The 72,089-nt window shown below is 38.7% G+C and overlaps 1 long non-coding RNA gene and 2 pseudogenes across 1 annotated transcript; 1 reads left to right on the top strand and 2 right to left on the bottom strand.

Annotated features, from left to right (window-relative positions):
* Positions 1-20,437: 20,437 nt before the first annotated feature.
* On the top strand, positions 20,438-27,798 carry LOC113334736 (annotated as a pseudogene).
* Positions 27,799-35,133: 7,335 nt separating this feature from the next.
* On the bottom strand, positions 35,134-37,735 carry LOC113334724. The gene is made up of 2 exons (XR_003352916.1): positions 37,505-37,735; positions 35,134-36,950 (listed from the first exon to the last, which is right to left on the bottom strand). It is a non-coding gene; the product is annotated as an uncharacterized LOC113334724 (long non-coding RNA).
* An 8,432-nt stretch (positions 37,736-46,167) lies between these two features.
* Positions 46,168-50,300, bottom strand: LOC113334853 (annotated as a pseudogene).
* Positions 50,301-72,089: the final 21,789 nt, after the last annotated feature.

The raw sequence follows: 72,089 nt of genomic DNA, 5'->3' as shown, positions 1-72,089 counted from the left end.
GTGCATAATGATTTAAAATTTTCTTGAATTTTATTTAGCTTACAAAATTTTCGCCTAATATATATACTAAGAAAAACAGTATACTAAATATATCTTTTATACAAATTCATGTTTTCTTCCTACGAATATCGTCCGACCACCCTCCTGCAATGTATCCTAACCTACAACAACAATGAATCAGGTCGAAAGGTGCAGATCGAAGCTTCGGTCTAGGTTCCCATGCTGATTGATATTATTTAATCAAAGTAAAAACAATTCTTTTCTAATCATTTCAACTAAAATTGCAAAAGAAATCATGATTTCATTTCAACTATTATTAAAATGTACATAGTACAAGACATCCCCACTAAAATTGCAAAAGAAATAATGAACTTATCATTATTTTCTTCAAATCCTTGCATGATATACATCTTGAAATATACTGACCAACATAAATACTTTCTTCATTTGTCTACATTACCTCTACATTCTTCCTTAATATATAGATGGGGCTTATAACCTGTCATTTACTGTCCGTACCCCAAGCACACAATTTTTAAAAGGGTTATTTTGTTTTTGGTACTCAGGTTTCGTCCAGTTTTAGAGTTTGGTCTAACATTTGTCCAGCTTTGCATTTGGTACTTGGAATTGACGTTGACTTTACTTGACCCGGTTAGATTTTGACTTTCCTTTAATAATTATTAAAACATTAAATAAAATCTTATTATTAATCTAAGTTACTGTTATACCCTTTCACTCATCTAAATACCTAATTTACTTTTTAACCCATCTTCTTACGCCTCCACAACAATCGAGAGATGAGAGACGAAATGCCAAAAAGTTCGATGAAGTTGGATCGAGAAATAGAAGATTCAGATGAATCTATGGAGGGGGTCGATCTGTGCAGAGAAGATTAAATCTAAAAGTTACTAATTATCTCCTTTCTGGTTCTCTGCTGCTGTGTGAGATGAGATCGTGTTGATGGTGAAAATATTGATGCTGCCATAAAGAAGCTAGGGTTCGAAAGTAGCTTATTTTAATCCATTATGGGTTTTGATTCGAATGGGAATTTCAGTGAGAGAAAGCATGTAATCATGGTGGTGGTTGTTGTTGCCGGTAAATCAATGATTTTTGTTGCTGCCGGAGTAATTGGAGACGGGATTCGAAGCCGAGGACAGATAAGAGTTTGATTTGATGTTGGGAGAAGAAGACTATTGATCTCAGGAGTTTGGTGGGTTCTTAAGATACAACTTGAGCTTATGTTGTTCTTGACCGAGAAACAGTGAAGATGAACAAATTGGTGACGAATTAGAGGGTTTGATTCTAGTTTGAGATGATGCTGCTACTAATAAAATTGATTCATTAACAAGAAGATGAGGTTCTGATGATAGAATTGGGTAGGGTTTTGTTTCCAACAAGAAATCAATATAAAAAATGAAGCTGTTGTTAGTAATGCTGTGAATTTGTAATGAGATTTAAGCCATGAAATATTGAGGAGAAAAATTAGGGTTCCAAACTACAAGAGCTTGGTTCTATTGGAAGTAGAGATTGATGATATGGAAGAATATGGATACAATTAAGAGAATAAGAAGAATTGAAGATGGGGTTACCTCAGATTTGAATTCTAAGTGAGATTGAAGTGTTCGTATGGGGTTTTGTTTGAATCAGTTTTGAAGAGATATTGTTGATTGAGATGCAATTGGAATTTTATTTGGATTGAAATTAGGGTAATTGATCTGCAACAGTTGCACAGAGATTTGATGTCAATGGTAGTTAGAAGAATGATTTCATATGTAGTATTTCATAGGGCTTATACGTAATTGATGTTCAAGGTTTGATTAAAAATGGGTATTGACCGAATTACTGAGATTTCATTTCGTGAAATGTTAGTTGGAGAAGGAAATTTGGACGGTTGAGAAGTTGGTGAAAGGAAGTTAGTTTTCTATCGGGAGATGGAGAAGATGGTGAAGGGGAGTTACATAATTCTGTAAATATGTGTGAAGTTAAGGGTACATTGGTATATTTGTTTAGTTATTAGATTTTATTTAATATTTTTTATAATTACTAAACAGAAGTCAATGTTTAACATGGTCAACCGGGGTCAACGTTTTTTCCAGGTACCAAATACCAAGCTGGACAAATGTTAGACCAAACTCAAAACCTGGACAAAACCTAGGTACCAAAAACAAAATAACCCTTTTTAAAATTGTGGATGACTTTAATTGCTAAATCACTAATGATGATGCTAAAAAAATTAATTAAATGTACCACGTCTTAATAACATTAAATATACATTAATTATCAGGAAAAAAAAAGTTTATGTGAGTCATTTTCATGAACGTACCTGCACCCTAAAAATAAATACTCATCAAAGATATAAAATTATTACATAATGAGAAATTACAGAGCGTATATTTTGTGTTGAAATAGTAAGCCCACCCCACCAACTTAATAAGCATGTTCACAATTACTACGTAAACATTATATTAGTCATCTTCTAAAGTCACACCCAATTTGCGTACCAACCATAGCATAGTACTAGTTGTTTAGTTTATCTCAAAAGAGCCACGTGGAAGAAAAATGTTACTTTTCAGGTATTTGAGCTCGTTCGTCCAATATGACTACGGTTTTTTCCTCAATTTGAAAAAACCTGCAGCGCAGTTAAGTAGATTTGAGTGTACGGAACTGTAATTCAGATCTAATTAGATGACACTTCTTCAGTTTGTATTTATGATATGTATCTTAATTTTCAAAACAGGAAAAAGATATGCGTGTCATTTCTTAGTAACAGAATTTAGCATATAAACTGCAGTAGGATCTGTTGCAATGGCTATCGCTGAGAATTGAGTTGAGAAGAATGCATTACAGGGAATGACTTTGCAGACGATTGCAGGACTGAATGGTTGGTGTTGTTCGATGAGAATGATCATGAAACTGAGGTGCAAGAATACTTCAGTTGTATGCAGTGAGAGCTGAAGTTGCAGCTATGGAGTGATGGAACAACCAGAATGGCTGGATTGCACTGGTGAAGCGCAACCATGGCGCAACACTAGTCACAGCCAGTGAAAGTGTCCTAGGCCATTGCAGTTCAGATCATTCAACCAAGTCAGGTAGTTGACTCATCATTGAATCCTCTTGACTCTTTCTGACTCGTGACTTTGACCAAGTTGACTCAGTTCCTGACTCGTTTGACCGGTGGCCGGTTTGACTTTGCCGGTCACCTGAACTATTCTCCGGCCAACTTCCGACACCTTCACCAGTTTTCCGGTGACCACTTTTGGGGAAGATTTTCACATGGGTTTTTCTCACACATGGGCTTGGAGGACTTCTATTTATTGGACCTTTTGAAAACTTGGCCTAAGAAGAAATATAAAAAAAAGTTTTCTACAAATTTTGGGATCACGTATTCTACTTGGAGCTTTTGGAGAGAGACGGATACTAGGGTTTGCTTTATGTTTCATTTTATTTATTTGAATATTATGATGATGAACTCCATAGCTATGAGTAGCTAAATTAAAATTATTGGATAAGGATGTAGTCATATATCTACAACTTGTGCTTGAGTTATGAATTAGTTTTCTCTCTTGATTATCGTTCAAATCTATATTGTTTTTTCATAATTATATGATTGGCGTATTGTAATAGGATTTAGATGTTTGTTTAGTTAAGTGACCAATTAATTGAACTTGCATTCTTGTCCATATCTATTTAAGGGTTCATCATCGAGAGATAACCCTAAATACAGGTAGCATTATATGATTACGGTTTGTAGTGATACACTCTTGTAATCATATATAGAGTTTGACCTTTGTCCGAATTGTCATGCGCAGTGTATGACAATTGCATTGATTAGCCTATTTTTGAAACTTAATGCTCCCAAGAATTGAACTTAATTAGCGCAAGGCGTTAGGTTATTCTTTAGGTAGAATTCACATACGCGGCTCTAATGTGTGTTTTGATGAACTTAGGTAAATTGTAATCATAATCATGTATACAAGCGCTTGTTAAGATTGAAGATTAACTCCTTGACCAATATTCTCAACTATTGATTACTCTATAATATTTACTTTGCTCTTTTATTGCTTTCATAAAACAAAAACCCAAAATTGTTTAACAACAAACGCTTCTCTGTGGGAACGATCCTTTCTTGCCCTTGCTATATTACATATTTTAAGTAGTGAGAAAGTAATTTTATTTTTGACACATACGACAGCGATCAACAACAATTGCCGATCTTGGTAAGTTGGGTCTCCCCTAATCTATAATGGATTAAGATCAACACAAATGAGGCGGCAAGAGGATACCATGGAGTTGGAGGTGTAGGTTTCATATGTAGGGAACAACCTTTAGGGATCAATACTACGTTAATAGCTGAGACATGTGCCATACCAGTAGCGTCAAGAACTGTGACAAAGAAGCAATATGCAAAAGTACAGTTCGAAACAGTCTCGAAAGAGCTGTTTTGGTTCATACGAACCATGGTATATAGCTAAAAATATTATCAGAATCAAACAGAAAATACTTCAAATTCTGCAGTGCACTACTGTGACGGATCGGAAAATTACGCCTTTGGCGCGTTTCCCCGCAGGCTGTAACTCCTCCGTTGCGCCATGATGAAGCTACGATCCGGACCTTTAAAGCTAGGCAAATACACGTCCATTTCCCGTTGCAAGCATGCTCGTGGAGCATGATGAAGATAACTTAGCTTCCATACCTTTCCAAACTCACCCTCGTCCGCTAAAGGGTGTAAGGCCATAAGGCCAATGCAGATTTCATGCATCTCTGGCTTTGCCTCTACGTAGGAATTTCATCACTGAATTTCCTATGTAATTGAGCGAGCGTCATACCGAGTCTTGTCCAGGCATAAGGCATGCCCTGAACTTACGCATAGGCCATTGTAGGCCTCATCCCGTACTGTCCTTAGGCTTATGCAAGCTCCGCTAACTTGCATATAGATGTATCTTACTTCTGAGACCATGCCCAATGCGCTATTGGTACATGCCTAAGTCGAACGGCTTGATAGGAAGTATGAGCATCCACTGGCTGGCATGCAAATTGCCTCATCAAGTCTGGCCGCAATCATCTCTTGATTCGAGCTACCGAGCTTAGATGATATGAGGGGTCAATCTTGCCGCAATCATCTCGCAATTAGATGATATGAGCGACAACGTGCTGGACCGGCAATGCTGCAACTCATTGCGGCTTCCTACGTACCCTTCCTTACTCTAAAGGGATCAAGCACAAACTGTAGTTCATCCACGACGGGACAGAAGCTTAACCAAATCGTTTGCAAGTCCGAAGCCCAGCAAAAATAGTAATGGCCTGGTCCGTAGGCCATTCCTTCAAGATGCACAATGATTATGCATCATCGGGTCCAAGACATGGCATAGTGATGCCTAAGCATCAAATGCCCTCTTCGCAAGGCTACAAACTATAAATGAGCTTAAGGCATCACTTATACTCTTTCGTCTAAGCTATGAAGCTTACTTGGTACATAGTCCGCATATGCACCTTCAACCAAGTACCCATCCCTGTATATGTCTTAATGGAATTTCTACAAGTATGTTTTAGGGAGCAAAATGAGATGCCTGCTTCACTGTTTATTGCAATGATTGCGTCCAATGATTGCGCATAATGATTGCATACAATGATTGCGCAACATCCGTTCGGCCAACCCTCTCTGGCCTGATGCACAATGATTGTGCGATATTGGTTCTAAGCTAACAGTCTTCATAATGCGCAATGATTACGCTACAAGCTCAAAGCCACCTACCCAACTGGCCTAATGCATAATGATGATGCGACATTTGGCTCTTGGAAAAATGCCACACATAATGCGCCATTTTGGCGCGGTATTGGTCTTAAGCCAATCTACCTCTTGCCAAGCAACGGAAGCTTTGAATGAAGCTTCATCTCAAACCATGGCGCATCATTTAGCATGTTTCCATGCTAAAAACACAGGGTGTTACACTCTTCACCCCTTGAATAATTTTGTCCCTGAAATTCAAAACCAAAACTATTGTGGACAATCTCTTCGGTTTGGATTTCCTGAGCAAAAGTCCCATACCAGATGCTCAAAAATCACGGGTTTCTTCAAGTTTTCCTGAACAACTATTTAGACCTTCTGAGAAAACATCCCATATTGCCTACTCAGGAATACAAAAAGAGTCCACAACATTACCAGGATTCTCAATTAGCCAGTGCCAAAAGGATATCTCAACAACGTATCCTAAATATGCATCCCACACTACACACTCAGGAGTTCCTAAAGTTCACCAGGTTGAAAGATGTCATCGAAATGAAAAACTTTTTGTGCAGTACTGTGTGGAACAGCTTCCAGTTTCCCACCGTCCCTGACGGTCATCCAGGTTGCCACTCGTAAGTGGGATGCTAGCCGGGTCTGACAACGTACACCCTTGGTAAGTTGCCAACGTGTGGGGATGATCAGTCCCATTGTCTACCCACCGTCTCAGACGGTCTTACAGATATCCACTCGTAAGTGGAGTGCCACTTAGGCCAGGAAAACTCACAGCACTCAAAAAAGTCAACTCGATTCGCTAAGTAACTGGCATAGCAGTTACGAACTCTTCCAGTGCAAAAGTTGGCCTACTCTCCAACTTTAAGTTTCCTTTAGGGAAAATACTCGCCAATGAGTCCACTCCGCACAAGTCCCTAGAGTTTTCTCGGAACTTGTTGTGATACCAACTGTGACGAACCGGAAAATTACGCCTTTGGCGCATTGCCCCGCAGGCAGTAACTCCCCCGGTGCGCCATGATGAAGCTACGATCCAGACCTTTAAAGCTAGGCAAATGCACGTCCATTTTTTCTTGCAAGCATGCTCGTGGAGCATGATGCAGGTAACTTGGATTCCACACCTTTCCAAACTCACCCTCGTCCGCTAAAGGGTGTAAGGCCAATGCCAATACAGATTGCATGCATCTCTGGCTTTGCCTCTACGTAGGAATTTCATCACTGAATTTCCTATGTAGCTGAGCGAGCGTCATACCGAGTCTTGTCCAGGTATAAGGCATGCCTTGAACTTATGCATAGGCCATTGCAGGCCTCATGCCATACTTTCCCTAGGCTTATGCAAGCTCTCCTAGCTTGCATATAGATGTAGCCTACTTCTGAGGCCATGCCCAATGCGCCATTGGTACATGCCTAAGTCGAACGACTTGATAGGAAGTATGAGCATCCACTCCCTGGCATGCAACTTGACCCATCAAGTCTAGCCGCAATCATCTCTTGCATCGAGATACCGAGCTTAGATGATATGAGGGGCCAATCTTGCCGCAATCATCTCGCAATTAGATGATATGAGCGACAACGTGCTGGAGCGGCAATGATGCAACTCATTGCGGCTGCCTACGTACCCTTCCCTACTCTAAAGGTATCAAGCACATACCGTAGTTCATTCACGAAGGACAGAAGCTTAACCAACTCGTTTGCAAGGTCGTAGCCCAGCAAAAATGGTAATGGCCTGGTCTGTAGGCCATTCCGTCAAGATGCACAATGATTATGCATCATCGGGTCCACGACATGGCATAGTGATGCCTAAGCATCAAATGCCCTCTTGTCAAATCTACGCAACTATAAATGAGCTTTAGGCATCATTTATGCTCTTCCAGCTAAGTTATGAAGCTTACTTGGTACATAGTCCGCATATGCACCTTTTAACCAAGTACCCCTCCCTATATATGTCTTAATGGAGTTTTTACAAGTATGTTTTAGGGAGCAAAATGACATGCCTGCTTCACTGTTCATCGCAATGATTGCGTGCAATGATTGCGTACAATGATTGCGCAACATTCGTTCAGCCAGCCCTCTCTGGCCTGATGCATAATGATTGTGTGATATTGGTTCTAAGCCAATAGTCTTCATAATGCGCAATGATTATGATACAAGCTCAAATCCACCTACCCAACTGGCCTAATGCATCACGATGATTCGAGATTTGGCTCTTGGCCAAATGCCACACATAATGCGCCATTTTGGCGCGTATTGGCCTTAAGCCAATCTACCTCTTTCCAAGCAACGAAAGCTTTGAATGAAGCTTCATCTCAGGCCATGGCGCATCATTTAGCATGCGCCATGCTAAAAACACAGGGTGTTACAAATATCCATCAAAAATTCAAGGAGCGAAACCAAGCAGCGGATGGTGAGGAGAATCATGCGACGGATAGAAGTCAATTATGACATTTTTCTACAACAATTTGGGGCCACACGATCTCGTCTTTATAAATTCAAATTGTATTAAATGACTCAATGAAAGCCGGTAAACATACCCTCGAGTGATCACCTTTTAGTCTAATAAATACGTTTCATGCTTCAAAGAAAAATGTATGTATCAATATTTTTTTTTTTAATTTGTTATTTTCTTGTCTGAGGATAAAAAAGAAAAGTAATATATGATGTTTTTTTTTATATATTTTTTGAAGCATAGGTTGTGCTCTATGGTTTTCATCTCATATAGATTTATATACTTCTTCAATTTTTATACATAATCTTTTGCGAAATTTCAGGTTAGAATTTGTATTGCTTTTGTATCCGCCAGATACTACGTGCGATAGATTTAAGAAATTCAAGAGCTTTAGAAGTGCACACAAGATCACATGATTTCATAATTAAAATGACTGATGCCTTATCTGTTACGTTCAGTGCGCTTTCCATCATTTTTTATAAGCTTTTCCGTTGTCTTTCTCGTTTGTATGATGTTTTTACAAGAAAAACATTTGTGGCTGGTGGGATTCGAGATCAGGTTTCCACGGCCACAACGTGGAATTCTTACCACAAAACTGCAGCCACATAGTTGGGATACAACCAAATCTAATCAAATGCAAATCTCAGTAACAGGAAACTCCACATTATATGTTCATCAAATCAAAGCCAGGGTTTGATTTTTTTTTTGTTCATTACCAAAAGAACAAGGGAAAGGGAAGTAGTGGTGTATATCTGATCAAGCTATCTCTGTTTGACAACGTTTCTTTTTCCCGGTAGTATGTGATTTCAAGAAGGAAGTTTTTTTAAAATTGAGTAATCTTCCCAAATTCATAACCCAAGTGTTTGGTAGATGCCCTTGTGCATGCCAATATTTGTTGCATTGTGTGTTTATTATCATGTGCATAAGAACTGTACAACAACAACAAAAAATGCATGTGTGAATTGAATGCTAGTATGCGTCATAGTATTCACAACTCTAGTAAGAGGCCGGATAGTATCATCACCAGACTGCAGAGTTAAACCCTATTTAAGTCTAAGCTGTGTAATATAAGAATGATTTTTTTGGCACCACAGTTTTTTGGGGACCATGAATTGATTAGGCCACCTGCCCTATAGTTATAAGGGGTGTCCTAAAAGGTGGAGATGACTAGTTTATCCTTTAGCCTAATTAAAATTATATCTCTACAACTTCTCATTCCTCTATTCTACAATTTTCTTCTTCTCTTCTTCATCAAGTTATGATCACCTAAAGTTGATCATATACATATATAATCAAAATCGTCAAATTTTCATCGTTGTCGATTCATTGACCTTTTATCGTTGATTAATCAATCCTTTGTAATCAAACCCGTCCATAAGTATTTTCCCATAAACTCATTACTTCTAATTCGTTTTTGATTGAAAATTTAGAGTAGTAGTCATCAAAATAGGTTGAAAATGGAAGTTACAGTAGTAACTTCGGTTAGGAATTTTGTGGAAAAACTTTTTCGAACTAGCCGAACTTGCTGGAAATGAAGAACATGAAGAACAGTTCGGATGTTTCGCAAGAAAAAATTTCCTAAGCGAACTTTTAATTTCCTAAACGAACTTTTAAATTTCCTAACCAAACTTTTCTATGCAACCCTATATATTGAGTTCGGTTACGTCGCAATTTTTTTTCTCCTAGCCGAATTCCCTAAATATTTAGTTCGGTGGTGGGCCCGGAGGTGTGTGAAAATTAAGCGCAATAAAAACGGGCCTACAGTAATACCGCAAGTGCACGGTCGTCAGTTGTAGCTCGTGCAAGTACGGGTCGATCCACAGAGACTGGGAGTGTTTTGGAGTTTTCTAGCTATTTTGGGCTCCTAAACTGTTGTTGGTTAACTATGAAGCCTTTTGGGCTTTGGGCTTAGGGTACCTTTGGATTATAGGCTTGTTTGACAATGAAGTGAACTGAGCTTGGGCTCAGTTGGTCTTGAAGTGCACTAGGCTTGGCCTTTGAAGTGCACTGGGCTTTGAGTGTCAATGGGCTTCTAGATTAACCCAAGACTGAATGAATTGAACTGATTTGGGCCTTAGGTTTCTAAGCAGATACAGTGGGCTTTTGTAATGACTGGACTTGTAGCCCAGAATTGAACTGGACCTGGAGCAGCAGCAGTGGTGGCTTCAGCAGCAGCAGAAGCAGTGCACAGCAGCAGCAACAACAACAGCAAGTAGTAGCAGCTGGGGGAGAACTGGCAGAAAGGCCAGGGAAGGAAAAGGGCAGAAAAGCCAAAAAGACCTAGTGCAGCTGGAGCTAAACAAGGCAGCAGAGCACTAGGCCAAGGTAAAACATGGATATTTACAATGGCAAAAGCAAACAGCAAACAACAATGATGATGGTGAAGGTGACAATGGCATATACATGGAAGCAACACAGGGAAAAAGGATGCGAATTTACAATGGAATGGCAGTGATAAATCAAAGGCAATGGCCAAGTGCCAAAGGCAAAGGAAGAACAGGGCACAAAACAGTTATAAAAACAGCTATAAAAACAGTGATAAGAAGCCACAAAAACAGATAGATAACAAAGAAGAACATGAAAGATGCTAGGCAGTGGCTGTTTTTGGTTAAATCCTTGTCCCTAATGGAGCTAGGTGGAGGTTCTAGCCTGCCTATGTTCCAGGGCATACATAAATGGAATGGAAGGAGAAGAAGCTTGTCCAACTGTTTTACTCCTAGCATTGACTGTCTTTTAACAGCACAATCAATCACAAGCAACAGTGGACACTAAATTCCTCCATTTCTCAATCAGCTCAATTTACATGAATTCTAACCTAAACTTCCACCACTAACAGTGAACAAACTTAACATTTGAGGAACTAAACATTAAACACTAAACATAACAGTAAACTATTGAGAAAACAACAATGAAGGGAGACAGTAAACAAGAGTGATGAAAGAACACTAGGATGTTGAATCCACCATTAACCTAAGGGATATTCTACTCACAGCTAAGATAATTACCAAAGTGCTAATTGTCTGATTAAAGCACAACTAGTCTAAGGGCTTAGCAACACTGAACATGAGCTGCACATGATGAAGACTATCTCAGCTGGTTCATAATTTCATCTAGTCCTAGCATTTGAGGTTCAGAACATGATAGACATGAAGATAAACATACATTAACAGTTGACAGTGAAACAAAACATGAATTTAAACACAATAACATAACATGGGAAGCACATAACAGTGGATAAACTTAGAACAATTGAGGAACTAAACATTAACATCACATAGTATTAAACATAAAACATCACAGTGAACATAAATGGAACAACACAAAAATTGGAGAGACTGGCTAATCCAGTTCTCCCAAAATCAAACCAAATGACACTGGCTATTCCAGCATCCGTTATACAACAACCCAAGGTCTCAATTTATAGTTGCACACGTCCAACCCTCGAATCCCCAAAATATCAGAATTAGGGTTTCAAAGAAATCAAAATTAAATCATACCTACTTTCTGAAAACACTCAATAACGTCGACCCATTCTTCTATTGCGTCTTCTGTGTCTTCCCATGCCTTCAATTGCCTTTCTAGCTCACTAATTTCATCAACCCCTAAAACTAGGGTTTCAGTGGGAAGAATAGGTTGAGGGGTTGATGTAATGAGTGGCTAGGGGATAGGAGAATGATGGGGTGTAGTTGTTGGCTGATATGAGAACTCGGTGGTGGTTGTGGTGGTGGTTGAGCGGGGCAGTGGAGGTGATGGTGGTGGCAGAGTTTTTCTCTGCAGACGGAATGGAGAAGATGGAGTCGATGGAAAGAAGGAGGGGAGTGTTTGGCGATGGGTATAGGGTTAGGTTGTTCGAGTGTGAGGCGGGCTCATCAGATTTCGATGTTTGGCGAGTGATAGGCGTTTGATCGATACATCTGAAATGCATCCAACGATAAGATGGAACATAGCCTTCAGCGACCGTCGGATGAAGAGATACAACGAAACTAACGGTGTGAGATGGAGTTAGGTGCTGCAGTGTTGGTCAGGAATTTCAGACTTTGATGAACGAAGAGGAGGAGACCGTTGGATGATGATATGGATCCAATCTGACGGCTACATGAGAAGTGGGTTATGGATTTGGGTTTTGGTTTGGGAGATAAGTTGGGCTTGGGATAATTCTGAGCCCATTTCTTCTTTAAGAACAATTTCTTCCTCTTCAAGCCCACTTCTAGCCTTTTGGTCTTGTGCACAACATTCTTCGCGGCTTCCTTGTGTAATTCCTCCCGGCTTTTTACCACTTTTCTGCTCCGCAACTTATCTAGTCTTTATTTACAACCTAGAAATACAAAATTAATTAATAAAAATATTTATTCTTGAAAACAATGAAAATACAGAATATGGGATAAAATGTAGAATTAATGCACAAAAGATGAGTTAAATGCCAAGAAAAATATATAGAAATATGCACTTTTTAGGACTCATCAAATACCCCCAAACCTGAATTTTACTTGTCCTCAAGTAAAACAAAACTAAGGAAATCCTACCTATACCACTGTCGCTGGTCTCTCGAATGCATTTAGCGTATGCACTAAGCCTTTTAAACCACTAAGTGTCCCTAGTGGACGAGTGAAGTCTCGTGAAGGTTTGCTTAGAACGTACCTACAAAGTTCTAGGTCAAAATATAAGCTCAGATTCCATCAAATGTGACATGTGCAAGTCAGTTTAAGCTCACAGCAAAATGGAGATGTCAATTTAGCTATCAAAGGCACGATCCTAGCACTGATAACAAATAAAGACATGTGATAAGAGTGTAAAGTGTATCTACACATGTTTCTAGAATGACCTGAAGTTATGACTACTAACCACCAAGAGATAGTTTTTAGGCTAAGAACCGAATTCTAAGCCAAGCTAGCTGTCCGGCTTTACGAGAATTGTGAATGTTCACCCAATGAGTTGGTGATATTTCAGTTTACCCGCGTTATACATCGATGGCTGCACCCTCCTTGCTTATTACAAGACTATTTACAACAAAAAGATGACTCTTTACATGACTCTTATTTACATTGATTACTCTCTTTTATTTTTGGAATAAGAGAGAATATTTTCTTTAACATGACAAAACATGGAATAAATACTTGATTGAATATATATATATATATATATATATTTTTTTTTTTGATATAATTTCTTTTTTTTTTTTTTTTTTTTTGAAGAAAAAAAACTTTGATCTTTACAACATAATGACACTTTTGATACATGAACAAAAAGAAAAACATAATTACATGACTCTTAGCAAGAGGTGGCCCTTATCGAATGCATCCGGTCAAATTCTATGGTTGCTTTTCTTAACGTATCCTCCAACTTCTATCCCAGCCAACCAAAGAACAAGCTAGTCAAGTCTCATTCAGTATTCTAAAGTGATTGGCAATCTAACTTCCTATCAAACACCTTGAAGATCGAGGCTATACATGTATTGGTAGATCGTGCGCGTGCAAGTTTCTTATCACCATGTGAATTTTGCTAGAATCAGGGTGCCTAAATATCTAGACTAAGACTCCTAATAATTACATATTTGCACAAGAGTCAACATTTCAAGGTAAATGAGCTCCATTTTTATGTTTTTTTTTTTTTTTTTTTTTTTTTTTTTTTTTTTTTTTTTTTCAATTTTTCAATTTTTTTGGAATTTTTCAATTTTTCAAAAAGATGGAGTTTTGTTTTCAATTATGGCATATTATCGTGGTATCTACTCTATACCCCCAAACCTAAAATAAACATTGTCCTCAATGTTTCAAAATATGAACAAAATTATAATACAACATATGAAGAGGATCATGTTGAGTAGAGAAAAAGGAAAGAGAATACCCGATTTCGGCGAAAGCAATATTAGAACTCCGTTATTCAAGGCAAGAATCCGACATATGTCAGCCGAGATCATATTGGATTAGCAACATATATACAAAAGGAACAAAAGGATTTTTAAAATTTTTATCTACTGGATTATATACAAAAAATTCACCATACACCAAAAGTCTAAAGAGTTGAGGATCAACCCAAAAGACAAAGTGTAGCGGTTTCAACAACTTCACACATGAAAGAAAAGCACGTGAAGCTGTGAAACCAAATGAGCTACCCCCAAACCTGGATTTTATAGAAGATATAATTTTGAAAACAAAATCGCGCAGTTTTGGGGGTTCCTCATGCACAAGATCTAACTCAAAGTGTACTTTGCTATGGACGGGCAAACATGCCATTTCCAACTGTGGTTCCTCAAAGATATTATATTTAGATGCAAAATGGTCCAAGAGGACTTGGGAAGCACACAGTTCCAAACCTAGATTAGGCATTCTCTGAAAAATTGGTTTTACAATATTGGTACAAACCAAATCTAGGTTGGGTGGAAGGCCATCAGATTGTGACTTATGTAGAGGAATAGGCACATCATTATCAATCAAATCAAAATCTCCTAAATCATCTACACATGTCACATCATGCTCACAATCATCAATCAAATTAGCAAGTTCACAATCAGAATCATCAACATCATCAACAGATTTATCCTCATGCATCGGCAAATCAGTGGAAACATAACATGGAATACTAGAAGAAATATCATTCATTAAGGTCGGGGAAGAGAAGCCTAATGTATTTGAACCCAAGGGTTCCATAACATCATCAGCATATACATGTTCTTCTAATATAACATCACAATTATTATCATCCTCAACAAAACAAGAGTGTGCTTCCCTAAAAACCATAGTGTTTCTATTCCACTAATTTACCTCTAGATTAGGTTCATGTTCAATGTTACTAGCATGAGTAGGGTTAAAAACACTATTTTCATAATTAACTTCATTAGGGAGAAAAATGCTGCTATGATCATTCAATGTTTGCATTTCTAAACTAGCGTGGTTCGTTTGAGGAGATTTTTAGCTTCCATCAGAAGTTGCTCACTAAAACTCATGGGAGTTTGAAATTGTTCGTCTTCCCATGGTGTTGATTGATACATGGGTGGATGGTCGTTAGGGTTTATAAATGATTGATCGCAACCTACAAAAGGTTGATTATGGTCCCAATAACTACCAGCATAATAATCTGTAGGTTCTTCAAACCTTGGAATTTCTCTAGTCCGCCTAAATTCATGGAAAATATAGCAATTCGCAATAGTGTGGTCTAAGCCATCACATGCGGGACAAGGATAGATTTCAGGTTGCCTAGGAAAGTTAGATGTGACAGATTCCTCATGTGCTTGCTTTTCTAAAGCTGCGACTCGAGCTTGTAATTGATCCATAAGTGATGATTGTGTGAGTGAGGCTCTAGCAGAATGTTCATTTTCACGTTGCGATGAATGATGCATGTATGAATAGTCATTAGGGTTCATGTATTGCGGCTCGGGACTTTGAAAATGTCCATAATAATTCCTATGACTATTGACATCATGGTCCGTGGAAGGTTCATAACGTGAAGTTTGTCCATATGCAAGTTCTCTAAGGGATTTGTTGTACTCCCCAACTGTAGAAAAAGATCTATTCATGATTGGCTCAAAAGCTAAGTAAAGAATGTACAAAGCTCAGAATTTGGTTTTTAAAGGGTTTGGATTTTTGGGAAAAATTTGGTTTTGGTGGGATAAAAGAAAAAAAAAAAAAATTTGGTTGTTAATGTGGGAGCAAAATAAAATTTGGTTTTAAAATTTGGGAGCAAGTAAAAATTTTGGTTTTTGAATGGGAGAGAAAATATTTATTTATTTATTTTAAAAGATAATAAAATTTGGTTTTTGAATGGGAGCAAGCCCACTGTTGGTTTTGTGTTTGCTTTGGCTCAGCTGGTTTGAAAACGTTTGGTGAAACTGAGTCTCTCGGCCTAGAATTTGGGTACTCGGCCCACTAACGAGTTAACCTAGCGTGATCGGTTACAAGCTCAGCTGGGTTTAAAAATCCAGAATACAAAATACCAGTCCAAATTAAACAAGCTCACAAAAATTAAATACAATCCCACAAATTAAACAAACAAGCCCACAAAAATTAATTACAAACCCAACAGAAAATAAAAAGCCCAAAAATTGGCTTTAATATTACAAGCCCACAATTCGGGTTCTCTTAAATGGGTTACCTTTTAAGCACAGCCCAGCTGCTCTGATATTGTTGCAAAAACCCAGTTGGGCTTTGGTTCTTTTCCTTGGTGGCGTCCCAGCAGAGGAAAAACTGGTTCAGAACAGCAGGTCCAACAGCAAATGAAGTGAAGCAGATGCAAATGCTATGCAGTGAAATGTAAAAATAGCTAATAAAACTACTAGAGAAACAAACCCGAGTCCCCGGCAACGGCGCCAAAAACTTGGTGGGCCCGGAGGTGTGTGAAAATTAAGCGCAATAAAAACGGGCCTACAGTAATACCGCAAGTGCACGGTCGTCAGTTGTAGCTCGTGCAAGTACGGGTCGATCCACAGAGACTGGGAGTGTTTTGGAGTTTTCTAGCTATTTTGGGCTCCTAAACTGTTGTTGGTTAACTATGAAGCCTTTTGGGCTTTGGGCTTAGGGTACCTTTGGATTATAGGCTTGTTTGACAATGAAGTGAACTGAGCTTGGGCTCAGTTGGTCTTGAAGTGCACTAGGCTTGGCCTTTGAAGTGCACTGGGCTTTGAGTGTCAATGGGCTTCTAGATTAACCCAAGACTGAATGAATTGAACTGATTTGGGCCTTAGGTTTCTAAGCAGATACAGTGGGCTTTTGTAATGACTGGACTTGTAGCCCAGAATTGAACTGGACCTGGAGCAGCAGCAGTGGTGGCTTCAGCAGCAGCAGAAGCAGTGCACAGCAGCAGCAACAGCAACAGCAAGTAGTAGCAGCTGGGGGAGAACTGGCAGCAAGGCCAGGGAAGGAAAAGGGCAGAAAAGCCAAAAAGACCTAGTGCAGCTGGAACTAAACAAGGCAGCATAGCACTAGGCCAAGGTAAAACATGGATATTTACAATGGCAAAAGCAAACAACAAACAACAATGATGATGGTGAAGGTGACAATGGCATATACATGGAAGCAACACAGGGAAAAAGGATGCGAATTTACAATGGCATGGCAGTGATAAATCAAAGGCAATGGTCAAGGGCCAAAGGCAAAGGAAGAACAGGGCATAAAACAGTTATAAAAACAGCTATAAAAACAGTGATAAGAAGCCACAAAAACAGATAGATAACAAAGAAGAACAGGAAAGATGCTAGGCAGTGGCTGTTTTTGGTTAAATCCTTGTCCCTAATGGAGCTAGGTGGAGGTTCTAGCCTGCCTATGTTCCAGGGCATACATAAATGGAATGGAAGGAGAAGAAGCTTGTCCAACTGTTTTACTCCTAGCATTGACTGTCTTTTAACAGCACAATCAATCACAAGCAACAGTGGACACTAAATTCCTCCATTTCTCAATCAGCTCAATTTACATGAATTCTAACCTAAACTTCCACCACCAACAGTGAACAAACTTAACATTTGAGGAACTAAACATTAAACACTAAACATAACAGTAAACTAACAGTGAACTATTGAGAAAACAGCAATGAAGGGAGACAGTAAACAAGAGTGATGAAAGAACACTAGGATGTTGAATCCACCATTAACCTAAGGGATATTCTACTCACAGCTAAGATAATTACCAAAGTGCTAATTGTCTGATTAAAGCACAACTAGTCTAAGGGCTTAGCAACACTGAACATGAGCTGCACATGATGAAGACTATCTCAGCTGGTTCATAATTTCATCTAGTCCTAGCATTTGAGGTTCAGAACATGATAGACATGAAGATAAACATACATTAACAGTTGACAGTGAAACAAAACATGAATTTAAACACAATAACATAACATGGGAAGCACATAACAGTGGATAAACTTAGAACAATTGAGGAACTAAATATTAACATCACATAGTATTAAACATAAAACATCACAGTGAACATAAATGGAACAGCACAAAAATTGGAGAGACTGGCTAATCCAGTTCTCCCAAAATCAAACCAAATGACACTGGCTATTCCAGCATGCGTTATACAACAACCCAAGGTCTCAATTTATAGTTGCACACGTCCAACCCTCGAATCCCCAAAATATCAGAATTAGGGTTTCAAAGAAATCAAAATTAAATCATACCTACTTTCTGAAAACACTCAATAACGTCGACCCATTCTTCTATTGCGTCTTCTGTGTCTTCCCATGCCTTCAATTGCCTTTCTAGCTCACTAATTTCATCAACCCCTAAAACTAGGGTTTCAGTGGGAAGAATAGGTTGAGGGGTTGATGTAATGAGTGGCTAGGGGATAGGAGAATGATGGGGTGTAGTTGTTGGCTGATATGAGAACTCGGTGGTGGTTGTGGTGGTGGTTGAGCGGGGCAGTGGAGGTGATGGTGGTGGCAGAGTTTTTCTCTGCAGACGGAATGGAGAAGATGGAGTCGATGGAAAGAAGGAGGGGAGTGTTTGGCGATGGGTATAGGGTTAGGTTGTTCGAGTGTGAGGCGCGCTCATCAGATTTCGATGTTAGGCGAGTGATAGGCGTTGATCGATACATCTGAAATGCATCCAACGATAAGATGGAACATAGCCTTCAGCGACCGTCGGATGAAGAGATACAACGAAACTAACGGCGTGAGATGGAGTTAGGTGCTGTAGTGTTGGTCAGGAATTTCAGACTTTGATGAACGAAGAGGAGGCGACCGTTGGATGATGATATGGATCCAATCTGACGGCTACATGAGAAGTGGGTTATGGATTTGGGTTTTGGTTTGGGAGATAAGTTGGGCTTGGGATAATTCTGAGCCCATTTCTTCTTTAAGAACAATTTCTTCCTCTTCAAGCCCACTTCTAGCCTTTTGGTCTTGTGCACAACATTCTTCGCGGCTTCCTTGTGTAATTCCTCCCGGCTTTTCACCACTTTTCTGCTCCGCAACTCATCTAGTCTTTATTTACAACCTAGAAATACAAAATTAATTAATAAAAATATTTATTCTTGAAAACAATGAAAATACATAATATGGGATAAAATGTAGAATTAATGCACAAAAGATGAGTTAAATGCCAAGAAAAATATATAGAAATATGCACTTTTTAGGACTCATCATTCGGTTACATCGCAATTTTTTTCTCCTAACCGAACTTTTCTCTGAAAGCAAAAAATTCCATTAAAACTAAGTTCAGCTACCTGCGGTTTCATGAACATTAGCGGTATTACATTAGCAAATAAGTTCGTCTACCTGTTCTTCAGATCTTGTAACCGAACTTGTTTGACTTAGCCACATCAAGCTATAAAATTTCTCGTTTTCAGAAAATTTTGGCTAATTCAAGCAACAGAAAACTAAATTTGAAAGATGCTTGGGTGGTTTGAAGGTTCGGATTCAAAAGATAAAATAAAAAAATAATTGAGTTTTTCCAACTCTTATGTTCTCCTTCTTCTTCCCTCTCAATAGCTTAATTTTAAGAAAAATAATGCATTGATTTAATCTTACACTAATCACCAATTAACTTAACTTATAAGGTGTTAGTCCTCAAGGGAGTTGGGGGAGTTGGGTGTAGTTTGGTTTTTTCCTGTTAGTCGTGGAGGAGTTCAAAGGAGTCTCTCAAAATCTCTGTTAGTCGTGGGAGAGTTTAGAAGAGTCTCAAAAACTCCCTAGAAAACCCTGTTAGTCGTGGGGGAGTTTGAAAGAAACTCTCAAACTCCCTGTTAGTCGTTAAAATTAGAATGCTAGGGAGTTGGTGTTTTTAGGGGAGTTCTGGGGAGTTCTAGGGAGTTTATAGTGTATTTTTTCCTCACTCCAAATCTCTCAAAAAAGTAGAGATTTCTGAGAGTCTCTCAAACTCCCCACACTCAAAACACCAAACTCTCTCAAACTCCCCACACGCTCTTACACTCCCTCAAAATCCCCAAGATTAAAAATACATTAAACTCCCCCAAACTCATTCGTGGACTAACCCCTGGTTAATTACACTAAGTAATCATACACAAACTTAATTAGGAAGGTTAATTTTGGTATTAATATAGATAATTGGATAAGGGGTGTTTTCACTTTCTTCTAAATGTCTTACTAAAAGTAGAACCATGGTCCCCTCGTTCTAATATAATCTATTTCCGAATTATGGAGGCCTTCTATAAATCAGTCCAAGTACTTTTATGAATTATTGAAGCCTATATATAAGAAGGAAAGACTAGCTAGTTATTTGTCATAGTAATCATTCTCTTGTTTTGTAACTTACACACAAGTTATTCCTGTTCATAGATCTTTGATCGTTACGTTATTGATCCGATCAAGCTATGGCGATCGCGTTAGAGCTGTACCCGAGCCAAGATGATCTCCTCTACGAAGAAGAAATTTTTGGAGATCCCTGTTGGTTAATCTTCAATATAGAAATCACTAACAAGTTGGTTAGGATAAGAATAGGAAATACATGAAGTTCTAATAATTAGGAGCTAGCTAAGTTCTAAGAAAAGGAAAGACATGTAATAAGGTAATAGGACTAGGAAAAGGAATTCATAGTTCTATATATATATGAACACCAAAGTTGTGGTTGATCATATGAGCAAGATTAGAGCTTGTGTTTAGTTTTGAGAGATTTTATAAACATCAATAAAGAGAGTTGTCTTTATATAAGCTAAGTTTCATCTTGCAGTTGTCATTAATTGGTATCGGAGCTTGTTTCTGAGCCATGGAAAACGAAACCACCATTGTGGGTGAAAAACAGTTCACGCCACCATCAATACAAGTTCCAATCCTCAACGCCACAAACTACACAGTATGGGCCATGAGAATGAAGGTACTGATGAAAATCTACAAAGTTTGGGAAACAATTGATCCTGGTACATTGGACCCAGACAAAAACAATGTTGCCATTGGATTACTCTTTCAAGCAATACCAGAATGTCTTGTTCTACAAGTTGGTGAACAGGAAACTTCAAAGAAAATTTGGGATGCAATAAAGGAACGTAATCTCGGAGCTGATCGAGTTAAAGAAGCCCGTTTGCAAACCTTAATGTCTGAATTTGAAAGAGTGAAGATGAAAGACACTGATACTATTGATAGCTTAGCAGGAAAGCTATTAGAGATAGCCTCAAAAGCTGCGTCACTTGGACAATCCATTGATGAAGATAAACTGGTAAAGAAGTTCCTCAATAGTTTACCAAGATCCAAGTATATTCATATCATAGCCCCTCTCGAACAAGTCTTATATTTAAAGAAAACTAGATATGAAGATATAATTGGAAGATTGAAAGCATATGAATAGAGAATACTTGATGAAGAAAACAATGGAGAAACTCAAGGAAAACTCTTGTACACAAACTCTTACCAACAAAACTCTGCGACAAGAGGAAGAGGTCGTGGAAGAGGTGGTAGAGGAAACAGAGGCCGAGGAAGGGGAGGAAGGTTTAACTCACAAGATAGAACAACAAGTCAGAATGATCAAAACCAAGGGAAAGAAAAGAAGGATAGATCAAACATTATTTGTTACAGATGTGATAAACCAGGACACTTCTCCTCTGTATGCCCTGAAAGAATACAAAAGATGGAAGAAACAAACAAGAATGAAACAAGGGAAGCAGATACAACTCTTTTCATTCACGAAGTTGTATTCTTAAACGAAGGGAAACTAATACCAAAGAACTACGAATCAAAGGATGGAGAAGAAGGAATCTGGTATTTAGATAATGGAGCCAGCAATCACATGACTAGTAAGAGACACTACTTTTCTGAACTCAATGAGAAAATCAAAGGACAAGTGAAGTTTGGGGATGGATCTTCTGTAGAAATTGAAGGGAAAGGATCAATTCTATTTCAGAGCAAGACCGGAGAACAAAAGCTTGTCACAAACATCTACTTCATCCCAAACTTACAAAGAAACATTCTAAGTTTAGGACAAGCTACAGAAGTTGGATGTGATGTTAGAATGCGACAAGATTATCTAACAGTTCATGACCCAAGTGGAAGACTTTTAGTTAGAGTCTCACGCTCACAGAATAGACTCTACAAGATAAGTCTCATGATTGGAAGGACATTGTGTCTGAATATGAGACTGGAAGATCAGACATGGAAGTGGCACGCAAGGTTGGACACATAAGTTTCAGAACCTTAAAAACTATGTCTCAGAACAAGATGGTTCGAGGGCTACCACAGATAAACGATGAATCAAGGATCTGTGAGTCATGTTTAGTTGGGAAACAAACGCGTCAAGGTTTTCCAAAAGCAACAATATTCAGAGCCTCAAAGCCATTAGAGCTTCTTCATGCTGATTTATGTGGTCCTATTACACCACAAACCCTTGCAAATAACAAATACATATTTGTTATTATAGATGACTTCTCAAGATATATGTGGTCTATTCTTATGAAAGAAAAGAGTGAAGCATTTGACAGATTCAAAGCTTTCAGAAATCTGATAGAAAAAGAGTTAAAAGAGGAGGTCAAAATGCTTAGAACTGATAGAGGAGGAGAGTTCACTTCCTTAGAGTTCAAAAAGTTATGTGAGTCAAATGGAATCAAAAGGCAACTCACAGCACCATATACACCACAACAAAACGGAGTGGTGGAGAGGAGAAACATGACTCTAATGGAGATAACAAGAAGTTCTTTAAAGGCTATGCAGGTACCTAATTATCTATGGGGAGAAGCTGTACGACACTCCACATACCTAATAAACAGGATACCTACGAAAGCTCTGAAAGACATGACTCCATATGAAAGCTTGCGAAAGAGAAAACCAAACATAGATCATTTAAGAGTGTTTGGTTGTAAAGTATACGCAAAATTTGATTCTGCAACTCTTAAGAAACTGGATGATCGATCTCAGACTCTTGTGAATCTAGGAATTGAGCCTGGATCCAAAGCCTACAGATTATTCAATCCAACAACGAAAAGAGTGATAGTGAGTCGAGATGTGGTATTCGATGAAAAAACAAACTGGAACTGGAAAGAAACTAATGATGGACCAAGTAGGGATCCAGGAATGTTTCACATGAGATGGGATCAAGTAATTGATGAAGGTGAAGGATCCATAATCATCAATACCAATGGAAACAATGATGTTAATCAAGAAGAAGAAGAGAATAATGAAACCACTGAGAATAACGAAGAAGTAGAAGAAGAAGAAGAAGAAGAAGAAGAAGAGATCGATGAAATAACTCAACCCATTCCACTACGAAAATCAACAAGACAGGTACAAAAGCCACAGTATCTGGAGGATTATGTTCTTCAAGCTGCAGAAGAATGTGAGATTATGCTATTTTCTGTTAATGATGAACCAAGGAATTTTCAGGAAGCAAAGGTCTCGACTAAATGGACACAAGCATGTAGAGAAGAAATTATTTCAATCAACAGAAACAAGACTTGGTTTCTAGTTGATAAGCCAGGTGGGGTAAAAGTGATTGGTCTTAAGTGGATCTTCAAGATAAAACAGAATGCTGATGGTACTGTCAACAAATATAAGGCAAGACTTGTAGCTAAGGGATACGTTCAAGAATCAGGCATAGACTTTGATGAAGTTTTCGCACCAGTTGCTAGACTAGAGACAATTCGTTTCTTAATAGCAGAAGCAGCATCAAACTCATGGGAAATTCACCACTTAGACGTTAAGACAACATTCTTACATGGTGAATTGCGAGAATATGTGTATGTTGAACAACCAGAAGGTTTTGAAGTAAAAGGACAAGAGCATAAGGTTTATAAGTTATCAAAAGCTCTATATGGTCTAAGACAAGCTCCTCGAGCCTGGAATACAAAGTTAGATCAAATCTTAAGAGAACTCAGATTTGTTAAGTGCTCTAAAGAAACATCAGTATACAGAAGAGAAGAAAAGGGAACGCTTCTTATGATTACAGTCTATGTAGATGATCTATTTTTGACTGGCAACTCCCTTAAGGTGATCAATGAGTTCAAGAGAGAAATGTCATCAAAGTTTGAGATGTCAGACCTCGGAAAACTCACTTATTACCTTGGCATAGAAGTCCATCAAGGAGTAGATGGGATTCAGATTAAACAAGAAGCTTACGCAAGGAGAATTCTGAAAGAAGCAGGACTTGAAACTTGTAATCCAACTAAGATACCAATGGAGTTTGGACTTAAAGTTTCAAAGGCACAAGAAGAAGCAGAGATTGATTCAACGAGTTATAGAAGAAATGTTGGATGCCTAAGATACTTATTACACACAAGACCAGATTTGGCTTTCTCTGTGGGAGTAGCAAGCCGTTATATGCAGAGTCCACGCAAGTCTCATGGTGATGTAATAAAGCATATATTGAGATATCTAAGAGGAACAATCAGTTGTGGATTGAAGTATGGTCGAGGAGGATCAAAAGGAATTGTTGGGTATAGTGACAACGGTCATAATATTGACCAAGATGATGGAAAAAGTACAACTGGTCATATATTTTGTCTAGGAGAAGCACCTATTACATGGTGTTCATAGAAGCAAGACACTGTAGCCCTCTCATCCTGTGAAGCTGAGTTTATGGCTGCAACAGAAGCAGCTAAACAATCAATATAGCTTCAAGAACTGTTGGGTGAAATCAAAGGAAGAGAACCTGAAAAAGTTCTCATCAAGATTGATAATAAGTCTGCAATTGCACTCACTAAAAATCCAGTGTTTCATGGGAAGACGAAACACATTCACAAAAGGTATCATTTCATACGAGAATGTATCGAGAAGGAGATCATCAACGTTGAACACATACCAGGAACTGAGAAGAAAGCAGATATATTGACAAAGGCATTAGCTCGGATCAAGTTTGATGAAATGAGACAATTGATTGGAGTACAAGATATGTCACGGGTAAGGTTGAAGCTTAACGGGGAGAATGTTGGTTAATCTTCAATATAGAAATCACTAATAAGTTGGTTAGGATAAGAATAGGAAATACATGAAGTTCTAAGAATTAGGAGCTAGCTAAGTTCTAAGAAAAGGAAAGACATGTAATAAGGTAATAGGATTAGGACAAGTAATTCATAGTTTTATATATATATATGATCACCAAAGTTGTGGTTGATCATATGAGCAAGATTAGAGCTTGTGTTTAGTTTTGAGAGATTTTCTAAACATCAATAAAGAGAGTTGTCTTTATATAAGCTAAGTTTCATCTTGCAGTTGTCATTAATCCCTTCAGTCTAAAGCTATGGCAGAGATATCTAATCTCTCTCAAGAATCTCCCTTCAAAAAGAGGTCAGTCATATACGAACGAGCTCTAAAAGCTTTACCTGGTAGTTACAAGCTCTGGCATGCATATCTTAGCGAACGACTAGAGATGGTGCGAAATCTTCCTATAACGCATTCTTCGTACGAGAGTTTGAACAATACATTCGAAAGAGCTTTAGTTACCATGCATAAGATGCCAAAGATTTGGGTAATGTATTTGCAAACGCTGACCGAACAAAAACTTGTGACGCGTACGCGTAGAACGTTCGACAGAGCATTGTGTGCATTACCAATCGCCCAGCATGATCAAATTTGGGAACCTTATGTGTATTTTGTGAGTCAAGAAGGGATTCCAGTTGAGACTTCACTCAAGGTTTATAAGAGGTACTTGAAGTTGGCTCCGACTTGTATCGAAGATTATATCCACTTTTTAGTGAGTTCCGAGTTATGGCAAGAAGCTGCGGAGAGATTCGTTGAAGTTTTGAGTGATGATAAGTTTTGAAGTATTAAAGGGAAGACGAAACATCAGTTTTGGCTTGAATTGTGCGAATTGCTTACGCGTCATGCAACAGAGGTGTCGGGTCTGAACATTGAAGCGATTATCAGAGACGGGATCGGGAAGTTTGCAGATGAGGTTGGGAGGCTATGGACATCTTTGGCGGATTATTATATCCATAGAGGGGTGTTTGAGAAGGCGAGAGATGTGTTTGAGGAGGGAATCACTAGTGTGGTAACAGTTAGAGATTTTAGTTTGATTTTCGATGGGTATGCTCGGTTTGAAGAGAGTGTAATCGCTGCGCATATGGAGTCTTCAGATATCAGTGACGAAGCAGATAATAATAATCAGAATAATAAAGAAGTGGATGGACGTTTTAATACTGAAATTTCACTATCTAAGTTTGCAATGAAGACTCTTCATGGTTTCTGGCTTAATGATGATAACGATGTTGACTTGAGGATGGCTAGATTAAAGCAACTTACGGAAAGAAGGCCTGAGCTTGTTAACAGTGTTCTTCTGCGTCAAAATGCTCACGACGTTGAAGAATGGCATACAAGGGTTCAGCTTTTCGAGGGTAATCTAACAAAACAAATACAAACGCTCTCCGAAGCTGTAAGAACTGTGGATCCCATGAAAGCAGTGGGTAGCCCTCACACGTTATGGATTTCTTTAGCCAACCTGTATGCAGAGCACGACGATATTGCAAATGCAAGAGTGGTCTTCGATAAGGCAGTCCAAGTTAATTACAAAACAGTTGATAATCTCGCCAGTGTTTGGTGTGAATGGGCCGAAATCGAACGGAAGCACGGCAACTTGGAAGAAGCATGGGAGCTAATGAGGCGTGCAACAGCAGAGCCTTCTATGGAGGTTAAACGGAGAGTTGCTACTGATGGTAATGAACCAGTTCAGATGAAGTTGCATAAATCTGTAAGTTTGTGGAGCATGTATGCAGATCTAGAGGAGAATATCGGAGACCTGGAGTCCGCTCGTGCAGTGTATGATCGGATACTCGATTTGAAAATAGTTACACCCCAAACTAAACTCAATTATGCAAAATTACTGGAGGAACATAAATACTTCGAGGATGCGTTCAAGGTTTATGAAAGAGGTGTCAGGATATTTGGATATCCACACGTGAAGGATATTTGGGTCGCATTTCTCACCAAATTTGTTGAAAGATATAGAGAAAAGAAGTTGGAAAGGGCGAGGGAGTTGTTTAGGCATGCAATTGAAATGGCCCCTATTGACAATGTGAAACCACTCTATTTGCAGTATGCAAAACTGGAATTGGATTACGGTTTTGCTAGCCGTGCAATTGCAGTCTATGACCAAGCTGTAAAAGCTTTACCTGACAAGGAGAAGCTGCAAATGTACGAGACTTACATATCCTGTGCTGCAAAGTTCTATCGTGGTGTTCGAAAAATAAGGGAGATATTTCAGCAAGCCATAAAATCTGAGATGCCGAGCGAAAATGTCAAGACTATGTGCATGAAATATGCAAACCTTGAAAAGAGTTTCGGAGAAACTGATCGTGGTCGTGCTGTTTACGTTTTCTCATCAGAGTTTGCGGATCCAGGATCAGACAATGATTTCTGGAGCAGATGGTATGAGCTTGAGAAGCGTCATGGCAATGACGGCACTTTAAAAGAAATGCTTCGAATAAAGAGGAGTGTCTCTGCTAGTTACAACCAGACTCATTTCATTCTCCAAGAGAATCTAATGCAGAAGGATTCAAGGTTAAACCTTGAGGAAACTGTGGGCATCCGTACACCAGATGGCGGAAGGAAGGTTATCGCACTCCAGGATTTTATTGAATTACCTGAAGGAGATGATGATGAAGAGGACGACAAAGAATTTGAACTTGCACAGAGGGATGTACCTGCTGCGGTATTTGGTGGTTTGTCACAACAGGAGAAGGGCAAATACAAAAATGCCAGAAAGAGGGACAGTGACGGCAAGCTTGGCGCCCGTGAGAGACTCAAGAGACGAAGACAGTAATGGCATCCAGCAGAAAGTTAAAATTTAGTGTTGATTGTTGTACAGTAGGTGTAAATTGAATCCACAATTTAATGCAATATCTTTATTATATTAAAGACTCCCCCATCTATATCAATTATCAATCTCCTTTTTTTCATCTTCCCATCAAAAAAAAAAAAAAATTAGCTCTCGTCTCAACAAAGATAAATTCGATCTCTTCATCGGATGTCAGATATTGAATCTAGGACTCTACCATCTTTTCTTTCCTTTTTTTGAAGCATGAAAAGAGGACTCTACCATCTGAAATTATTCTTTATTTTGTTATCGGAGAGAGATGAAACAAGTTTGTGTGTGTTAGAAGGATTCCTTTGCTTGCTTGGTTTTGATCCTAAGGTGCTGATATGTGGGAGATGAAGCAGGATGGAGCTGAAAAATCATAGACCAAGTTATTCACCATTGACCTGCAAAAACATTTTGATGGGTTGGTTAAGAATTGGATGCCGCTGCAGTCTTTGAATGGAAACATACATTCTGTTAGGATTAGACATGGATACTGGTTACACGATACGACTAAAAAAAACAGCAGGGTTCATCTCTTCCTTCTCTTCTAGCATCAAATCAACATCTTCAACAACAACCCATTACTAGAATCTCCCAAGAAACAATCAACACTCTCTTAAACACAAAATGCAACAAATCAATCACACATTTAAAACAAACCCCATGCTTTTGTTATCAGGAATGGTTTATCCCAAGACAGTTTCATTGCTGGTTCATTGGTTAAATGTTACTCAAACCCATACTTTAATAGTTTATCCATTGCACTCAAAGTGCTCACCTCTATTCCTCAACCACATCCTTTCTGAACTCAATGATTAAAGGTTGCGTAGAAAATCATGTGTGGCAAAACAGGTATAGAGGAGAATAGAGAGGGAGACACAAACAAAGAGATTATAATGTCTACATTTCATTAAACTTGAGATGCTTTTTACAATTACAACTGACTCTACTTATACACATACGGGACAACACATAGTGCTTGACTATATCCTCAAAGAACTCGCACTTAGTCACCAACCAACGAATCTAAAGATTCTAAACAACTAAAGAAGAGGAACTATTCAACCTCCTATTCAACCACTACTGCCTGGTAGAATACCACTCAATGAAACGTTAACAAACTCCCAAAAGTATAGGACATACATATGCACCCCCTTGTGCATACTCGGTAACCAAAACCAACATGGTTAATTTGTCGCCTTTGTAACATCCATCGGACTTTGATGTTTTGAAACCACTCATGACTGCAATTCCTGACATTCAAGTCATTGTTTCAATGTGACATGTGAGATGTCACCAACTCCAACAATCAAGTCTCCTCAAAACCCTGACATTTCATCCAGACTTTTAAGTCTTATCTTCGTGTGTTTGACGCATCATCTCCACGAATATTTGATCACCAACATACCGTGAAAAACCACCAAAGAATGTATACAATTCCACGTTTGACAATTTCGGGGCGGATCTATATTGTCATGGGAATTAATCTATCTAACCTTCGGCAACCAACAACAATGCCTTGATAACACAGCTTCACCATGTAACTATAAGGGTAAGACCTTCATGGGCAACATAAGCCCAAACAATGATATCTCGAGAACGATTTTTTGGGACCTGCCTTTTTTTTTGGGACCATTGTTTTATAAGACCATTTACCCTATAATATTAAGGGGTGTCCTAAAGTAGCGAGTTTACTAATTTGCTCCTTATCCTAATTAACATTAATCCTAATTAACACTAACCCTACCTTAAATCGTGAAACCTAATCTAAAAGAAAAAGAAAAAAAATCTGCCGCAAGGAGAACTGTTTTCTCCTCTTCTTCTTCTTCTTTGTTTCAAACTCGTCTTCATCGATTAATCATCGATTCATAAAATTCTCATCGTCGATTAATCAATCAACTATATAAATGATTCTTCGAAAGAAAATCAAAAGATTCCCAGGAACAGGTCCACCATTAGGACATCTAGCTAATCAAGCAAATGAAATTGAGGAAGAACTTGAACCGGAAGGTGAACAATTGATTCGGCGTAACAGTCACAAGAACAACCCTGAGTCTGCCAAATTTCATAAAAATGGCAGTTCCTAGTCATAAAATTACTCTAGAAGAAGATCTTTCTCTTTGTAGAAACTACGTACTATGCTATCCAAAGAGGGGTGACGAACGAAGAGTGAATATTATTATGAGTAATAGTTTTGGGGGGAAATTCATAAGAAATTCTGCTCCGACACAGGTAACTCTCATAACCTTGACCAAATGGCTTTGTTCATTCGAATTGAAAAGATTAGAGAAAGAGTTGTGGATTTTTTGTCTTTATCTCGGATTGTAAGGAGGAATCGACTTCGGGGTGAAACATACGAGGAAATCGTTTTAATATCAAAAAATGAATGACGACGATGGAAAAGAAAGGATTTCAAATATGAAGATCATTTCCGCATCCTTAAAGAATTTTTCATAGCGCGTATGGGGTATTAAGTGTTATGTAATTTTATTTCGGCAATGTCCTGTAATTTCATTTCCTAACCGAACTTATGTCATGTAATAGTTCGAAGATGTCCTTTAATTTCATTTCTTAACCGAACTTATATAAGATGCATTTCAAAAAACACAAAAATATGACCAAATAACCCAAAAATAAGACCAAATTCCAAAAAACACAATCTTTTATTCTTATGTTAATGTTCAAAGCATACTTAGTCTAACTAATAGTACATTTAATCATCCTCAAGTGAAATTGTTCCTTCATGTATAATTTTGTCCGATTCCTGCAAAGCTTTCCACATCTCCATGTTATGTTCATCAATAATGCACCAACCCAACATTGTGTCTGGGTTAAATCCATTCCAACAAGAGTGACCGCATATCGGAGGCAATGGACAATTGTCTTGTAACAGGAGACCAATAAAATGGTTGTTTTCAATCAACACAATCACCACTCTTCTACGTCTAAGTTGCTCGACACATATGGTTGTTTTCGGAGTGTATGTGAAACTAGCACCTTTTGAGAAATAGAGAACCACGCAATTTATTGTGTCGGCGATTAAGTGCCCACATATCGGCATGCCCATCCAATGATCCCTTGTGATTGTATTGTCCCCGTGGAGACGGGATACCTAACAAATTGCATATTGAAACTAGCATCCGCATCGACCAACATTGTCTTGTAAAATTCCGGTTTCTCCCTTAGCTTCATCAACAACATTTGACGGACATAAGTGATTTGATATCATTATATAACTTGGCACCGTGAGTGAAAGGCCCTAGTTGTTGTAAGACAACGTGGAAACCGCAATTACCATCCGGAGGGACGTCATCGGTGGATATGACGTAATCTCTAATGTAAGGAGGTAGATCTTCCAAGAACCTTTTATCAAGATTAGTCCTTTCTTGAAGAGGTGGTGTATCATTAATTGGAGCCTTTAGCTTCACGTCTCGTTGAGTTGGTTGGCTCGGTTCCGACGGAGTAGGTTGAGAGCGCAACATTGGTCTATTCTTCTTCATATCACTTGTCTCGCCCTTTTCAATAATATTCCTAGCCCTTTTCTTAGAATCTTTTTGGTACTTCGCCGCGGTATGCTCATGCCCCGAAGGATCTCTAGTAAAAGGTGTCATTTCACTTTTCCTCTTAGCTAACACCTTTGCATATTCTCTTACTTGTTTTTTTTGTTTCTTTGGTTTTTGGCCTACTTTACCCTTTCCTTTATTCGGTTCTTGCACATTCTTCGAAGTATGTGGATAAACGATTGGCCGCATGTCATCCCAAAAGATTTGCCTTTCGAGTTTGTTCTTGTTCCGGTACATCTTGATAACGATTCTACCCATTTCATTGTCAACAAACTCTTCTCCGACATCGCCCTTTGGAGGAGGGACAAAACTTAATTGTTGCCAGTGTGGATCTATATCACTTAAAGGGATTATGCCATGTTCATACTTAGCTATCATGTGGTGACAAGGGAGTCCCATCGACTTCATCATGTTGCAAACACACACCTCGTCCGGCTTGGTTCCCCATATGTCGATCAAATTCACCTCAACCATTAAAATTTTAATGCAAGCATGTGAAACATTATAGTATAGTCCCTTGAAAAACCGAAGGTCCTCCATTTTCTTGATGTTACCACTTTGTCTACAATCTTTTTGTACCTCATGATGCGGCTTTTTTGAAACTTCTCTTTAATTCTCTCAATCTCACGGTTGAAGTAACTCTCCATTGCGTTAAACACAACCACAAAATTATCGACACATACAAAGAGATTTTTCTTCAACAAGTAGTGAGTCGATTCTACAAAACTTGTCGCTTGGTTCCCAAAGTGTTTATGGTGGTTGGTAAAAGCATAAACGAAGCGCTCTTTGTGCGGTTCCCACTATTGCTCCACCACATACGTTACAATATCCTCGGAATATTCGGGGCTAGACCAATGTTCGGTAAATTCGTCAAGATTTAGATAATACTCTTCTTCGGTGAGAGACCAAGTCAATGCCTCCCATTCCCCAGAGAAGGCAACCCATTTAGCATGATAAATGGTGTATTGTTTATCGAATACCTCTTTTACATCCGCTTGTTTATCTTTCGATAGCTTACTAATCTCTTCTAATCATATCTTCTTAGGTGGACAAAGTTGAGGCTTGCACCTATTCATCACATTGCACCATATATGAAATGTACAAAGCATATTATGTGCCAATGGGAAGACTTTCTCTATTGCGTTCATCAATGCTACCTCATTGTCCGTCACGGTAACCCCGGGTATATCATCATCTCGGTAGATCGCCTTCATTTGTTGTAACGCCCAAGTGTAACTTGGTTCTTGCTCGTCCTTTAGAAAACAAAAAGCAATGGTAAACGGTGACTTCATCGATGTACGACCAACAATATTCAATAATGGCATCTCGTATTTGTTTGTCTTGTAAGTGCAATCCATTATAAGAACTTCATGGAAGGATTGAGCCAATTGAACACTCTTCGGATGAGCAATGAAGAGATGAGTTATTTCTTCTTCCGGACCTACCTTCTTTTGAACCGCGTAGCCTTTCTCTTGAGCCAAAAAAAAAATTGTTGCATTACTTGTCTATCCTTCCATTCATTCCTTTTAATTGTCTCAATTGCATTGTAAATGGTGGACAAAGATGATACGTTATCCGGGTTATCTTCCTTTAATAAGCGAAGCATATGGAAGGTGGGATACTCATTTTCCTATACTTAGCAATTTTTTCCATTTCTTGAGGAGTGAGCCTTGCGGCCATTGCATGTCCTTCAAGATCTTCCGGACGAGGGTGGTTATGACGACCTACCACCTTATCCATAGCTAGAAACTATTTCTTCGTTAATTTGCTCTTGCTGAATACTAGCTTGAACGGGCATTTAATTTTCTTTGAGCATGTTGTGTTCTTCCTCGTCGTCTTTCCTTTATACTCATAACCCTTCCTCTTGTGACTAACATCGGGATCTCCACTTCTCTCACAAACCATTTCAAACGAGTTTTGCTTTCTTTTCCATTCAAAACCAAGACGCACTTGACTCTCTTAGCATGTTCTCTATCCCAATTCTTCGCATCAATAGGTAAGTCAAATACCAACTCATTAGCATAGTGATGAGCTGTATCTTCGAACAACATATTAACCGGAGAAGATTGATCATCCATTGGTATAGGTTGGCATTCCATCTACAAGAAATGTAACAACATCAATTGGAATTACATTAGAGTTCGGTTACTTGTAAATTTTATCGCAATAACCGAACTAGAGGTTCGGTTCATAAAGCAAAGTTGACATGTAACCGAACAAATAACAAATAAAAAGTTCGATTACTTCCTATTTTATCTAGGTAACCGAATAGAATCCTGGAACTTCAGATTTTTATTTGTTTGTTTGTTAAGTTCGGTTGTTTATGCTGTTGTATCGAGTTTGCGAAACAACCAAACTTAATACACTTAGTATACTCTTATATTATGTAAAGTTCGGTTAGCTAGGTCGTCAACATGCAGTTTGCGAAACAACCGAACTTTGTATACTAAGTTAATCCTTATTTGTACGTATGTTCGGTTAGTTATTGGTTAATTGGTTGCGAACCAACCGAACTTTGTACACTAAGTTATATCTAATTTTTACGTAAAGTTCGGTTTGTTAATTTGTTACGAACCAACCGAACATAACGCTGAATCCTAGAAACTTTCATTAATGGAGAGTTCGGTAACCTGCGTGTTTGGAGAAAGTAACCGAACAACACTTTCAGATGAGTTCGGTTACTTGCGTGTGTAGCTAAAGTAACCGAATTACACTTCCAGATGAGTTGGGTTACCTGTTCTTCACATAAGGTAACCGAACAAGCCAAATCCACTTTTTACATTTTTAAGGAAATTTTTGACCAATTCAACATACATTATCTAAGTTTGAGCATACCTGGACACTGAAATACTCTTCCTCCGGTTGTGGTTGATAAAATCCATCATATTCATCTTGAGATTGAGTTTGGGGAAGAATAGAATCACCATCTAAGAAATAACTCATATCCGGATCATTGTGGAGATTAACAAATACTCTAGGAAAGGATGGAGATGAAGAATCAGATGAGTTTTCATCACTTGAATACTCAAACTTAGTGAATTGGATTTTTATTTTTATTTTCCATGTTTTTCTCCTTCATCTTCTCTAACTTTACTCTCTCAATAATTCTACTCATCTAATAAAAAACCCATCTTTTAATTTAATCTCATTAATTATTTTTAACTAAATCATTTTCACTAATCATAACCTAAAATTAATTATGAGGATAGTTTAGGTATTAATATAAATATCAGATATGGGGTGACCTATATTTCCTTCTAATGTCTTTACCCAAAAAAAATCATGGTCCCCGAAAAAAAAGAGTGGTGCCCAAAAAATCGTTCTATCTCAAATATCCAATACGACACATCTCTGTGTTGTGTAATATAACAAACAACTCAAGAGAAAATAATAAAACCAAAAATTAAGTACCTCAATAACAGTACCATGCATCATCCTTGACAACTCTGCTTCACTAGCAGAGACATTTCTTGAAACGGCTTAAGAGCACTCTGTCACTGTGCATCTCCTGAACTTGCTGACACCTCCGACAATTAAGTGGCCTTCAATCCGTACATTTAAGCCTTGACAGATATTCAAGTTCCCTTCACCCGACGATACCACTTTTGCTGTGTTGCAACGATACGCCTAAAAAAAATAATCAGCCGTATCGATACGTATTTACACGGATACGCGTACTAATACTCCCAATATTTCAAGATATAACTCAGTTGGAAAACTTTTTGACCAAGTATTAGAAAATTTAGATATTTTACTAGATTCTATGAGAAGTTTTAACTACAGTGACAAAACATTAGTTCCAAATCTGTCCACTGATCTTGCTCTAGGCTTTCTTCCTTTCTTATCCAAACTTTTTCTCTCTTCAATTTAATCATACAGATTATATTTTAATCATGCAAACACATATTTATGTTAAATTACTGATCAATATTGAGTGCCGTATCGCCGTATTTTAGTTTTTCAAGTTGGTGTATCATAGTAGCGTATTGGTATCTTGTATCCGATACTGTATCCGTATCGTTGCAACACAGCACTTTTGGAATTCCATAGACTATCACAACACTTTCAGCAAGCACCTCAAACACCAGCACTTCAGCAACCCAGCTTGGGAAGGAACCCTGCAAACAGTGGAGGCAAAATCACTGCACCAACTGGACCAATCAGCTTCCATACCAATCATCACTACTGTACTGAGTTCTTCTCATCTGCTTATTAATCTAAGAAATTAAACCAAATTTGATGCATTGCAGCAAGCAAATGTCTTCTCAGACATATCAAACGGTCACCCAAACTCCACCTTCAAGACGGTCACTAAGACCAAAATGAAAACACATCGCAAGTGACGGAAACGAATAATTCTTTGTCAAGAAATTTATACAACTTCAACTGATAGCTCCAACATTTTGAGCTTTCAAAGAAACTAATGGATCAAGCATTAGCAATCAAGTGGTGGCAACACCTCAAACTAACACCAATATCTTCTGTAAGGAAGAAAGACAACTGAAAAGTGCACTTCAAGCACCAAGAAAGGTACCACCTGACAGAGGCCACCAAACACAAGAAGAATACCTTAACCAGAAAACTATTCACACCTTCACTTTAAACATTATGAAGAAACAAAACCGAACACTGGCAACTTCAACAAAGAATCAAAATAATTAATACCTTTCAAATATACTTCACCAATCTCTATGAGAAATAAAGACAACGCTTTATCGGCAAATAAACCACCCATATAAGGATACCTCACAAAACTAACAAAATATCATCGTATGTGCAAGTAACAATTTGGAAGGAATAAATGAATGCCAAATTAACCCAGTGATACATGTCAAATATTTGACTGAAAACATACCATGACTGCCTGACATCATATCTTGATATAATTATTGAAGAAATACAACCTAATTCACGAGAAGGACAATAAAAAACCTGAAGACGAATACTTCCATAGTACCTTCATACGTCTTGAACATAAAGATTCACAACCGTGCAGCTTCAGAGAAAAATCAAAACTAGATTTCAACAAAAGAAATAAAGTTTTTAAGTAATCAGCCCTAAATGACTAACCAAACGTATCATTTTGTGTAGACTGCCACTACCAAGTGAAGTAACCTCAAACTAGAAGTGAAACAGGTCACTATCCACCACCAAGAATGAAATACGTACATATAGGTACTCAAAGTCTCAAACTCATTTCTTTGACATCTGACTACTCAAACTCATTTCTTATACGTACATATTGGTACTCAAACTCATTTCTTATACGTACATTTAAGTCATTTCTTTGACATCTGACTACTTCACACCTTAAATCAAAAACAATTGGAAGAAGATTAGTATAGTGATAACTTACCCTTCTAAGAAAAGCGTCTTTGAAGAATTAATACAACCACTTCCATTAGCATCTTACAAACTTCCTCTACACTGAGGTATATATCCAGCTGAACCTCTTCTACACCTGAAACCAACTCCCACAGATCTTTTCCTTGAAGATAAGACTCCACACATAGCTTCAATGTCTAATGAACAAACACCCACAGTGAACACCTACATTTCATAGAATTTACTTCAACAACGAAAATAATTTTTAGAATGACTCAACACTCTTTGAGTAACCAAACATATAACTCAAACAAGAGAACCAAAGGTTCCTTTTTCCTGAACTTTCGTCAAACAGGTTACTATCAGCAACCTCAAAACACATGAATAATAAAATCAAACACTCTGTGAACGATAAAAGATAATATTCTCTATCGCTAACCTAACTCTCGTATACAATCTCATAAATGATGAACGAGATAGAAAGATAAAGATGTAAACACAGAGAGTAACATATGAGTAATAAAATCAAACACTCGGTGAGCAACAAAAGAAAAACACTCCTTCACTAACATAGCTCTCGTATACCATCTGACAAATGATGATCGAGATAGAGTGTTAACACAGAGAGAAACAAATTGAAAAACCGATTTTATCTTCTCAAATGAACTAGAAAACTGATTTTATTTTCTCAACCAAATTCAACATTGTTCCCTCAAGGAAAACAAGTTTATATCCACCATTTAAAAATAATGTCTCAAAATTATCTAGACCCCCTTTACCTCTCTCTAACCTCGCTTTGATACCATGTCGCAAAACAGGTACAGAGGATAGTAGAGAGGGAGACACACACAAAGAGATTTTAATGTCTACATTTCATTAAACTTGAGATGCTTTTTTACAATTACAACTGCTCTACTTATACACATACGGGACAACACATAGTGCTTGACTATATCCTAAAAGAACTCGCACTTAGTCACCAACCAACGAATCTAAACAACTATTCAAGAGGAACTATTCAACCTCCTAATAATACTCAACAACTAGTACCACTAACACCACTTAAGCAAGTTACAACTACTGCTTATATTTGACCATTACTGCCTGGTAGAATACCACTCAATGAAACGTTAACAAACTCCCAAAAGTATAGGACATACATATGCACTAACTTGTGACATCATGACCTGGGAAAGCAATATCTTTCTATATATGACGGTGTCTAATTCTGTGAGTAATAAGCTTACTTATCTGCGTTTGTTTAAGGCGTGTACAGTGGCAAGAACGATTGATGTTGGTGTTCAGATTCATGAGCTTGTTTTTAAGTATGGACTTGGAGGAGATGAGTATGTTCCTGGTATTCGACTTGTGGCCGGTTAACTGAAGCATGGAGAATGCTTGATTAGAGCGACCATGAGGCTGATGTTGTCTGTTGGAATGCAATCATCGATGGGTATTTAAAATGTGGGGATTTGGATTCTGCTATTGGTTTGTTTGGGAGTATGCAGCATGCTGGATAAGAACAGTGGTTATGATTTCTGGGTACGCCAAGGCTGGGAAGATTGAAATAGCTCAAGACTTTTCTAACATGATGCCTGAAAGAGACGATATCTCTTGAAGTCCTATGATTGATGGGTATATAGAGAGTTGAGGATGCCATTGAATTGTTCTTGAAGATGGAAAAGGATAAGCTTAAATCAGATGGAATCACATTTGCTGGTGTCTTGAATGCTTGTGCTCGTGCAGGATTTGTCCAAAAAGGAATTCGGTTCTTTGATGCTGTGGAAAAGGTTTACATGATAGAACCAAAAGTGGAGCATTTCTGTTGCGTGGTTGATCTGCTTGGTAGAGCAGGGTTCTTAAATGAAGCCGAAGGGCTTATAAAAGCAATGCCTATACAACCTAACTGTTAGGGTTCTAGAACTTTTAACACTGGAGAAAGCTTAAACACAAGGAAAAGAACTCCGATAAACCCTTTGAGTTGGGGGTTAGCCACCATCTTTGAGAAAAAAACTAAATAAACTTAACTTTGTTATATTGATTGATCAAAACAACTTATGGCCACGCTATTTATAGCTTCAAAGCCTTGGTAAACAAAAAAAGAACTTAGAGTTTAATAACTATCTAAACTGAGAAACTAAGCAAGGCTAAATATGGTAGTTATAAATAGGGAAATAGATATACAAGTGGTGTTGGTGTCGTAACATCCCACCCTTCTCAAAAAATGGCTTGTCCTCAAGCCTGAAATTCTGGAAATGCGCGCGGCTTGTATTCTCCATAGAATACTCTTAAGCTACTAGTATAGCTTACCACGATTGAAGACAAAACTCAGATCATTAGTGATTATATTTGGATCCACCATGCGAGCAGCAGCCACAAACATAGAAAATTATTCCCTAAAATTCTGAGATACACCTTTGAACGTGCATTCAAATGATTCTTTCGTCAGCTGGTCCACGAAATAGAGTAGGCAGACAGAAATGATTCTCAAATCATTAGGATATATATGTCTAGACTTCGCCCAATCAAACACAATAACCACAATTAAATCACGTAGTTCGTTACACCTTTTGTTCGCACTTACAACACCCATGAACTGTCCATTACTTTTGTTGATGATTTCCCTTGGTCTTCCCCAGCTATTGAGATACTGACTTGAACCGTCGTAGTTGCAATTATTACAACCACGTAATAAAATTAAGTTAGATGGTCTTAAATAATCAGTGATCCAAACAAATGGAAAGACTTCACTTCTAACATATAAAACTAGTTCTTCATCCTTTAATCTAACCAAATATGTCCACTTAGTCAAGGATAAAACCAGAGTTGCTCCATTTTCTAATTCGTTAAATGGACCGGAATAGAAATACCATCACTCATTAATTTTGTATGAAGAATAGGCCGGTTATCAGTTTGAAAAAATAATTCTTTTTCTTTGATGTCAGTACCTAACAACTACCAGAAAAGATCACCAACCTTAGAAGCATTTTCCTGCGCAATCATGCATTGCTTGCTGAACTTTAAAATTTCTTTACCTCTCTCGAAGTAATTACTGAAGTGATCCGGAAAATCGAAGTCGTGTAGAGCTGCTAGAATACTAGCGAACTCCTAAAATAGAAAACCACCACCTTCTAGAACACTACAAGGGAGCCGAATCCGAGCCAAAGATAATGTATGGGTTTCATATTCCACGTAAAAGATCTCTACAATTTCAGAAATTTAAGTTGTCGTTCTTCATTGTATTTCTTATTATCATTCAAAGCACAAATAAGCTGCAGTTCCTCGTGTTTGCTGTAATACTTGGTAACATTTCCAAATTCAAGTGGTTTATTTCTTGTGATACCCGATGTTTGGAAAGAAACGATATTCAAATATTTAGTACCAACCTTGGAAACTAAATTAAACACTAATAGCTTTGTCTTTTCTAGAATACCTTCTTTGAGCTTCTTTAAAAATACATGTCTGGAGCTGCATGAAAGAGTATTCTCAAGACTTGATAACCAAATTGTCCACATTGCATAAGATAGTGACTAAGCAAAAATTCTGATTGACCATCAATACAGCCCGACATTAGAAGCATATGTAACCGTTGGCCATTTATCCAAATCATTTTAGTTCCTGCTAATGGATGTACGTAGCAGAGAAACATATTCAAAACCACTAACTTTTGTTGCAGAAAGGAAGCAATTTTCTTAAACTTTGTCTGACAATGATAATGATGCCACCCTGGATTAATTATTAAAGCCTCTCCATATACTGCACAATACGAACCTCCACAACTATAAGTAGAATGAAAAGTAGGATACTCAGTTAAATGAGAAGTACCCATATACCTGACTGCATAGACTTTTTTTGAGAAAAATTTCATCACAACTTCATCTTTCTTTGCAGAATTAACGTCAACCCATCGAAAACATAGTGGATTAATTTCTTGAACAGACTGGATATAAAAATCCAAGAGGTGAACAAAATTAACAACATTTGCATTATCAACTTCTACGTGAATCAAAACTTGTTTTCTAAACAACTTATTTAGATGAAGAAAATTGATGGAATTGGGATTGAAATTCTTTGCTGCATCCATCGGTATATTATCGTTCCACACGACATCAAGAATAACAGCACCAATAATTTCAGTACTGGAATGAAAAACACGCGATACTCCGCGAGCCTTATTACAATTATCAGCGGAGCCTAATGTGCAGTGGTAATCGATTAGACCAACAGGATTCCCAAGAGCGAACTTTAGTGGAGTTGTGTGATTATCTAGAAAGTCTTTCAACTTATCATCATCTGGTGTATGTGTTGACTCCAAATAATCCTTTCCTGTTGGAAATATCTTGGAAATTATTTTATTCGCCAAAAACTCCAATGTGATACCCAAAAATAATATAACTTTGGCAAGTTTTAGTGGACTTTTATCAATCCACCATGCATGAGCAATGTTAAAGAATTTTGAGAAGTATACCGGTCCAGGCCACTCTCGAGCAAGGAACGGTTCCAATCCTTTTTTTACTTGGAAAACGTTGGTTATGACGAGGGAAAAATATTGGTAATCACTACAGAAGCTCCAAATTTGCATTAACTTGGAGTGCATCTCGACCAGTGGCGTCACAAATTTATTGGCTCCTGAAAGTTTGATAAATGGAGTAATATCACGAGAAAAGCATGAACTAAGCAATATATATTCTCTTCCAGTTATCACTTGTAATCTCTGCAATCGATAATCGGCATAATCATCTCCACAACCTCACTTGTTAGCATACAACGTATGAGGTAAAACCATAGAATTACTGTAGTAGCACACGTCGTCAAGTCCTCTTATCTTCAAATTAGGTTGATGAAAATTGCTTTCTTCTGAAAACTGAAAAATTGTCTTCTCAGTGGAAGTTGGAGGAATAGTTATAACATGAATCATCTCAACCCAACCAGCATAGTATCGAAAAAGCGAAAGCTTGAAATGAATCTTAGCACCAGCCATAGGTATATCTCCAAACGGTTGTATACCCATTAATTTTCTTGCCAACCACAATAATCTAGTATTTCCAATCACAATCCAGGTGGAGACTTTTGTATTGGAGAAAGTTGTGAAGATAGTCTTCACAGAATTGTGTTCTAACAAAGAAGAAGAGCCGGGAGTTGAATGTTTTTGCATGACCTCTTTTATAGTTCTAGCTTCGCACCAGGTGACAGAAATGACAATTATTCCATCAGGTCCGAAAACAAATCTAATGACGGAAATCTTATTTCTTAATTTTAATCTCAAAACTTGTGCTAATGATACTCTCTCAGCATTTGAAAATATTCGACCACGAATTTTTCCGGTGTTGTTCTCAGTAGTTAAATCCTCGAGAGAATGAAAAGTACATCTATAGAGAAACGAATAAAACAATGGCGGATAATTAATTGTTCTATACGAACATACCACAAAAGAATTCCAATGAGGTAACTCAACAAGTTGAGTCTTGCTATGGTTTTCATGCAATACCGTTCTTGTATCCAAAAGTGAAATAATTTGATTATTCACAACAGTAGATATAGAATTATCAGGAATTTCCAAATTGATAATTTTGTTAAACTTGAAACACTCACCGATAAACTCCCGGGAATCATGCGAAACCTGGAGCTGATTTTCATCCCCCTGTTGAGATGTAGGTTTAATCTCTTCCTGGTCAACAGATGTAGCTGAAACAGCTCCAGTACCCAAAGATGACGATAAATCATTTTGAGTTGATGAAGAATCTGTTTGCGTTATTGTAGAAGCAACATTGCATGAGTCAATATGTTTGTGGGAACCGAATCGAGAACGAAGTAAAGAACACAATTCTTCCCACGTAGTTACTGAAGTCGTGGTCGTGGACTTCCTCCAACGATACCAAACATAGACATCGCCTTTAAGATGTGCAATAGATATTGCAATCTTCATAGAATTAGCGGTAGCATGCAAATCGAAATATTGGTCAGCCTGAAGTATCCAACCCTCAGGGTCACCTCCATCAAAAACAGGAAACTGCAAGCTAATAGCTCCATCATGAATATTGGTTTCAAGAATTCCATCTCCATTATTAGGGTAAGAAATACGCTGACCGAAGACTGAAAACCAGTAATATGGGCAATAAGTTGAGGAAGAAATTCACGAAACACATTACATAAAGAATTTGTGATTTCTGTGCTTAAAGTGTTTGTCAGATCTTCGGTATGCATATCTAGATTCAACTGTTGATTAGTTCTATCCTCAAAGCGCAGCATTGTAGAAACAAAAATTTAGGTGAAATTTATGTATGATCTAAATCTGGCTCTGATCCAGATGTTAGGGTTCTAGACCTTTTAACACTGGAGAAAGCTTAAACACAAGGAAAAGAACCGGATAAACTCTTTGAATTGGGGGTTAGCCACCAGCTTTGAGAAGAAAACTAAATAAACTTAACTTTGTTATATTGATTGATTAATCAAAACAACTTACGGCCAGGCTATTTATAGCTTCAAAGCCTTGGTAAACAAGAAAAGAACTTGGAGTTTAATAACTATCTAAACTGAGAAACTAAGCAAGGCTAAATATGGTAGTTGAAATAGATACACAACTGGTCTTGGTGTCGTAACACTAACTCTGCAGTTTGGGGGGCGCTTGTAGGTGGTTGCAGGATTCATGGAAATGTTGAGTTGGGTGAGAAGGTAGGGAAACTTATACTCAAGATGGAACCAAAAAGTAGTGGTAGATATACCCTGTTATCAAACATCTATGCAAAAGCAGGTAGATGAGATGATGTTGCAGAAATGCGGAAATTGATGAAAGATAGAGGAATCAAGACAATCCCAGGTAGTAGCTTAATTGATCTTGATGGCTTGATTAATGAATTTGTTATGGGAGATGGATCACACCCTCAATGAAAAGAGATTCGTTTAACATTGGATGAGATTATGGAGAAGTTAAGATCAGAAGCAGGTTATGTCCCGAGAACGGACGAAGTATTGTCTGATATTGACAAAGAGGAAAAAGAAACAACAATTTGTCATCACAGTGAGAAACTTGCTATTGCTTTTGGATCTCTTAACACAAGTCCTGGAACAACCATACCATTGAAAGGAATCTGCGAGTCTGTGAAAATTGTCATACGGCAACAAAACTAATTTCACGTGTATATAACCGTGAAATAATTGTCATAGACCGTGTTCGTTTCTATCAGTTTAGGAATGGGAATTATTTGATGTATGGATTTTTGGTAGTTCAAGTAGGTAGAGTTGACCATCAAGATTCAAGGGGGTCTACCATCCACTTGCAAAGGCCTAGAAACACTCAAATGAACATATAAACCAAACTGTGTAAAGAAAGCTTTACTTGCATTCCTGACAGATGAAATGAAGCAAGTTATGACAATTTTGTATCTTGCAAACAACTATGTTGAATTTTACTTTTTGATCTAATATCCAGATTTTTTCTAGACTTCCAGTGTTATCAATTCGATCTTCACTTTTCTACATAGAGATTGGCAGAGACAATTGAGGGGAACCCTAAAATCTGTGGAATGCGAGAATTTTATCCTGCGGGCGCAGACAGAAAACCCCTTGTAAGCAAGGTTTGAAAAACTGGTCACGGCTACTGAGCGTGATCGTTATAGTGCGTTTTGACGGGTGTGAGCACATTTCAGGCAAAAATCGCGTTATTTAAGGAAAAAACACGTTTTTATACGTTATTTTAAAATAACGGACGTTATAACGGTTAAATAGAAAATGAAAATGAATTATGGTTTAAAATTCCTATCTAACGGTTACTACGTGCGTGAAAACAGTTATAACGAGTCTACCAAAAAAATACCCGTTAAAACGGTCACACTCATATACCGTGGTCGTGAGGGTCTCCGAACCCCGTGCCTATATAACACCGATAAATAGGAAATAACGTCAGTTTTTTGGGACCGTTTTTCCGTTTTCGCACACGTTATAACCTCTTTTCTAAAATTGAATTTTACGTTTTTTCCATCTAAATAACAATTTAACGTAAGTTTTTTAAACCATTTTTCTCGTATTCACGTCAGTTATAACCGTTTTTTAATAAAAAAGAATATAAAAAAATACTTTCTTACAATTTTTATATTTTAAATTAAAGATTAAAATTACAACTAATATTTTAAAAATAAAAGAATAAAATAATAATATATAGAAAACGTTATAACAACGTTATTAGACTCGTTATAACTGTTTTCACGCACGTTGTAACTGTTAGATAGGAATTTCAAACCATAATTCTTTTTCATTTTCTATTTAACCGTTATAACGCCCGTTATTTTAGAATAACGTACAAAAAACGTGTTTTTTTCCTAAATAACGCGATTTTTGCCTGAAACGTACTCACACCCGTCAAAACGCGTCATAACGGTCATGCTCAGTAGCCGTGACCTGTTTTTCAAACCTTGCTTTTAAGTAAATATTATTTCAAATTCAGTGAGTAATTTGACTGTATATTTTTCTTAGGATTTTAATCGAAACAGGTATTCGAATGCAGTTAGTTTATTTTTGGCTCTCTTATTCCTTATAATGAATAAGGTTTATGTAAGCGTTTTAAAATGTTTCTCAATGATATAAGGTTTACGAATATTCATAGTATAGTTTGAGAGACAACTCATTTCTAAATCACAAAATTGGTTAAAAAGACCAAAATCAACATTTCATGGATGAAAAAGACATCTAGATTTTGATACTGTTTAAATGGACAAAAATGTAAAAATAACCAGGATGTAAACAGTTTCATCTTACCCATTTTCAAATACTTTTTCATATTTTTAATTTACATCAGGATGCATCAAATTTCATCCTTGCTATTTTTTAAGTTTAAGCCAGGATGAATCCAGTTTCATCCTTGCTATTTTTTTGGTGTCCATTTCACCCATACTAATTTTTACTTGTCCATTAGAACCATGTTTTAAAAATATTTGGACAAATGACCCATTTTCCGTTTCTAAATTTTATTAATATAAAAGTAATTGTAAAAAATCCTTAAAGATACTCATCACTACTTCTTGCCTTAAGAATTGTGCAAACTAGAACTGAGTCACCTATTGTGTGACGGAGGGAGTATACCCTTCACTATTGTCCATGGCATACTATGCGTGTCAGTAAACAAATGCATACATATCTGGATTTGGATGCAGATAAATAAAGATATCAACTGAAGTGATAAGATCATATCGTTGAATTCATGGTAGCAAAACCTGTCGTGAGAATTTAAAGAGAAATATTGTTCCCAAGACAGAATTGTATGTGTGAATGTGAATGTTAACATTGTTCCCAATACAGAATTGTATGTGAATGTGAAGCTTTCTATAATCCGTTTAGCAAATTTACATTGTTCCCAATAAAGCATAGACAGTGTACATCGTATACGATCAACCTGAATGTAACAGTAAGATTCTGATAAAAAAGAAAAAATAAACAGTAAGATGTACGAGATGCCCAAACGAAACCCTTGAACTGTGCGATCCAATCAAATTACACATATTTTCCACCTAAAAGTTGTAAGTATAACTAAATGTGTATCGAAATATTAGCACAGATATAGCTGTAAGATAAGCGAATCACAGTCTGCCAAATATGTTACCGAGGAAAAACTGTACGAAAAATACAAAAATACGATACGCCTACTAGACTGCATGTTTCCTAATAAAGAAGCCAGGTGTGTGTGGAAGAGGTTCGGGAAATGTCCCAAAATCAAATCTGTCTTGAACATAATCTTCCTCATCTTCCTCCTCCGAAACCGAACCCCAGTATGTCTAGGATATAGACAGATTTTTCGTAGATATCATTGTTGTCATGGCTTTGTAGAGCTTCGATCTTATCCAAACCTTCACATTCATCAATCATCTCCTGCATAGATATTGTCTCCATTAGTCTTTCCCGACTCTTTATCAGATTCACCAACCTTCAGGATGTTCTCAAGGCCTTCTAGGCATATCATCACAATCTCAGGGTCCGGGCATGTCAAAAGATTGCAGAGTGGGCTTATGCATCCTTGCTCTACCAGATATCTGGGGGGTAGGCTAAACGTGTTAGTTGATCACCATAGTAAAGAACAGTCTAAATGGAGGTCAATTAAGATAATGCTACAAAATGTTTAGCTAATCCCTCGGTTTGTCAATTGGTATGGGATTCTACTAATTCATCTTGACGGACATATTACATCTAAGAACACTCTATGATCACTGTTGCTGTTCCTATTGCCACTGGATGGAGGTATAGTCTAATGTGTATCTCAGTTGGGTATATGTAAGAATGAGGAAAAGAAGTTTATACCTGATCTGCTCATTAACTGCTCTGTACAAAGCATTGGCAATAGCCCATGCAGCTTCCTTCTTGATCTCAAACTCTGCATGCCGGAGAAGATGCAATACAGGTCCAACGATATTAGCTTCAATAACAGCCTGTTCCATATACATATGTCAATTTAAGTTCCATGATTCTAAATTATATCCCACCCATATAGAGTAGCCGACTTATTATATACACATGAATATTTGATCCCGAATTTAACATGCTAATTGCAGAACATTTTCACAAAACAAATTTGTGTTATATGTAGAAGCATATATTAACAAGTAACCATAAAAGCCTTTGGCATTCATATATGCATAATGGATATATCTTGAAAATGCCAAACGGGTTAAACCAGATACAGGAGTAACACTGTGACTTTACCTGTATCTGATCCACATTTCCGGCAGTGATATTTGAGATGGCCCAACAGGTTTCTCTCTTAATGTTCTTACTGTAATTTTGAGTCAGAAATTGATGGAAACAAGAAAGCACTTGGTAGTCAAGCAACACCTGAAAACATTAACAGAGATCAGGCCAAACACTTCAACCAAATAAAGTAAAAAAGAGATGCTAAGAGAACATGCCACGAAATGCACACCAAGTCAGAGACACATTGACAAGCTTCAAACTGGCAAACACATTTTGAACGGCCTTCTACCATCAAATTAAAATTAAATTTACAGTATCGAACTCATCAACTGGACTCGAGACTCCCAGATCAAGTTGTAGCACTACAACCCTTCGATAATTACCTGAGTCTGTTCATCATTCCCTGTAACAATGTTTCCAATGGTTCGAAGAGATGGTGTACAAACTGAAGGAGATGGATGACTGAGAGAAGTAAATTGTGTCAGTAACAGCCAGGATATCTCAAAGCTATATCTTAAAAAGACCAAAACAAAACCCAAAAAGGAAGTAGAACAGAACTAGCTTTGTACAACAACCACTTCAATGACTAACTCACAGATTCATGTTTAACAAAAGTAGTATATGTTTCCAATAATAACTTACAGCAAAAGATTCACAAGTCGTGAACAGACTCCAGCCTCAGTCAGAGCCTCGATTCTGTCCTTAGAGATATGCGACAGCGCCCAGCAAGCATCTGTAAGAATTTCTTCATCACTCGAGTGTATAAGGTGCTGAAGAACTGGCAAAGCAAGCTTGACCTGACAGAAGTGGAAAAAACAACTACTAAGGATACAAGTAATAATTAACAAACCTGAGACTAAGTTAAGACAAGAAAAAAACTCAACAACTCCCCCCCTCACCTGCTCAAATGATACTGCTGGCTCGCCACGACATAAGTTGGATAAAGTCCACGTAGCAGTCCTCAGCATAGATTCTTTTGAGTGCTTACTAAACTGAGATAGCAGTGGCACCAGTGCACCCTGAGAAAGAACATAATTTCTACAGCCTGGCGAGTCACCAGCAACGTTACCCAAAGCCCACAGAGCCTGTTGATTAGAAACGAAACAAAAACAAAAGTTACATCCACTGACTAAGAAGTAAGTTTATAGGACAAAGATAGGACACTGATGTAGACCTGTTCACGAACATCAGCATTTCCAGAGCTAAGAAGTTGCACAAGCTTTGGGACAGCACTATGTTGAATCACAACTTGTGTATGCTCTGATGTGCCTGCCGCGATATTCGTCAAAGCCCACGCTGCCTCAAACTGCTCACAACAAATAAATAAGCTTTAATTGAGGTTAAACAACAAATTTGCAGCTTAAATTAAGCTAGTTAAAGAGGAAAGCCATGAAGTAGTTCATACCTGGAGTTGAGGAAGATCGTTCCTTGAAAGAAATCCTACGAATCGTGGGACAACACCGGCTTTAATTACCTTATCAATCGGTGGGTCACGCGCTGCATAGATATGTGATCACAATTGAGTGATCACATATCAAGAGATAAAGAAAGAAAAGAAGTTTAATAGACACTTATATAGAATTATAGTCTTGGAGTTGCATACCAAGAGATAAAAGCTTCCTGAATTTATGACTCCAACTGTGCTTCTGGATAAACAGACCATAATTCTCCTACCATTGCCTGAATTATGTTCAGCTGTCAACGAAAACAAGACAACCAATTAGCAAAATGTAAACATCATGACTTCGCCGACCTCAATCAGAGTGCAGTAACAAATTATGTACTCTCAAAACACCCCAAATTTATTAAAAGACGGTTAACATCTACTAATTATACAATCTAAAATGGTTGTTTGCATATACAATCAGTAGTAGGAGTTTCAATAGACTAGCACAACAAGATTTCAAATATCCAAGACGAACTATGCTTCATGGACAGCGTCATGGGACAACAAAAAATCTACAAATACTAAGACACTAAACGGTTAGATGACTACAGTAAGGCCAATGGCCCCTGTGCTATTCTACTCATTCCTTGAGCACAATTCAACAGCATGAACTCAAAACATCTTAATGAGTAATGAAGTTATGTAATGTCAAAAATCTAATTAGGAAAACCATTTCACATTTTAGTCCAGAGATTTTGGAAATAAGAAATCATATAACATGTAAACTTGTAAATACTTCCTCATACCTAATATGTACCTAATTACTCAAAGTAATCCACAGAATCAAATTTAATCAGTACTAATACCACATTCACATATATATAACCTAATTAATCTCCTGATTCTTTCATTTCTTCCTCAAAACAAATATAAAAGGACCAAAATAGACAGATTCAGGCACATAATTTAATTCAAAAATACACCAAACTCCAAGTTATTTCATGTAAAGTTCTACTTCCTCGAAACAATCCGGAGAATCTCATAAAAAACCTACAGTTTGTTCTTTCACAATAAAAAATTCTTCGATTCCAAAACATAATGAGATCCAAACAAGAAAAAACAGAGAAAATGTAAAATCGCAATCATCAGATTGAAATTCTAGGATCAAACTCCGAATAGAATAACATCGTGATTAAACAAATTTTACCTTATCAGACTCAGAGAAACCAGCAAATTGTTCTTCATATCGTTGTTGATTACCATCAAAACCAGAAGCGGTAAGAAGAGAAGGTTGTTGTTGTCTTCGTTTCTTGTTAAGATTATCTTCTCTTTTGTTCTTCCGGATCTCAACCAAATTCTCTTCTCTTCTTCTTCTTCCGCCATCAATATCCATTCTACTTTTATACGAGTTCTTCCTCATCATCATCTCCCTCCTTCCGACTCCTAACGGCGTAGTTGGTGGTCTCAATGGCATTTTCGCTCACTGTTTCTCTCTATCTCTGAACTCTGAGTTTTGATTTCAGAGTGAAGAAGAAAGAGAGAGTACTAGTAGTACTGAAATATGATATTTGTAGTAATGGCGGTGGGAAACGGTTTCGCGTATAAGTAAGCAAACAGACAAAATTGGGTCTGGGCATTTTATTTGTTTAAAATCATGTCCTTACTTTAGTATATTTTTTTTCTTCTAGTCGACTAGCAGTCCCTTGGACTATGCATATTTACGTATTCGTGTCCTTCGATTAAATTCCCAAATTGCACAAAATATGTATGTCGGGGATCTCCACTTTTGGAGGTGCTCTCTAAATGTTCGGAACACCGAAAATCGGATAAGCCAAAGCCACCGTATGTCAGCCAACAGCAGTTGTCTTCGGGTTTTGTATTAGAAGCCACCTTATGTCAACCAACAGCGGTTGAGTCTTGCATCTGGACCTGGTTATAGCGTGTTTTTGATACAAATCTGTTTCTGACTTCTGCTTCTCCAGAAATCATAAAAAGTTGACTTTTCTGCTTCTAAAAATCGTTCTGAAATATTATTGCCAAACTGATTTCTGATTTATTAATTTCTAGAAGTCGAAAAATAACTTCTGAGTGTGCATCCAAACGCGCTATTAATCTTTTTTTTTCTTTGATACAACGTACACTACATACATACCACTTGATGGTTCTCCACAACTAATTAATCAATAAATCCTATTTTTAACATGTAAAAAATAAAATAATCCATGTGTCAAATTTTTTTCTTGAATCTTGTTTAAGGTTTAATAAAAGTAGAGGATATAAATGTTATTAATTTTTTTTTTAAGCAAAGAAACATTTTTATTACTAGAAATTCAAGGTTATATTGGGTTTAAAATGAAAAGTTAGAGCATTTCTTCACTCTGAAACTCAATAAATTTCTTAGGTGAATGGAGAAGGCATGGATCAAATACTTTATCTGAATTCTTAAGAAGTTTGTAAATCTAATTAAAGCGGTAATCGGTTATTACTCGGGCCAATGTTCGGTTAAGACCTCTTGATGCTGCTACTGCTTATGTGGTGAGAAGAGTTGTGGGTACTTATGCAAAGGTTGTTACGCAGGAAGAGTCAATGCTCAAGCAGAAATCTAGGGTGTAATTGATGGAACTAGGAGACCCGAATTCGTATTTTTTTCATAATTCTTTAAAAGAAAGAAGATGTTGAAACATTATTCTTACTTTAAGAGATTCTAATGATAATGTTATGGATGAAGATAAAGAAATTGCACTACAATGTACTCAATTTTTCTATGACATTCAATTGGATGGTGTCTGGCGATTCTTCAAGGATGATGCTACTTTTCTTAAATTTTCTAAACTTGTCAGTACTGATGATGCTTGTGGTTTGATATCTCCTATTACCAGGGATGAAAGTGTTTATGCATTGTCATCTATCGGCTCCAGTAAAGCTCCGGGACCGGATGGTTTCTCGAGTCATTTTTTCAAGGTGTGTTGGCAGATTATTGAGGTTGATTTTGTGAAGGTTATTTTTCACTAAGTTGAAACTTTTGGGGTGAGGCAAATAACACTTTTCTTACGTTTGTTCCTAAAATTGATAACCCATATGTTATTGCTGACTATAGACCCATATCTTGTTGTAATGTTATTTATAAATGTATAACTAAGATCCTAGCTATTAGAATGAAAAGTGCATTGAGGGGTCTTGTGAGTGCAAATCAATATGCATTTATTTCTTGTAGCTCAATACAAGATAATATTACGCTTGCCCATGAGATTATTAGAAATTATCATAGAGAAACCGGTACCCGTAGGTGTTGACTAAAGATTGATATAAGGAAAGCTTATGACACTGTTAGTTGGGAGGCCATTTTGCTTTGTTTGACTGGAATGGGTTTTCCTGACCAGTTCATCGAATAGATTTATGTTTGCATTTCTCCAGCTAAATTTTGGGTGTTGGTTAATGCATCTCTGTAAGGATATTTTTCTACTAGTAGGGGCCTTGGGCAAGGTTTCCCGCTTTCACCTCACCTTTTCATAGTAGTTATGGAGGTTTTTGAAAAGACCAGTGTACCCAAATACACCACAATCTTTTTTTTTCAACCTATAAGTCCTTTACCGAATGTGATCGTCTATGGACAGAGTCGAAAAAATTATGACAATTCAGTTCACACTTCGTGATCGTCTATGGATACAAGATCGAGACAGTACGACAAAAAGATAACTTTTTTGATTGAGTATAGATACAAGATCGAGAAAATACAACAACGAAGTATGTTACTTGATAATAGGTTCGGTAATAACCAAACTCTATAGGATCACTATCAAGTAATTCAGAGTTAACATATATGTGTATTTTACTTTATTATAATAAACAATTATAATGCGGAAATCAAAGTAAAAGACACAGCAAGATTTTGTTAACGAGGAAACCGTAAATGCAGAAAAACCTCGGGACCTAGTCTAGTTTTGATACTCTCATAATTAAGCCTCTATACAAAATCCAATACTAACTTCATATAGTTGAGACCAAGCAGACTACCCTTAGCTACTTAGTTCCCCCAGTATCCCCGCGCCTTCGAATTCTAGAATCATGCACGTGAATAGCAAGTCCTTTGGATCGTATTCCAAACAGCAAAGGAAGAATCTGTTTGGTAACCACTCTAATCAATCTTGTTACAAGATTTAGATGAGTCGTTGACAAAGGCTCTTCCGTTTAATATAATAAACTCCTTTGTCTGGTTAGATCAATCTAACTTTAACTACCAAAATAGTCAAGTATAGATTCACACTCAATCAAAATAGAATTCAAAGAGATATATTGAGGATGTCGATCTCACGCAACTAATCAATCGAATAAATCTGATTCTAGATGGATCCCAACCGATCAAGGTTTGTGCACACAATTCACAAGATACGAAGACCAATAAGAAATCTTCTTCGTCTTCAAATATTCTCTAATCTTCAATAACCTGCATAACACCACTTGAATATCTTGTGATCAATCATGCACAGAATGGAGACTGTTAACAATGGATTATCACAAGATTCCTTTAGATCTAACAACAGTTCTAAAGATCCCGTCGATACCACAAGAGAAGATTCTCAAGCATAAACAAACTAAATGCAATCAAAGTTTCAACAACCGTTAGTCAATCAAATCAATCGAAAACTAATAACACTGCAGTTATCTAGTTTCCCACCAACAATAGTCGTAGAGCTTCTTGATCCACAAAAGTATTTAAACGAGCGGTCGTAAGAGATTTCACCTAATTAGGATACTTTCCTCTCCGAATAGATGGATCCACTAGAAACAACAAGAAATAAAGTTTGCTTGGCTCTTAGGATAGTTTTCTAGAAATACAAACTTAGGTATTTATAGACCAAGAACTTTTGGACACCAAGGAATTTCCAAAACCGAAAGTATTCTCAAGATATGCAATGAATTGCATAATTAGGTTTTTATAATTCCAATAAATGCTTGTCAAATATTTCCGAAATCTCTTAATAGAAAATCTCTAATTAGTAAATGCACATTACTAATTTTTATTCTCTACAGTTATGCATTAATTGCTGGTAATTGAAGCATATAAAACCAAAAACCTTAATTAAAAGATTCTTAATTTATTTCGGCATAGGATCACCTTGAGTTTTAAGGAATATCTTTGAACAATAAATGATAAGAGTTATTGCTCGTGTTCAAAGTATGTTGACATCTTTTCACTACAAATCCTTATTTCATATTTACATGGATTTGCATTCTTGGAATCGGTTATACCATACTTCCAAACAAGTTTAGAATTGGTTCACCTGTTTTCCAAGACTACTATGTGATTTATCAAATACCAAATCACATACATGGGTTCAATCTGTTCTACCAATCACTAGGATCGGTTATACCTAATTATGGAAACACTTGTGATCGGTCACACCAGTCACTAGGATCGGTTACACCAGTTACAAGGATCGGTTCTATATGCACATGGTATTACTTGTGAACGGTCATACCAGTTACCCGGACCGGTTACACCAATTACAAAGATCGGTCACACATACTCATGATCGGTCACACCAATTACTAGGATCGGTCATACCAATTACAAGGATTGATCATACCATCACTTGGTGATTACTTAAGATCGGTTACATAAATTAACAAAAAACGAACATACCAAATCATAAGTCGGGAATTGTGATTAGTTATACCAAGATACATAACCTAAGTTAAGATGGGTTCTACCATCTCACACATATTGGTCATCCAAAGATTTTCAATCAATAGATGGACCAATAAGCCTAATGATTTTCCTTTCGATTCACGAAGCAATTTCATGAATGTACTTCCTTTAAACAAATGTAAGACATTGTTTCCTAGGATGAAATCTTAACCATAACCCATTCACATAATCATTACAATATATATACAAGATTATGTCGATGTCATATCTACGAAGTTCAAAAGATAAGCATTATACTTCGTAGTCTAATTCCCTAATACTATGATCATATTATTATGATCATGTCACATCACCAGAGTATTATACAATATGTACAGTATATACAACTTCACAATTATGTTTTCAATATAGCACGACTTGAAAGATACGTTAGAAATGAAACAGTTCAAGTCAATATTACTAACCTCAAGTGGAAGGATGATGTCGTCGTTGTAGTTCATTACTTCTTCACATTCTTTAGGTCTTCGGAGTAATATAGTACTCTTGTATCTCAACATTTCTAGACTTTCTAGTCAAGCGACTCTAAGTGAGTTTTGATACTAAAATATGACAACTGAACTTGACATACCAACGCTTGGTGAGCTCAATCGAGCTATGCTCTAACAGTTTTGAGTATCTCTTTGGACTTCAAGTGGATGCTGGTAGTTATTTCCTTCATCCTAGGTTCAGGTTGACTAAACTAACACACCCATGTTTGCCGATGATATTCTTGTTTTTTTCAAAGTTTGTCTTGCTGCAGATCAGTCCCTTGAACAGGCTATGGTTATGTTTAGTAATATATCAGGTCTCAAAATAAACAAAATAAGACATATCTTTTCTCTCTATCTGTTGATAGTGATTATCTTTCTCAGATCTTGATTTGCCTCGATTGTAATAGTAGTGCTTTGCTTATACGCTATCTTGGTGTACCTTTATTATCTACTAGAATTTGTTACCAGGATTGGCTTCCTTTAATTTCTAAAGTCATCAAAAAAGTGAAGTCTTGGATAGCTAAATCACTCACTTATCCTGTTAGGAGACTTCTTCTTATCAAAGTTGTGATTAGTAGAATGATATTTTTTTGGTTATCATATTTTGTTTTGCCAAAGATGTCCATTAAAAAACTGAATTCTATATGTAAAAAGTTTTTATGGGATGGTATGGACATGGAGAAGAAATATCATCTTATAGGCTGGGATTTGGTTTGCAAATATGTTCAAAAAGGTGGCTTGGGAGTAGGAGTTTTGAAGCCACAAATGTTGAAGCAAACCTTAGACATGTTTGGGATTTGGTAAGTGGTAGAAAAATATTTGGACTGTTGGGTTCATAAAAACCTCTTTAAAAATAGAGAATTCTGGTCCGTTAACATTCCACGGGATTTCTCTAGGTATTGGTGTAAAATTTTGGATCAGAGAGAGATTGTTAGAAATTTTATTTTCCATATTCTAGGAAATGGGAGCAGTGTCAAGTTTCTTTCTGATGTGTGGCATCCTTGTGGTCGTATGAAAAAATGGGTGAGTAAGGATATTTTGGATGAGCTTTTCCCTAATTCGAACTGTATGGTGGCTCAATTTATTGATAATGCTCAATGGAGTTTTCCTTAGTCTCAATCTGTGGAGGTATACATTATAGTTGGTGGAGTTCAATGAGGGTGAACAAGATATAATGGTCTGGAAGCTTATTGCTTTATGTGAATATACTATGAGAGACTCATGCAAGGCTTTGGCTGGTGTTAGAAACCGTCTGATTTGGGAATGTTTGGTCTGGTTCAAATCGCATGTGCCAAGACATACATATATAGCTTGGTTAGGTTTCCATAGAAGGTTAAAAACTAGAGAGAAGATGGTGAAGTGGGGAATGTTACAGGTGGTTAGTTGTCCTCTTTGTGATGACATCTCTGAATCTGAAGATCATTTATTTCATGATTTCTCTTATTTGGATGGAATCTGGCAGGGTATTCTTCTCAATATGGTTGTTGGCAAGAGGAGATTATTTGGTGTATCTGCTTTTGTTGGTGAAGATATGTTGTCCAGAGTGACAAAGATTGTCATTAACTGCTATATGTATCACATATGGAAGGAAATAAATAGTCGTATCTTCTTAGGTATATTCATTTCTGCCGATCAAGTTGGTCATGTTATAATTGAGGATGTTAGAGTGAAATTTATGTTTATGACAGGGAAGTTTAAGGACAACCTTACTACTAAAGTTTTGTAGATAGATGGGGGCTAAGCTGCAATTTTATTTCTATCAATATGGGGTACTGCACCTGGATTGGTCCTGAATACGATGGAATCATGATAAATTTTGATGGGTCTAGGACTGATCATTTAGGGGGTTGGGGAGATATTTTAAAAATAGTGAAGGAGATCCTATTGTTACTGCAAAATGAGGTGGTCCACCTATCTCTGTAGCTTCCCATGAATTACAAGGGGTCGAGATGGGTTTAACTCTAGCTAAAAAAGGGGGTTTTAAGAAAGTTCATTTGTCAATTGATTCAATGGTGGTATACTATATCTTCATGAAGAATTAGGAAAAACCTCCTTGGCAGTTATTACAAATTTGGCGAAGGATTAATTTGCTTTGGAGTTTTTTTTGATGTTCTAAAAATTACGCATGTCTATCAAGAGACAAACAGAGTTGCGGATATGTTGGCTGGGTACCATCCTCTTATCAAATGGATGATAAACCTAGCTAAAACAAAGATCTCATTACAAGAAAGAAAGGGGGATGAAAATCCCGCTCATACCATTTTAAGCAAGTGAATGTTGCTGGATACAAGAAGTTCATCTAACCACTTTGATTCAAAATGTCCAGAAAAGATATGCTTAAAATAGTATGACATAAGCCGTAAACTAATGGATATTGTCATATTTGTTGTTTTATTTTTTATTTTTGTTGATATTGAAAAACACCAAAACCCACAGTATTGTAATCTCGTTTGACATCATAGTCTTGGGGTTCGCCAGGGGTTTTAGGTTGTGCACCTTATTAATTAGACATAATTGTGGTAGAGGGATATCATATATTTTGTTTTGTTTATTCATTCAGGTTATTTTTATTTTATTTTTGACGGAGGTCTCTTTTTGATAAGTCATTTACTTAAATTCTTGTTAAACTGATCTCAACGAAAATAATTTGAGGCCTATCATAGAATACAAAATAAGGTCACTTTGAAATAACTTTAAAAACGAGATATCTAATTATTTTTGTTAATGGCTAATTGGTTCCTGATTAATTAGTGTTAATTAATTTAATTAGTAGGTATTTAAACATATTAAACGTGAAATTAACTAGTATTAATTAACCGCTAGAACATAAAAAATTGGATTTTTCTTAGATATGATGACTATGATGGCACATATATGAAGAATCTAGTTTGAAGTTCTTCATTCACGAAGAACACAAGTCAGTGGATGTGGGTTCCTATATAAGACAATGGTGATATACTTCCCTAAAGAAGAATGCATTCATAGTTTTAGGAAATTAGTACATACTTTAGTATGCGCGGTGTATTACCTCAGATATTAATACATCTTCAATGAATTTCGGAGCACGTCTTTTTATCATGGTATACTTCTTCGGTATTTTATTATTCACTAGGTTTCTTGTTCCTACGAGGAACAACAAGGTACCTAAGTATGTGGGGGATTTAATTCTTGATCCTAAATTTGTTGGTAATATTTTTGTTTTGTTTTCTTTATTTTTTACTCTTTTGTTTATCAATAAATAAATATTAATAATAATAAAAAATCACTAATTTTTTTTATTTTCTTTTTTTATTAGTATGGAATCTTACTGAAGTTGAAGATGTTGAAGATTTCGAGATGAAGAAGGGGTTTTGATATGGTCCTGAGTTTACCACTTTTGACTCAGTATTATGGCTCTTTTCTCTCAATTACAACTAAAATAAACTCTACAAATTCTCTTCTTCTCCAATTGAGACTAAGACTAGAGAGAATCAGAGATCATATGGCTATACATACTTTATTAGCAAATGGAAAAAATACCCCGTCAACGCCATTTGAGGAAGAAGTGAAATTTTATTTTACTCCACTAACACCTTTTAAGAGAAATAACGTAATAAATGGACCTCCAATGGAGGGGGTTTCATATCATTGGCTGCGGTTTTCAACAAAGAAATAAACACTTTCATTGATCATTAAAATTTCCCACAAATACATTAACCTTAGAAACCAAATCTCAGCATAACTAAATGAAACAAAGAAAAAAACTAAATGGACATCACGAGGCTTTAAAAGATAATCAAAGTCAACATTCACTGTGAATACTCAAAGGTTTCGTCCAAGAGTTAACCAGAATTCATGCATCATATTACCTTCCAACGATACGTCATGAACCAGACCTCTATCCACTTGAATACAAAGGAAGATTACCTTCACGCCCTCTAATTTGTCCTTCCTTATGCGCAACATATCATAATTTTAATCTCCACAGCGTTTTAGAACCTCTTACATGCACAATTGGTGCGTTAAGAAAATCTTATTGAGCGTGTAAGATGATATATCATTATAAGTATTTACCATAGATGAAATTACCTCATCAATGTTATTAGGAGCCAATAGATGTTGTAAGCTCTGAATCCTATTGAAGAAGCAAGGGTCAATTCATAACTGGACTTGTGAACACGTAAATCACGAAGGCATCTATATGTTCACAAACAATGTTCGCACTCTAGGTACCGTCTCACACTGATAATACGATTGCATTGATTCCTTGGCTCAAAACCCTCGGGTTTATCATAGCCTCATCTAATAACATTGCGAGGGGCGTTTACGCAGGGGAAGATAAAGAAAACGAAGCATAAAAGTAAAACTCAACGAGCGTTAGGCGAATATAAAGTGATGAAATGTAAATAAGACTGGGATTTACGTGGTTCAGCACTAAGGCCTACATCCACGGGGTTGTTGTTTCACTATATATTTGATGGTTACAGGGATTGTCGAGTGACTTTGGAGTTTACATAGGTCTGTATATTGTAAAGTACTAACTTACACTCACAATCTTTCTCTCTCCTTCTCTCCCTGATTTTTCCGATCCCCTCACTCTTGGTGGAGAGGGGGTATTTATAGGGTTAGAGTGTGGGACCCATCTCTGAGGGCCGTTGGAACCTTATCTTCTTGTGTTTTGTGTCCATCACGCGGAGGTATTCGTTCATTACTTGATCACGCGGAGCCATCCTCGTTCGTTCCACGGGTTGATCGACACGTATACTGCTCAGAGTGTTTAATGCGGGTAGTTGAGGCGCCTGCTCGTGTCAGACAAGTGTCTTCTGCCCCTGTCGCGTCCATGTCAGTTAACTTTCTCTTCACCGTTGATCTTAGCTTCTTTTGGGGATGAGATAAAGTAACTCTTCGGGAGTTATTTGGTGCTCCGCAGTACATCGTGTTTTCGGTGCATCTTTTAACTTCTGCCCTTAGATTTGTTCGGGCAAATATCCTACGTCGCCGGGATAGGCTTCTTGGCTATGGGCGTGTGTCATCGTGTTTTGATGACTTTGCCTGCATGCTCTCCACGTATCTTCCTATATACACGTGTTCGGTGATGAAATATGTACACACAATTTGCCCCTCTTCTTCGGGCTTGAATGTTTAGTGGGAGCATTGAAGAAAACAGACGTTACATATTCTTCCTCTCTCCTAATAACTTCTCCTAGATACTTGGGCATGTTTCTTATTCGTGCATTAACTGCTCATTTAATGGGCAAATTTCCCATTCCTCCATTAATTTCCTTCTCTTTCTTTCGAGTATATTAAGGAGAGAAGAAGAATTAATTTCATTCTTCTTGAAAATTAATTTCATTCTCCCTAAAAATTAATTTTATTCTCCATGTCAGTCTTCATTCTTTGTTCTTCAACCATTAAATTCTCTCTGCCTTAGCATTAATCACGCTCGCTTCTTCTTTGTTTCTGATTTGTTGTCCTCTTCCTGCTGTTGTTTGTGGTGGTAAGGTTTCTTTTCTTTGTTCCTGTTGTTTTAAGCTGTGTTGATTGTAAATTTTCTGCTGTTGATCGTATCGTAGCCTCATATTTCTGATGCTGTCGTCCCTTGTTTGTGATGAAGAACCTCTTTTAATGCTTGTATGCTAGTTTGACCATGTTCTTCGTCTCAAATCGAGGAGGCCATTGTTTTACTTGTATTGATTGGACTTTTGAGTTTAGGGTTTTAGGGTTTTGGGGAATTTCAAGCATGTATGCTAGTTTTAGGGTTTCTGTGCTATGTTGAGTTGGACTGCTAATTTTGTGGTTTTTTGATCTTTGGTGATGTCCTTGTGTTGGTTTCTAACTTGTTTATGTTGTACCTCTTCGCAGCCATGTCTGACCATCCGCGGCTTCCTTATCAAACTCCGGGTTCTAGTCTACCGAGATCCCCTCCGCGCAGAGAGTCTCAAATGGATCCCCGTGGTATTAGAGTTTCTTCTTCTGGCGCGAAGGCCTCTCCTCCTAGGAAATAGGGTCCCTCAAAAAATCCTTCCGGGTCTCGAAACGCTGCCGATCGTGCGATTTCTCGTCCTCGTGATGACGTTAGGTGTACGCAGACACCTCCTCGTGTTGTCGCCTTTGATGTTCCTCCTCTGCGTTCTGTAGTGCCCGTGCAGCACCCTCTGCCGCCACCTCCAGTACTTTCTTTCAAAGGGAAGAACACCAAAGGTGGTGTCCCGAGAGCTTAATCTTCTAAGAATCCTTCTTTGAAAAGAAGAGCTTCAGAGGATTTTATTGGTTCATCCGATCCCGCGGAAGAGGATGAGGCTTCCCCGGTGATACGCAGCGTTTCGGTCAGCAAGAAGAAAGTTACGTTCAAGCATATTGACCTTGAAGTTTTCAAGGAAAAGCATGAGCTTCAAGCCTTCGAGGTTCGTTTCTATGCCCCTGAGGATGATATTACTTATGAGCTCATCTCGAAGTATCAGTTTGATGAGTTTCACTTGTTGACTACGGTTGGAGCCTTCGAGACGGGTCTTATGATGCCGTTGTACAAGTCTGGTGACTCCTTTTTATTACGATGTGCTTGCTGGTCGTGAAGGCTCTTCCACCAATACTCACAGTCGTTCTGTGTTGCAATTATCGGGGAATTATCTTCGTGCACTGAGGGAGTGTTATCTGCGGAGTAAGGGGGAGACGACGATGACGTGTTACGTTCCAAATCCCGCAGAGAGGGAATGGTATCCTCCTGAAAACTTCAACAACTCCTTCGGTGATTACGTCAATAGTAGGAACCGTAAACCGTGGAGTGTTAGCCTTCGGAATCTCGCTGCTCCTCGGGGCGAAATTCGTCTGTTAAGTGAGGTGAGCGATGCCAAACTGAAGTATGTTCCAGGCACCGAGGGGTCTAGTCAGCGGAAACTTTTTAGGCACGTGAGGGATCAAGCGTGACCATTATTATGAGTGGCACGCTACTGTTATTGAAATCGTTGGTCCTTGGGCGTACGGTTGGATTCCCGGTCCGCGCGGTTGGCGTCCTTCTGAGAGTAGCAGGCCCCGTGAATCTCCTCCTGCTCGTTATGGAGATTTCTGTCCCTGGCGTTTAAATTTCGAAGGCATGAACTTTCCTTATGCCCTCGACGTCGTTGAAGGAGACGAGGAGGAAGGTTCTGGTGCTATACTTCCACCGAAGAGTGCCACTACTGCCAGGGTATGCAGATTCTGGCCGCGCCTCTCCTCCTTTTAAAAATCAAACTGTTCGAGGAAAAAAATAACTCTTTTTGTGGAACATGTTGGTTTGCAGGTGTCGAAGAAGAAAAAGATTGGGCCGAAGCAGTCTTCTACCATTGTGACGGGTGAGTCTGAGGTTCATGAAGAAGTTACCAGTCCGGTAAACGAAAAGTTTGCCGAGGATGAGGAGATTTCTGATGGGGAAGAACGCACTGATACTTCCCCTCTCAATGTCGAGGAGGAGATTTGTGCGGGTTGTGATGGTGATGAGGGGAGAAATAATGTCGCGGTAGCTGACGGCAGTGTTATCGCTGATATGTTTGTTCCTGCTGGTGATGCTGCGGAAACTCTCCCCACCGTTTCTCAAGAGTTCTCTTTTGACAGGATTTATTCCGCAGGGGAACTCTTTGACGATGCTCTCGATTTTCCTGAAGACTTCTCTCTGCTTTCCCCCAATGATGATTGGGATGTGCTCGGGGGTTCTGGTAAGGAAGACGCTGCTGTTCAGGATGGGGGCACCGATGATCATGATGCGCATGTTGATGCCGAAACTTGTGCTGATGGGGCAATATCAGCAAAGGGGAAGTCCGTGGTTGACTCGCCTTCCGAGGATTTCCCTCATTCTCTGACGTTTGAGGGTGAGGACGCCATAATGGATTGGCTCAAGAAAAAGGGTATGTTGTTTGTCCCTCATCCTGCCCCGGTGGTTGCTGGTGAAAAGGATTCCGATGCGTATACCCGTCGGATGATGGAACTATCTTCCAAGGCGCGGGTATCTGAGATGTGGGGGAAAAGCTTGAGTGTTCCCGAAGCTACCCTCGTATCGGAGTCTCCTACTTCTGTCGCGGATATGATGGCCATAACCGATGGGTACCAATATGGTTTTCCTCAGCAGCGTGTCTTGGAGGTAAATCTTCGTACATATATCTTCGTGACGATTGAATCCTTCGGTGTAATAATGTTTGCCGTTTTGATGTGTAGATGATGAGGAGTGAGCATTGTAACCATGTGTTGTATCAATTATTTAAAGCGAAATCTTTGAAGCTGGAGGCTAAGCTTCGTCACAGAGAAAAGGAATTATCTGCGGCTGAGGTGGAAATAGAAGAACTGAAGAAAAGCCTTAAAGAGAAAGAAAGGCTGGGTGAAGCGGAGGCTGGTCTTCGTTCAGAGCTTGCTGCCGTTCGCGCTGAGTTAGAGCAAACTCGCGGCCAAGTTTCAGCTTTCACAGGTTTGGTTCTTTTTCCTCTTTTACCCTCGCAGTGTGTCGTAATTCCTCTATATTACTTAGTTGTTCTGTCTGAGTCTCCCCACCCTATCTCCAGTGGTCCCCGAGCTGATATGGCTTCGAAACGAAAGGGCACGACAAAAATCTCGTATCAAAGAGATGGTCGAGAAAATTAAGAGCGAAGCCAAAAAGTGGGACGCTCGGGCTGAGGGATGGCGCGCAAGGCATGTTCAAATGGTTGATATGCAGAATCTGTATAACCATGACCATACTTTGTTCAATGGTACGCTGCTGTGGACACGTGAGAATCTGCGGGAATCCCGTGAGCGCACTTCATTGTTGGAGTCTAGGATACATCTTCTGGAAGAGGAATTACGAAAGGCTCGCTCCCTTCCTTTTCCGGGAGTTAAGGAGAGCATGTTGTGTCTTACCAGAGAAAGGGACGATGCCCGAGCCGAAGTTGGGGCTCTAAGCAAGGACCTTGCTATGTCTCGCGCTGAAATAGCTCGCCAGGCTGAGTCTGAGAGAAATCTTGAAGTATGTATGTACAGACTTAGCAAAGGGGTATCAGAGATAAACAGCGAAGTCAACCACCTTCGTCACATGGATTCGATGAAGCAGGTAGAATTAGATCCCAGTCAATTTACTCTCACCAACCTTCAACTAGATTATAATAAATTATCCGCGGAATATGACCATCTTGATGAAGCGCGAGATGCGGTTGTTAATGAGTATGAAGAGGCTTCGGCTTGTGTCGAAGGTATAACCCTATTTCATCGAGTGTGATTGTGTCTTTTCTGTGCTAACTCCCTGGTGTTGTATTTTTCAGAGCTCGAGGGACAACTCCGCGTTGCAAATGAAAAATTTGAAAAGGCTCAATCTTCCTTAGCGCAGCAGGAAGAACAGACTAATCATTTTAAGAGTTTGGCGGCATCCCGCGAGGAGTCCGTTGGTGTTGCTTCTAAAGAAGTGAATCGTCTATCTTCGTTGTTATCCCAAGCCCAACAACGGATGACATTTATTATGCATAAGGCTCGGTGTCAATTGGCTGAGGAGACAAACAAGATGTTGGAGAATATTGAGCTTGGCCTTAAGACCGAGCATGGCCTCGTGAAGAGCTATCCGCGTCGTCCAGTACCTGCTTCCTTGCCTGGCTCCTCGGGACCCTCATCTGGTGGGAGCGTCCCTTCAACTCTTCGGAACAACCCTGCTGATGGGGCGGCATCATCTAAGTAGAGACCGCGGCATCATTATCCTTCCGTAGATTTTGCTAGTATTTTGTAAAAAGAATATTTTTGATGTGTATTCTTTGTATTGGCCTTGCCGCTTTTTGTAACCAACCTTTATGAAATGGATCATTTTTTTGATATACCTGCAATATCAGTTTGTTGTTTATTTTAAGCATTGTGATGAAGGACGCTAAAAACAAAAGAAGAGTTTTTTAAGTGTTTGGGTGCGATACCGAAGGGAGGTACCTTCGTGATCGTCTTGAGACCTGTCACCCCGCTGGCGAACCCTTGGTCAGAGGATTCCCAGACGGTGGGGGCCGAGGCAACGTTCTAGAATATGGGGTTAAAATATTTACATACACCCATTCCGTCGACCTGTTGCCTTAAGATTGGTTGGGTATCTCTTTCTGCTGGGTGCCTTCCCCCTGGTCTTACACTTATGGACACTGATGGGGGAGCCCTGAGAGATTTTAGATTAACTACTTTCCCCAATATCGTTGATAGGTTTTGTTTACTTGAATTTTAGAAAGCTTGTTTGATTGATAGGTTGAGGCCTGCAATTCCTCGTCCAGAGATAGAAACATGTAGAGCGGTCATGCTGCCTTCTTCTTCTGGTCTTCTTCACGCAGATGCAAAGCTGCGTTGCTCCTATGGGTAATATAGTTTAAGCCACTTAGCATTCCAAGGATGCCGGAGGACCTCGCCTTTCAGATTGCGAAGGTAGTAGGAACCGTTTCCCGCAATGTCGTGTATTATAAAAGGTCCTCCCCACGTAGGTGCTAACTTTGCCCATCTCTTTTCTCGTTGATACTGTGGGATTGTTCTCAACACATACTGCCCCTCTACAAAATTTCGAAGCTTTACCTTTTTGTTGTACTCCCTTTCTAGTCTTCGTTGATAATTTTCCATCTTCTGCAATGCTGCTTCCCTTCTTCCTTCTAGATCGTCCAATCTCTCTAACATCATGTCTGTTGTGAGATTTTTCTCCCATGCTTCGGTCTTTGTGGTTGGCATGAGGATCTCTGTTGGGATGACTGCTTCAGCTCCATAAGTGAGGAGAAACGGGGATTCCCCAGTGGCAGATCTTCTTGTTGTTTTGTATGCCCATAACACATTATGCAACTGTTCACACCATCGCCCCTTATGTTCGTATAATTGTTTTTTGAGGATAAGGGCGAGGGTCTTGTTAGTGGATTCCGCCTGTCCATTGCTTTGAGGGTATATGGGGGTGGATTTGTTCTTCCTTATCTTGAAAGTATCGAAGAGCATGTCTATGTTTTTCCCTGTAATTGCTTACCATTATCGGACACGATTTCTGCTGGTATGCCGAACCTGCAAATGATGTTATGGAATATGAAAGTAAACACATCCACGTCTCTGATCCTGGCTAAGGATTTAGCTTCTACCCATTTACTGAAGTAGTCCGCGGCTACTATCAAAAATCGTCTTTTCCCGACCCTTCGACGAAAGGCCCGACGATATCTATGCCCCATTTTGCAAATGGCCACGGGATATCTACAGAATTTAACATTGTTGCCGGCGCGTGTATCTTTTTGGCGAAGCGCTGACATTCTTCACACCGTCGGGACATCCTTGCGGCATCCTGTATCATTGTGGGCCAGTAATATCCTTGCGTTTTTGCTTTGTCGGCTAGTGATCTCATGCTGCTATGATTCCCTGCGTCACCATAATGGATGTCGTTTAGAATTTGATGCCCCTCTTTCCGGGATAAGCAACGTAGTAATAGTCCGAGGAAGGATTTCTTGTACAGGACTCCATCCCGGAGATCATATCTTCCTACTTTGGAGAATATTTTCCTAGCTTGTTTATGATCCGCGGGTAAGCTTCCCTTTTCGAGAAACTCCTGAATCTCCATTCTCCAATCATCTTCGTTGATGAAGTCTTCGTCTTGATTTGCTCTTGACAGGATATCTTCTTCGTCAAAATCGTTATGGATGTCTTTTCCTACCTGGTCTTCGATATTTTCTTCCACTGTATCTTGATTGGTAGCGAAAGAGAATTGAGATGCAATCGAAGGCTCGTATACCCTTGTTATTTTAATAGCTTCGACGCTTTTATCGTTCAACATGGATGATATATATGCTAGGGCATCTGCGTGCCTGAGATCCCTTCTGCATAAGTGTCGGAACTTGATGTTCGGAATTTGTGATGCCAATGTTTGGACCAAGGCCATGTAAGCTGAGAGGTTGTCATTGTACACATTGTACTCGAGCCCTATTTGCCGTATGACAAGCTGCGAATCACTTGTCAGTCTTACATCGGTTACCCCCATTTATATTATTACACGGAGGGCATGTACGACTGCCTCATATTCGATGATGTTGTTGGTATGCTCTTTGAATTCTAACCTAAGTGCCTGTACAATCCTTTCTCCAGTTGGGGTGGTGATGACAATGCCTATTCCTGCTCCTTCCTTATTTTTGGAACCGTCGACGAAGACTTCCCATTGTCTTTGACTCGCGGGTTCGAGGATATCTATTGGATCCTTGCTTTCTTCCTCGGCTTCTGGTATTCCCTTAATCTCTTCGTCGTTGTCCAGGGGGAGGTCTGCTAAGAAATCCGCCAAAACTTGGGATTTTCGAGAATGTTGAATTTCATGAATGATGTTGAATTGGTCCAGGTGGGTGTTCCACTTGGCTATTATGCCCACTTTTCCCGCGCTTTTGAGGACTGCTTCCAGTGGTGCTTTGCATGGGACCCGGACGAAGTGAGTTAGGAAATAGGTTCTCAGCTTTTGAGTAGCCCATACCAATGCTAGGATAATATGTTCGATCTTTGTGTAGTTCCTTTCCGCAGAATTGAGGGTCTTACTGACGTAATAGATAGGCTGTTCTATCTTCGTATTGGTTTTGACCAACACTACGCTAACTGCGTCTTCTGTTGCTGCTATGTACAATGCCAAAACCTCATCAGGATCCGGCTTCTGCAGGATCGGAATTGAAGCTAGGTGTTCTTTGATTTTTTGAAAGGCTTCTTCGCATTCTGCGGTCCATTCAAACTTGCTCCCTTTTTTGAGAATATTGAAGAAATGTTTGCATTTGTCCGAGGATCGGGCAATAAATCTTCCCAAGGCTGCGATGTACCCATTGAGTTTCTGCACTTATTTTAAATTCTTCGGGGATGGCATTTCTACTATGGCCTGAATCTTTACTGGGTCTACCTCAATGCCCCTTTTCGTTACCAGATACCCGAGGAATTTTCCCGAGGTGACGCCGAAAGTACATTTCTCTGGATTCACTTTCATGTGATGTTTTCTCATTGCTTCGAAGATATCTCTCAGATCCTGGTGGTGATCTTTGCGCATCTTACTTTTGACGAGAATATCGTCAACGTAGACTTCTAAGGTACTACCAATCCATGGCCTGAAGATAGCATCGACCATTCTTTGGTATGTTGCCCCTGCGTTTCGAAGTCCGAAGGGAATTCTAGTGTAGCAATAAAGGCCATGTGGGGTGTAGAACGTTGTGTGTGGCTGATCTTCTTCTGCCAGGGCTACTTGGTTGTAGCCAGAATGTCCATCCATGAATGACAGTTCTTCATATCCTTCTACTGCTTCCACCAGCTGATCTATGCTTGGCAGGGGATAGCTGTCCTTCGGACATGCCTTGTTGAGGTTAGTAAAATCGATGCATATCCTAACCCCTCCATTTTTCTTAGGAACGACGACCATGTTGGAGATCCATGTAGGGTACTTGACTTCCTTGATGAAACCCGCGTCTAGTAGTTTCCGAAGTTCTTTTTCCACTGCCTTATGGTACTCTGGTGCAACTTTTCTAATTTTCTGCCGGAACGGGGGTGTGCCTGGTTTGATGCGCAGCTCGTGTTGGATTACTTTCGGGTCAATCCCCGGCATATCTCCTAGTTTCCAGGCGAATATATCCGCGTATTCCTTAAGTAATTTGGTTAGAGAATCTTCTCTTCTTTCGTCCATTATGGTCCCTACTTTGATCATCTTCAGGTTTTCTTCCGTTCCTATGTTGATTTCTTTTACGGGCTCTACTGGCGTGAAAACCGTCTTCGGGTCCCCGAGGACTGGGACGTTCTTTGATTGCTATTTGGTATGTTTCTGTCCTTCGTCGGCTGCTGAAGTACTTGTCTCTGTGATTAGTACATTATCATCTTTTGTCAAGCCCTTTCCTGTAGTTTCTGTGAGGAACAGGTCTATGGCCTTCTCTTTCGCGGCTTCTTTATTTTTAATTCTTCGGGTTTTTCGCTGCTCTTCTTGTTCGTTGTTGATACGATCCTGAGTGGCTTAGAACTCTCTTGCAGAGACCCGATCTCCCTTGATTTCCATTACTCCCTCAGGTGTTGGGAATCTGAGATATTGGTAGTACGTTGCCGCCACTCCCTTGAGTTTATGTAACCACTTTCGTCCAATAATGGCGTTGTAGGGGGATGGGGCGTCCACCACGCTGAATCGTGTTTCTAACTTCATGGGTCCCGCGTCAACTTGCAACACGATATATCCCAATGGATTTGTGGGTGCTCCATTGAATCCGTAGATGGTGTGATAAGAGGTCATTAGATGTTCTTCATGGAGATTCATTCGTTTGAATGCGTCGTAGAATAAAACGTTCACTGAGCTTCCCCCGTCTATGAGGATTTTTTTAAGGTTACATCCAGCCACTGGTAGTGTGAGGACCAGGGGGTCGTTATGGTCTTCCATACCTTCTTCGATATCTTCAGCATCGAAAATAATAGGCGAGTCAAATCCACTCTTCATGATCGTCCACCTCTATCCCATCGATCTTATATAATTCGCAGCGGTCTTCGAACTGCTTCCGTAACCTCTTTCCTATCTGTGTTGTAAGTGAGGGCCATGTGGCTTCAGAACACGAGATGGTGTTGATTGTGCGGTTCCCTTCTGGAAGTTGGACTGGCTTGGTTCGTTTGGATCTATCCTCGGCGACATCCTTTCGTACGTAATGTTTAAGCTCGCCAGCATCGATTAATTTTTGGATCATTATTTTGAGGTTTTTACATTTTTCGGTCTGGTGTCCGTTGAAGCAGTGATATTCACAGTAATCTTTAGACTTATCGGTTCTCGGGGGTTGTTTTCCCTTAGACCATGGCCACTCCAGGTTTTTCCTTCCTTTGATCTCTCGTAGGATCCGAGCATAGCTAGCGTTGAGCTTCGTGTAAACTTGATCTTCGAATTTTCGGTCGCCTGTTCGTCGTTCATCCCTTCGTTCCTTCATTTCTTCGAGAGGCCGCTCCACTGAACAATTCCTTTTGGCCCCATTGGTTTGTTCTGTTGAATTGGTACGGTGAGACCTTTGCGTGTACGCCCTCGGGTTTTCACGCTGGATTTCTTCAAGACGAGCGTGTTTTTCAATAATTATTTGAATATCTCCCTCTGTCTTAGGCACGCTTCCATGAATCTCAACAAATAGTGGACTCATTCGGTCTAAGCCCCACTTGTAGCAGTTGATACTTACCACTGGGTCCACACTTTCTATGGCCTGGAAGATCTTGTGCCATATGTTAGTGTATTTCCTCGTGGTTTCCTTGTAGCCAATCGCCAGTGAAAAGAGCTTATCCATTCCGGTGTTAACAGTCTTTTTGTACATGTAAGTTCTTAAGAACTTTTCTGCGAGTTGGTCGTAGGAGTGGATGGAGTCTGGCGGCAGATTATCAAACCAAGACAATGTCGATCCCTTCAGGATTGACGGGAAGTATCTACAGAGTACGGCGTCGTTCTGACTCCATCTAGCTAAGACATGGTTATAATACCGAATATGTGCAGCGGGATCACTGGATCCGTCATAGCATTCGAACCTCGGGACAGGGCATTTCAGCGGAATAGGGGTGTTGGCCAGGCGATGAGTTAGGGGCGTGGAGTTAGCCTCTCTCATGACCTCTTCTAACCTTCCCCCGCCTTGTCTACTTTTTAATTGCCTGATCTCGGCCATCATTTCATCACGTAGCTCTTCCATCGCGCGGTGATGCCCTACGCTCTTCTGCTCGTGATAGTCTGACTCTCCGTCATTGTAATCTGGGTCAGATGCGCTACTTCCCCTAGCCGTGTCTCCATTGGATGCTACGATGACTCTTCGGTCTCGATTTGGTTATGGTGCCTTTGAATTTGCCTCATCAAGTTGCTGGATGGTCTTCGTGATTAGGGCAATCCGGTCTTTTAAATCTTGGTTTTCTCTAGCCAGCAGAACTACAGCATCTGCGTAAACCTGCTGGCTTTTCTTCAATTCTTCAAGCTCAGCCATCAGTCGATGAGATTGGTTTGACCCCTGATTGGGAGTCCCCGCTCGTGCTACTACGGCCATGGTGCCGCCTTCTTCTATGGTTTGTACTAAAGGTGGTGGAGGTTCAGCTTCGATTGTTGGCAATTCCAAATCGGGCGGAGTGCCCACCGGCACAGTTTGATTCTGTTCGTTTGTTGGTGGCATTCTGTGGTTCAGCACTAAGGCCTACATCCACGGGGTTGTTGTTTCACTATATACTTGATGGTTACAGGGATAGTCGAGTGACTTTGGAGTTTACATAGGTCTGTATATTGTAAAGGACTAACTTACACTCACAATCTTTCTCTCTCCTTCCCTCCCTGATTTTTCCGATCCCCTCACTCTTGGTGGAGAGGGGGTATTTATAGGGTTAGAGTGTGGGACCCATCTCTGAGGGCCGTTGGAACCTTATCTTCTTGTGTTTTGTGTCCATCACGCGGAGGTATTCGTTCATTACTTGATCACGCGGAGCCATCCTCGTTCGTTCCACGGGTTGATCGACACGTATACTGCTCAGAGTGTTTAATGCGGGTAGTTGAGGCGCCTGCTCATGTCAGACAAGTGTCTTCTGCCCCTGTCGCGTCCATGTCAGTTAACTTTCTCTTCACCGTTGATCTTAGCTTCTTTTGGGTGCATCTTTTAACTTCTGCCCTTAGATTTGTTCGGGCAAAGATCCTACATCGCCGGGATAGGATTCTTGGCTATGGGCGTGTGTCATCGTGTTTTGATGACTTTGCCTGCATGCTCTCCACGTATCTTCCTATATACACGTGTTCGGTGATGAAATATGTACACACAGGACTATTTGGAGGCCGAGACATGAGCTGAATATCCAACCCATCGGTTGATGCCGCTTCCTTAAATTCTTTGTCATCTTTCGGAACACGAGGCTTCGCATTATCTTGTTGAATATAAATGGTCCTCGTATTTGAAGTAGACCATTTAGCATGAATTTTCGGTGGAACTTTTTCCGTTAAAAACTCCATTGAAACCTTTACATCCACCTGATCAATCAGTTTTGTTTCAAGTGTTCCAGTTTTTCTATTTTTACTGTTTCGTACTACTAGATTTTGACATACCATTGGTCAAATGCCGATTTTTGTATCAAAAAGTTCATCCCCCAATGAATCAAATCGAGGACATGCAACTGCAGCTATAAACATAATCTTAGGAATGACATTTTTTTCTTTGACATGTACGATGAAGTTTGGGTTCATCGGCAAGTAA

The sequence above is a fragment of the Papaver somniferum genome, unplaced genomic scaffold (genome assembly GCF_003573695.1).
Source record: "Papaver somniferum cultivar HN1 unplaced genomic scaffold, ASM357369v1 unplaced-scaffold_137, whole genome shotgun sequence".
Lineage (NCBI taxonomy): Eukaryota > Viridiplantae > Streptophyta > Magnoliopsida > Ranunculales > Papaveraceae > Papaver > Papaver somniferum.
This window is presented reverse-complemented; position numbering and strand designations above follow the sequence as displayed.